This window comes from Primulina tabacum, chromosome 7, assembly GCF_025594145.1.
Source record: "Primulina tabacum isolate GXHZ01 chromosome 7, ASM2559414v2, whole genome shotgun sequence".
Classification (NCBI taxonomy): domain Eukaryota; kingdom Viridiplantae; phylum Streptophyta; class Magnoliopsida; order Lamiales; family Gesneriaceae; genus Primulina; species Primulina tabacum.
Window position 1 is genome coordinate 40,325,895 of NC_134556.1, and position 68,960 is coordinate 40,394,854.

At 34.8% G+C, this 68,960-nt stretch overlaps 10 protein-coding genes and 1 pseudogene across 24 annotated transcripts in view; 4 read left to right on the forward strand and 7 right to left on the reverse strand.

Annotated features, from left to right (window-relative positions):
* Positions 1–3,542: 3,542 nt before the first annotated feature.
* On the forward strand, positions 3,543–7,563 carry LOC142552076 (zinc finger CCCH domain-containing protein 30-like). Of its 2 annotated transcripts, none has more exons than XM_075661680.1 (2): positions 3,543–3,940; positions 4,840–7,563. In XM_075661680.1, exon 2 carries the CDS (start codon positions 4,861–4,863, stop codon positions 7,042–7,044), a length of 2,184 nt encoding a protein of 727 aa, XP_075517795.1. In that variant the 5' UTR covers positions 3,543–3,940; positions 4,840–4,860; the 3' UTR covers positions 7,045–7,563. The 2 variants fall into 2 exon arrangements, with proteins under 2 accessions (XP_075517795.1, XP_075517794.1); XM_075661679.1 differs by having other exon boundaries at positions 3,545–3,847.
* Positions 7,564–8,251: 688 nt separating this feature from the next.
* LOC142550796 (protein DETOXIFICATION 42-like) lies at positions 8,252–10,637 on the reverse strand (annotated as a pseudogene).
* A 2,001-nt stretch (positions 10,638–12,638) lies between these two features.
* LOC142552079 (1-acyl-sn-glycerol-3-phosphate acyltransferase 2-like) lies at positions 12,639–18,333 on the forward strand. Of its 2 annotated transcripts, none has more exons than XM_075661691.1 (11): positions 12,639–13,050; positions 13,243–13,365; positions 14,966–15,005; positions 15,114–15,187; positions 15,262–15,321; positions 16,272–16,349; positions 16,493–16,651; positions 17,152–17,277; positions 17,511–17,603; positions 17,744–17,827; positions 17,907–18,333. In XM_075661691.1, the coding sequence occupies exons 1-11, from the start codon at positions 12,970–12,972 to the stop codon at positions 18,132–18,134; spliced, it is 1,146 nt and encodes a 381-aa protein (XP_075517806.1). In that variant the 5' UTR covers positions 12,639–12,969; the 3' UTR covers positions 18,135–18,333. The 2 variants fall into 2 exon arrangements, with proteins under 2 accessions (XP_075517806.1, XP_075517807.1); XM_075661692.1 differs by lacking the exon at positions 12,639–13,050 and adding an exon at positions 13,977–14,050.
* Positions 18,334–19,738: 1,405 nt separating this feature from the next.
* LOC142552077 (target of rapamycin complex subunit LST8-1) lies at positions 19,739–24,021 on the reverse strand. Of its 7 annotated transcripts, none has more exons than XM_075661683.1 (12): positions 23,736–24,021; positions 23,283–23,399; positions 22,545–22,608; positions 22,370–22,471; positions 22,144–22,256; positions 21,931–22,000; positions 21,425–21,502; positions 20,675–20,791; positions 20,497–20,591; positions 20,276–20,355; positions 20,131–20,190; positions 19,739–20,048 (listed from the first exon to the last, which is right to left on the reverse strand). In XM_075661683.1, exons 2-12 carry the CDS (start codon positions 23,351–23,353, stop codon positions 19,924–19,926), a joined length of 975 nt encoding a protein of 324 aa, XP_075517798.1. In that variant the 5' UTR covers positions 23,354–23,399; positions 23,736–24,021; the 3' UTR covers positions 19,739–19,923. The 7 variants fall into 7 exon arrangements, with proteins under 7 accessions (XP_075517798.1, XP_075517797.1, XP_075517799.1 ...); XM_075661682.1 differs by having other exon boundaries at positions 23,283–23,417; XM_075661684.1 differs by having other exon boundaries at positions 22,545–22,593; positions 23,283–23,405; positions 23,736–24,020.
* A 346-nt stretch (positions 24,022–24,367) lies between these two features.
* Positions 24,368–30,206, reverse strand: LOC142552078 (serine/threonine-protein kinase Nek6-like). 2 transcript variants are annotated; one of them, XM_075661689.1, is made up of 14 exons: positions 29,860–30,206; positions 29,645–29,769; positions 28,989–29,055; positions 28,183–28,248; positions 28,014–28,060; positions 27,648–27,693; positions 27,476–27,556; positions 27,355–27,397; positions 27,213–27,262; positions 26,295–26,379; positions 26,161–26,210; positions 25,997–26,070; positions 25,856–25,907; positions 24,368–25,775 (listed from the first exon to the last, which is right to left on the reverse strand). In XM_075661689.1, exons 2-14 carry the CDS (start codon positions 29,761–29,763, stop codon positions 24,681–24,683), a joined length of 1,875 nt encoding a protein of 624 aa, XP_075517804.1. In that variant the 5' UTR covers positions 29,764–29,769; positions 29,860–30,206; the 3' UTR covers positions 24,368–24,680. The 2 variants fall into 2 exon arrangements, with proteins under 2 accessions (XP_075517804.1, XP_075517805.1); XM_075661690.1 differs by lacking the exons at positions 29,645–29,769; positions 29,860–30,206 and adding an exon at positions 29,114–29,622.
* A 2,120-nt stretch (positions 30,207–32,326) lies between these two features.
* On the reverse strand, positions 32,327–36,076 carry LOC142550797 (chaperone protein dnaJ 6-like). Its single transcript, XM_075659850.1, is given in 8 exon segments — positions 32,327–32,874; positions 33,229–33,310; positions 33,405–33,509; positions 33,601–33,660; positions 34,247–34,348; positions 34,443–34,522; positions 35,652–35,742; positions 35,846–36,076. Coding segments are annotated over 8 exon segments (786 nt in total). The 3' UTR covers positions 32,327–32,839.
* A 1,663-nt stretch (positions 36,077–37,739) lies between these two features.
* On the reverse strand, positions 37,740–38,418 carry LOC142552080 (uncharacterized). Its single transcript, XM_075661693.1, has one exon. The coding sequence runs from the start codon at positions 38,345–38,347 to the stop codon at positions 38,000–38,002; it is 348 nt and encodes a 115-aa protein (XP_075517808.1). The 5' UTR covers positions 38,348–38,418; the 3' UTR covers positions 37,740–37,999.
* Positions 38,419–41,462: 3,044 nt separating this feature from the next.
* On the reverse strand, positions 41,463–46,705 carry LOC142552081 (transcription factor bHLH48-like). Of its 3 annotated transcripts, none has more exons than XM_075661696.1 (8): positions 46,518–46,705; positions 45,656–46,092; positions 45,385–45,519; positions 45,221–45,286; positions 43,217–43,285; positions 42,704–42,775; positions 42,348–42,555; positions 41,463–41,802 (listed from the first exon to the last, which is right to left on the reverse strand). In XM_075661696.1, the coding sequence occupies exons 2-8, from the start codon at positions 46,037–46,039 to the stop codon at positions 41,762–41,764; spliced, it is 975 nt and encodes a 324-aa protein (XP_075517811.1). In that variant the 5' UTR covers positions 46,040–46,092; positions 46,518–46,705; the 3' UTR covers positions 41,463–41,761. The 3 variants fall into 3 exon arrangements, with proteins under 3 accessions (XP_075517811.1, XP_075517810.1, XP_075517809.1); XM_075661695.1 differs by having other exon boundaries at positions 45,656–46,095; positions 46,518–46,686; XM_075661694.1 differs by having other exon boundaries at positions 45,656–46,693.
* An 11,634-nt stretch (positions 46,706–58,339) lies between these two features.
* Positions 58,340–62,645, forward strand: LOC142552083 (OVARIAN TUMOR DOMAIN-containing deubiquitinating enzyme 4-like). Of its 3 annotated transcripts, none has more exons than XM_075661697.1 (6): positions 58,340–58,457; positions 59,314–59,917; positions 60,092–60,213; positions 61,413–61,453; positions 61,623–61,721; positions 62,123–62,645. In XM_075661697.1, the coding sequence occupies exons 2-6, from the start codon at positions 59,368–59,370 to the stop codon at positions 62,292–62,294; spliced, it is 984 nt and encodes a 327-aa protein (XP_075517812.1). In that variant the 5' UTR covers positions 58,340–58,457; positions 59,314–59,367; the 3' UTR covers positions 62,295–62,645. The 3 variants fall into 3 exon arrangements, with proteins under 3 accessions (XP_075517812.1, XP_075517816.1, XP_075517813.1); XM_075661701.1 differs by lacking the exon at positions 58,340–58,457 and adding an exon at positions 58,658–58,780 and having other exon boundaries at positions 59,329–59,917; XM_075661698.1 differs by lacking the exon at positions 58,340–58,457 and having other exon boundaries at positions 58,806–59,917.
* A 505-nt stretch (positions 62,646–63,150) lies between these two features.
* On the forward strand, positions 63,151–64,750 carry LOC142551017 (ras-related protein RABA4d-like). Its single transcript, XM_075660064.1, has 2 exons — positions 63,151–63,716; positions 64,180–64,750. The coding sequence occupies exons 1-2, from the start codon at positions 63,487–63,489 to the stop codon at positions 64,622–64,624; spliced, it is 675 nt and encodes a 224-aa protein (XP_075516179.1). The 5' UTR covers positions 63,151–63,486; the 3' UTR covers positions 64,625–64,750.
* Positions 64,751–66,010: 1,260 nt separating this feature from the next.
* Positions 66,011–68,960, reverse strand: part of LOC142552084 (FT-interacting protein 3) — a 3,570-nt gene continuing 620 nt past the window's right edge. For both annotated transcript variants that reach the window (XM_075661702.1, XM_075661703.1), the window contains exons 2-3: positions 68,923–68,957; positions 66,011–68,780 (exon numbers count right to left, since the gene is read on the reverse strand). In XM_075661702.1, the coding sequence (XP_075517817.1) occupies positions 66,356–68,674 (2,319 nt within the window). In that variant the 5' untranslated portion in view covers positions 68,675–68,780; positions 68,923–68,957 and the 3' untranslated portion in view covers positions 66,011–66,355. The remainder of the gene's footprint in view (positions 68,781–68,922; positions 68,958–68,960) is intronic.

The following is a 68,960-nucleotide window of genomic DNA, read 5'->3' on the forward strand; positions in this document are numbered from 1 at the left end:
GGTCTTATAATAAGTTTTCCAAGAGAACATGCTTTACATTGAAACTTATTATTCTGAAAGATCTTCTGGTCTTTCAACGGATGACCATATGTATTTTCTATAATTCTTCGCATCATTGTTGAACCAGGATGTCCTAATCGATCATGCCAATTGATCAGTATTGAAGAATTATCAACTTCTATGTTTGATTCAATTGGACTTATATATGTATAATGCAATCCAGTAGGTAGCATTGATAGTTTTTCAACTACATATTTCTTTCCTGATTTGTATGTGGTAAGACACATATATTTCACATTCCCTTCATTCATTGTTTGAGTATCATACTCATGGGAATATATATCATTAAAACTCAACAAATTTCTTTTTGATTGTGGTGAATACAAAGTATCATTGATAAAAAATTTTGTATCATTAGGTAACAAAAATTTTGCTTTACCACATCCTTTAATCAAGTCTACAGGACCTGATATTGTATTCACCATTGTTTTTGTTGGTTTTAGTTCTAAGAAATATCTTTTATCTCAGAAGATAGTGTGCGTTGTACCACTATCAGGTATGCAAGCTTCATCTTTGTTCGTAGCATTTTTCATATTTGAACTTCAAAAATATACAATGAAAAAAAATTATTGACAATACGTATGCAATAAATTGAAAAATACAACACATATCATACTTGTACAATGAAACATTATCATATGAGTACATGAAAAATAAATTATTTTACAATTATATTCTACCAATATATTTTTCATTTCAGAAAAATCATTGAGAAAAATCTCCAGCATCAAGATTTTTCATTTCTATTCCACCAGCATATTGATCATTTCCAGAGAAATCATTCAGGAAATCTGCAGCATCAAAATGAGTTGAATCACTCAAACGGCCACTGTGTTCAGTGAAGTTGGTCTCTTTTTCTTTCCCCTTTATCGATTCTTTATAAAGCTTGCAAAGGTGCTCGGGGGCTCGACAAATACGAGACCAATGTCCTGGAGTGCCGCATCTAAAACAAGAACTTTCAAATCTTTTTGAGTGATTTTCATTTACACTCATGTTCTCATGATGCCTTTTTGGTGGGTGGTTCGTGACGCCCTTTTGAGATGAGTTATAATAATAACTATCTCGATTGTTTTCAAAACCACGGCCACGACAACGACCACGACCACTTCCACGTCCACGTCCACGTCCACGTCCATGACCACGACCTCGACCTCGACCAAAACCTTGTCTATGGATTTGATTTTGGTTTCCAGGTTTAAATTCATTTTTACTCACAACATTTACTTCTGGAAATGCTGTTGATCCAGTGGGTCGGGACTGATGATTTCTCATTAATAGCTCATGTTCTTTTCCGCCACAAGATGACAGACGATAAGTTCAGAATATCTCGTAAATCCACGCACTCTATATTGTTGCTGTAAAGTTATATTTGATGCGTGAAACGTGAAAAATGTTTTTTCAAGCATTTCTGATTCAGTAACCTCATGTCCACAAAATTTTAATTGCGAGATTATTCGATACATCGCCGAATTGTAATCACTAACTTTCTTGAAATCTTGGAATCTTAACATATTCCATTCATCACGGGCGGTCGGAAGTATAACTTCCCTTATATGTTCGAATCTTTCTTTCAATCCTTTCCACAGAGCCATGAGATCTTTTTCGATGAGATATTCACATTTTAAACCTTCATCGAGATGTCGACGCAAAAATATTATAGCTTTTGCTTTTTCTTGTGATGAAGATATACCATTTTCTTTAATGGTCTCGCTTAGACCCAATGACTCAAGATACATTTCTACATCGAGAGTCCATGGCATATAATTTTTTCCCGTGATGTCGAGCGCAACAAATTCGAGCTTTCTCAAATTTGACATGATGATACTAAAAAAAATTACAATGCATTTTATTAGTTAATGAATATTGCAATACAAAGTAATGGATAAACAACAAGTACAAGCATTCGTAAAAATAAAGAAAACACACGAGGATGATATTCTCCAATAAATACAAGACTCGTGACTATGATAACCAAAATAATTAAAAATAACATTGAGAAAACCATCTTCATTTTTCTTCGAAAAATTTGATGAAGAATAATTTTTAGAGAAGAAGATAAAATTGGAGTGATTGAATGTGTTTATGAGATCATATTTATAGGGCAAAAACTAGCCGTTTTGTTACCGTTTATGACCGTTGATGTACAAAAAATAAATGTATGTATTTGTAGGGGTGGGTACGGTACGGTATACCGTACCGAAAATATCGGTATGGAAAAATTCCATACCGATACCGATACCGGAAATTCGGTATACCGAATTCTCGGTATGAAAAAAAGTTCATACCGGTACCGTATCGACACCGAAAATTTTGTCGGTATGTTTTCGGTATACCGACAATTTTTTCGGTATACCGAACTTAAATTTAAAAAAATAATAAAAAAAAAGTATATACCGAAATACCGAAAAAAAAATATTCTGTACCGATACCGTACCGAAATGATACCGTACCGAAATTTTCGGTATACCGATTTTTTCGGTAAGTTCGGTATTTTTTCGATAGGTTTTTCGATATTTCGGTATTTTTTCTCACCCCTATGTATTTGTACAATTTTATGGTAATAATATGATGTATATAATAGTAGTCATGTTTAAATAATTATGTATATCATATCATATTATTATAATGAGGTCTCATAAGTTATTTTGTTTAAAAACCTTATAGGCTTTTATACTTGTCGTATTCCTTACCGGGAGTGTGGGATGTCGTCTTAACATCCTCCCAGGATTTATAACAAGTTTTTGAAAAATTTATTTTTATTATTTCTAATTTTTATTATATAATAACATTATATTATATATTAAATATATACACAATAAATAAATAACAGTAAAATAAATATTATTATTTTTGTTACCTTTTTCTTCTGTTTGGAGCTTGGAAAAGTATGGAGGACTTTTAGATCTTCGTGCTGATAACGTGTTATGAAAAAGTAAAAATTTATGGTAAAAAGTAAAAATCTCACACTCTTAAAATTTACCAAACTACACTTTATAATATTTTTCTCTCTACTCAATTGTAATTTTCTTCACAAATGAGAGATCTATTTATAGAAAATCTTTACAAATAATCCAAAAATAAATTCATCATTATCTATATCATCACACACTAATTTTCAATATTTACAACTCTTATTTTCACCATTCAAATATTCAACATTCAAATATTCAATACACACATTTTAAATATTATTTTTCAACATAAATATTTTTTTATTTTTAAATTATTACAAAAAAAACCCCGAATTTCATTGGCGCAACTCTTTATTTTTCTTTTGGATTTTGACCCATTGTTTAACCAAATTTGACTTCTACCTGAAGTCCGCTGCTCTGATAGGCGGAACCCAAACCTCATTTCATTCCAGTTTAGTCTCCTAGTCCTGAAACCTGACGCTGTCAAAGCGGTCACCGGTTTCCCCGGTTGCTTCCATCTTTCTTCCGTTTATTTTCTTCGAGTCCTTTCACCTGCCCCACCGGTCGCACCGAGAAAAAATAAAAACGAAAATGTAAAGAGGAGAGAGTGGTCGACATGCGTTAGAGAGGATGTCAACAAGAAACATAGCATAGGAAATGGCGAAGGGAACAGCGGCTGGAGGGGGGATGACTTTTTTCTTGTTGTCACAACTTTCTCATGTTTTTCAATTTACTCCGTCTCTGTAGATCTACGGATATATAGATTGAAGCTCCACCTTCACGGTGATGGGAATGGATTTAAATATTCAAGATTGAAACTTTTTGCTGCTGATGATGGCGGCTCATTTAATTCTTGCTCGTTTGATTGTTAACTGGTGAGGAATACCAATTTTTTAATCCTTCTTATACTCGAGTAACCTATACACAACCATAACAAAAAGCTTGCTGATGTCTACAAACATACTCGAGTAAGTGGTTTGTATTGATACTCGATAGGTGTATTCTGATATTTGTTGTGGTTGATATTTGAGTTAATTGTTCTGGGTTTGCGTAGATTTTCTAGAATTGGATCTTTGTTTTTGAGGTTGTCAGCATGCATCACAAAGGTTCATCGAATTTTACTGAATGGCTGTCTTTTTGCTGTGTGCGTGTGTGTTGGGCCGGAGGGGGTTCGTGGTCATTTAAGGGAAAGAACCGGAAATCTTTGTTTTGGTGGTTTTTTCCTGCTGAATTTTTTTTTTGGGCTAATTTTTGGTGTCTGCTATCAATTTTAGTGTTTTAAAGTAGTCTGCACAATTTTTCAGCTGTTAGAAAAAAATTCCAATAAAAAATGTTATTACTATTTCTTTTTGATGTTACTTTCTTTCATTCATGTATGATGACTCTCATTAATCTTTTGGGGAATAAAACTGAAGGGAGGCGTATATTTTAATTCTCTTTTTTACCTTTTCTGTTGCGCTGATTATCGTAACTTCAATACATACACCACGCTACTAATACTGGAGAAAAATATGCCATACGCAAAAAAATTAATTTGATATTGACGTTCTTTGCAATTTTACTGAAAAATGAGAGCTTTTTACAGCACTTGGTTTCATTCTGATTATTCCTCAATCCTCATACATCATAATAAATGCAACTTTTCTTTTTATAGGTATACAACACGTCTTTTATGTAGCACACCATGCGTGCCTTTCCTTTTCTAGGTCATAGTTTTTTTTGGAAATTTATCAACATTTTCACCTACTAATCCTCTTTTGTGTGTCTTGATCAATTATTGTCATCTACTTGTTGCATATTCAGCTATTTTTAAGCTTTCCTTCATTACAATGATGTCAGATGTTTTTGTTTTGTTTCTTACAACCAGTCGGATTCACGTGATGAAAGCATGTGCAAATTGTACCATTATATAGAGGTTGGAAGTGATCAAGATAGCAGAGCTGTAATCATGAGTGTTAATCTTTCGATCGGTTTTAATCTTTCGACCATTAAAACCGACGATTCTTCTGCTAATTTGCTTGAGCTTGCTGCCAATAATGACGTAGAAGGATTTGAAAGGGTTGTTGAGTGTGAACCATCTAGTATTGATGAGGTTGGACTGTGGTATGGACGACGAAAAGACTCGAATCAAATGGTTCTGCATCATAGAACTCCCTTAATGGTTGCTGCCACTTATGGCAGCATTGATGTTCTGAAAGTGATTCTCTCTTCACCTGAAGTCGATGTCAATCGATGTTGTGGTGTTGATAAGGATACTGCTCTACATTGTGCTGCATCTGGTGGATCTATGAATGCAGTTAACATTGTTAAACTACTCTTGGCGGCAGGTGCGAATCCCAATCTAATAAATGCTAATGGTAAATTCCCTCTTGATATTACTGTTGTTTCTCCGAAGTGTCCAGACAATAAATTTTCCCTTCAAATGTTACTGGCTGTTGATGCTTCATTTGATGAGGGTGATTTGGGAGTGTCAAGAGGCACTTCTAACTCGAATTCTCCGCCACTGTCAGTCTCTCCTGGAAATGGATCTCCACGTTCTCCAGATATGATACCGGATGAACTGAATTTCAATGATGTATATGTGTCATCTGTTCCAGAGAAGAAAGAATACCCTTTTGATCCATCTTTACCTGACATCAAGAACAGCATCTATTCTACGGATGAGTTTAGAATGTTTTCATTTAAGGTCCGACCCTGTTCTCGTGCCTACTCCCATGACTGGACTGAATGCCCATTTGTTCACCCCGGTGAAAATGCCCGGAGGAGGGATCCGAGGAAGTTTCACTATAGCTGTGTGATGTGCCCAGATTTTCGTAAAGGGGCTTGTCGAAGAGGGGACATGTGTGAATATGCTCATGGGGTTTTTGAGTGCTGGCTTCACCCTGCTCAATACAGGACTCGGCTTTGCAAAGATGGTACAAGTTGCAATAGAAGAGTTTGTTTCTTTGCCCACACCCAAGTTGAACTTCGACCTTTATATGCCTCTACTGGTTCTACTGTACCATCTCCTCGCTCAATCACCTCTGCTTCTAATACATTCGATTTTGCTGCGGCGATGAACTTTTTACCTGGTTCACCTTCTTCACACCCTGTGATGTCTCCTTCTCCGTTCTCTCCGCCCTTGTCTCCGTCAACCAATGGAATTACAAGTACGGGTTGGCCACCCCAACAAAATGTCCCGGCCTTGCTTTTGCCAGGAAGCAACCTCCAGTCCAGTCGATTGCGCTCATCGTCAAATGCTAGAGATGTCCCTCCGGAAAACTCGAGTTTATTTGCTGATATTGATGTACATCAGAGTCAGCCCTTGGACGAGCTATCCATTCAATCACAACCAAGTGCCAATACCAATATGTTGAATCCTTCTGCTCGTTCAAAGACTCTAACTCCATCGAATCTGGAGGAAATTTTTTCTGCAGAGAGCTCTTCTCCAAGATATTCTGATCAAGCCTTGGCTTCAGCTGTTTTCTCTCCTACGCACAAGTCTTCCATTTTTTACCAATTCCAGCAGCAGCAACAAAACATGCTATCTCCAATCAAGACACATTTTTCACCTAGAAATATCGATCACTCTATGCTCCAGTCCCCTTTTGGGGTTCCATCTCCGGGGAGAATGTCGCCCTGCAATGTGGATCACATATCTCCGATGAATTCCCGAGCGTCAATGCTAGCTCAGCTTGAGAAGCAACATCAACAGTTTAGGAGTCTCAGTTCACGAGATATTGGCTCCGAGGCCGCAGCTGCAGTTTCCTCTCTGGACGACTCTTGGGGTTCACCTAATGGTATACCAGGATGGGCTGTCACAGCCACTGAATTGGGTAGACTAAAGAGATCATCATCATTTGAGACCCTCAACAATGGGGAGGAGCCGGATTTATCATGGGTTCATTTACTTGTCAAAGAATCTCCGCAGGATAAGCAAGATAAATCTGCATCCGGAATTGTTAATGTTGCAGGTTCTGCTTCATCCTCTGGCGATCGTGCAAATTTTAGTGCCAAGACCGAGCAAGTCGACCAGTCTGTTTTAGGTGCATGGCTTGAACAAATGCAGCTTGATCAGTTAATGGCGCAGTAAACAAGAACACTTTGCGTATGTGTTTTTGTCAAGTGAGCATGATATTATTTTCATCTGGTCACCAGCTTGTAAAATTCTGGATTTTATTGGCTGTGAGCTGGAAGAAGCATAAGTTAATGAATCTTTGAAGAAACACAAGTTTTTACCGATACGATTCATTTCTTGAGGTTGATGTTTCCATGCATGGGAACACTGAGATGGTTGGAATATGCAGGGTCCCCTTAGACGATGATTTCTGAGTGCTACGGTCCTTGCCCCTTGTTATTTCAACAAGAACCATACTTAGTCAATTTTACACAACTATTTGAGTTTCTTTGGTGACCCACTAAGAATCACACCATCAGATCGTGGCCAATCTTGTACAAAGGATGCATGATATACTCGTAGGAACTGGAGTATAATTGGAGAACATACTTGATGAAGACTCCAATGTATTTACATGAATATAACTGTTATTCCTTTTTCAGCCTCCTGAAATCTCAAATTTTTATTCTTTAATGCTTGATTCTTGATCGCTAATGGCCAAGTGATTTTCTACTGTTTTTATTCTGGCTCTACAAGATTTCTGAATCAGTTTTGATATGGTGGATGAATTATCTTTTGCTATATTATTAGGTGAGTATATATAATTGCTAATTGGTCCTATTATGTTATTTTCTCATAACGTCTCCGTTCACTACATGTTCCTCCCTTGCAAGAACTATTTTCATCTTTATTTGACACTTCAAAAATTGTAGAAATAAGGGCAAGGGATTTTAGATTCAGGATTTTGCCCACAACATTTGTTCGTTCAAATTTGAAATACACTGCGCATTTCCTATTTTTCCTCGGTTGATGATTTTAAATTCGAAATATGTTTAAAGAAAGAATAAACTCGTTGATTATTTGAAATCCTCTGAAGTTTTTACAGAAATAAATTCAAATTAATAATTTTAAAAACATACCCTTCTAACAGATCACTAAAATTATATGGATTACAATTAATTTGATTAAGAAATCTCATCATGGATTCCATCCACCCAATCAAATGTTTAAATTTTATTTTTATGAGACAATAAATTATATGGAAAAAATAATCAATATAGTTTTTAATCTTTATATAATCTCTAAATTGCTAAACACAAAAAATTTCGCATACACGTATCACATGCCAATATTCTGGTCTTTATTGTTTCTTCGTAAACATGTGTTCTCAAGACACGACGAAAACAGGATGATATAGCATTCGGATATTGATTTTCTCCTAAAAAATTGGTACTTTATACAACCCATTTTGCATAAATAATGTACTAATACAGGCAAAGATTTAAAAGTACAGATACTACTGTATAACAGAAGATCAAAAAGGAATCAACGGATTGATCAAAACTGGAAAGAAAGCTCCATGGCCCTGTTCTTGTTCCAATCCTGCACATCAAGTACACAAAATGTTGAGCAATTTCAGTCTGATGGCTGATCTTCACAATGCTTCTAAATTATCAAGAGCCTTTTGATTTCTTTGATATTTGAAAATATATTGAGAGTTTACCGTAATAATCCAGCCAGCGCTCACAAACTCGTGAAGATAGATAACGCCAACCATACACCGACGTATCCTTGGCTTGAGGACAGCATGAACAGGCAGAGGACACTCACCGCTGCTACAGAAATCTGTGTAGGAAATGAAGGAAAAATAATGATCAAATTTGGAGGATATTCTGAGTTGCTACCTTAATATTGAAAGGGCATCTGCGCCCCCAGTATAAGGATTATGTTAGTTCGATTGAGCTTGATTTCGAGCTCGAACTCGAACTCGAACTCGAGCGCAACTAACTCAGGCTTGAGGTAGCACTCATATAATTCTTGTTTCAAACTTCTACCGAGCTCAATCTGGCTTATATTTTCAAGCTTTAGCTCAAGCAACTCCATTCAGTAGAGGTATATCCCGCTCAGGTTGCTCATTCACAGAACTAGCCTGTGAAATCAAATGGCAAAGAAAAGTTAAAGGAGCAACAGACTTGCCATGGAGTAATTAGCAGAATAAGCAAAATCAGATGCTCCATAATTTATTCCATCAATAACAAAAGCTAAGGAGTTGATCTGTTGGGTCAACACCTCGGACAGAAAGTCACCGCTATCACTCGAAACAACAGCAGAGATCCTGGTTCAAAGATTCACACATGAGAAGGATTATGTTCGCAAGAAAGTTGTTCGGGAACAAAATTTTCCACAACTGTCAATCTCTAAGTTTCGACAATTATAATTAATAATCATACTTCGATGTCAAAAATTATGTACCATTCTGGAAAACCTCGAGAGTTGCAGATCTTTGATTGTTAGAGATAGGAGATGGACCTTTTCTATTAATCCCCACAAAAGCATCATGGAAATTAACTACCTATAGAATCAAGTGTTAAACTAGAACCAGCTCCAAAGAAATAAAAGAAAATACCCACAAAAAACTTACTGGGAAATGACATGGGAGATGGCTGCACCGCTGACGCCCATTTTGAATAAGAAGACAAATATTGGATCCAAAACGATATTTGCCACATCTCCTATCACTAGATAGAATGTTGCAAGTCAATATTACCTAATTTTTTTGGTTTTAGAAAATGTGCAAATATTGTTCCTTCTTTTCTGAACCATGTTAGAATTTTTTTCTCTTAACCCTGATAGAGTTATAGAGACGATGGAATAGAAGATGAATGACAAGAAGAATAGGAAGAACAAGAGAATTTTACGCACAAAATCTGCTTACTGGTTGCAGATGAAGGGATTTTTGTGTCTTTAAACCCCCGGAAAACACCCTGGATTGCCAACGAGAGAGACCGCAGGAGCACCGGAGTGATCTCAAAATTAGGTACTGTAGTGCTGATGTGAACATAGGAGAATCCTACAAGTACATTTCTGTTTGGAAAATGTTCACTAGTACCTAACCACCTTTCTTGAAAGCTATAATAGGATGGATGATTTTTTGAAGTTTTTAAAGATGCATCAAAACTTTGTAATAGAGTGGGAGAAGGATATTGCTAGTAGATGCGCACAGAAGTCTTCCTGACTATTAATTTGATGTTACGTCAGGTGTTTTTATTTTTTTCGTGTCTTCTTTTGTCAAGTTGTGTCAGTCAATTAGGTTTCCCTGTTTTTTTGCTTTCACAGATTCTGATTCCTGTCTCGTCCTCGAAGTTGGAATATGCTGCTTATGCAACGGATGTGTTGAGTATCAAAGTTTGCTTGTTTTCCTTCTGTACAGCTCTTACGGTAAATTTCTCAACAACATTTGTTTGGTGTGCTGATACAATCTTTGTATACACTTGTTTTTCAATTCACAAGCTTGCTGGATTAGGTGAGAGGTTGCAAAGCATGTGGACACCCTGATTTATTTAGAATGAGGAAATCCATACAACATATTCTATATATGTTGGCCATCAGTAGGCAAGGATGAAAGTAAGTAATCAATCAACTATGCTACTGCCTCTCTCCCAAATTTTGACATCTGATGACACCAGTATGGCTTCAGTTTCAAAAGCGCAACATGGATGCATAGATTGTTTGGCATTGATGTTGTGCTCTGAACTACAAGATCCACAATCTCCAGAGCTTTCAACCATGGGGAATCCATCTTTTGAGGCAAGTAAAGAGCATTCTGCTTTGTATAGCTTTAAATTTGTGTATGTATTCATAATGACATCCCCAAAGGGCCTTCATTTCACAAAATTGCTGGTGATTCTGCTCATATAGGCCCTCCTCTTTTGCACGTGATCACTCAATCGACTGACGACAAGAAGAAGTTATCTTGCGAATTGGATGGAGGTGACTGGAAATCTGAGGGTACAATCCACCTCTCATTTCGCCTATGTATGGCTAATGTCCATATAAGTGCCTGCCAGAAGACATCAGCAACTTGAAAGAAGCCTTTTGTAAAAAAAATTCTTCCACGTGTTATTCTTGCTATATGGATATGTTAACTTCTTATACTTGGAAGAATCTGATATAGCTTACTATTTAGGGACGGTGATTGTCCTTTTTTGTTTTTACCAGGTAATGGTGGAGCCAGATATTAGGGCTGCATGTGTCCAGGTTCTCTTCTCAGTGGCATATCATACGAAGTCTTTAATATACACAAGGTATATTAATTTTTTGCTCCGCTGTAGTTTGTGCAACGGTTTTCTGGTTATTTTTCAATTTATGTGTAGCGCTTAGAATGTTTCTGAAGTCCATCATGTTCCATCTGTTAAAATAACCAGATGATTCATTTTAATTTGTAGTCTTTCATTGTTAACAGGAGAAAACGGCTGGCGTTAAGTTGCTTGTGTGCTTGATGGCAAGTGAAGAAGAGGTAGTTGAACGTGTATCCGAAGGCCTACTGGAAGCACGAGTGTTGCTTCAAAACCTATCCTCGACAGATCCTTCCCTGGATGTCAGGAAAACGTGCCAGCAACTCCTTGCATGTTTATCTTCTCAAGTTTGTGTTCAGAACAAGTGGGAGAAGGCAAAATTTTCCAAGAATGGAGAAACTGAGAGCAATGTTTTTTTTTGTTTTTTTTTTTATTTTTATTTTTTAACTTCTTGCCGTTGGTGTATATATATATATATCAGTAAACGAGTTTATAATTTTTGAGCCAATGAAATTCACGGGCAAGCTATAAAACTAGAGATGTTAGATTCAGATAAGCATAGGTTTACACTTAACAGAAAGATTTGAATCTGAGATGCATATAAAGCAATGGATTTTAATAAATCGTGGATTTGAAATTATGGATCCAGTTAGTTGAACAAAAAGCGACATATTGAGAAATCGTATCACTCTTTGCGGCCTATTTCTCCATAAAACAAAACAAAACCTTGTGTGAGACGGTGTCGTATTTGTGAAACGGATGTTTTATTTGGGTCATCCATGAAAAATATTAATTTTTATACTAAGTTTTATTGTGAATATCGATAGGATTAACTCATCTCATATATAAAGATTCGTGAGATCGTCAACAAACTTACTCATAAAACAAAGTTGATGGACCACCTACCACCATGTAACTGTTTTATCGGCAATAATTAATATGATTTCGTAACCTTTTCCACTTCGCATGCTCCGCTACCTAGACGACTTTTATTGCCTTTATTAATTGCCCAATCAATACAACACTATAAATATATTTTCTAGTAATTTTTTTTATTAAGACTAGTCAATCTCATTCATAATTCAAGTAAAAATTAATATTTTTAAAAATATTATTCGTCTCACAAAATTGATACATGAGAACGTCCTGCATGAATTTTATGCGTATTTATTTATTATTAGACTTTTTAAAATTATATTTTCCTAAAAAGCAAAAAACAATTGGTACCTCGGTTATAATTTCCGCGAAAAATAGAAATATTATATTCCTTAAAAACCACAATAATAAGACTTAATTTAAGTTCTCGAATTATTAAAATGGGAGAAATATTTTAGTGGAAACACAATCAGTTGTATTCTTTACCCACTTTTACTTCCCACACTGTATTATTTTATTTTTTCCTTAAATGAAATGTTTTGCCAATAGGCGCGTGACACGACGTTATCTTGTCCTCCATCTCACGCTTCACGTGACTTGTACGGTACAACTCAGCGAAGCCATAACATTTAGCCATTGTTTCCTTCTTTACTCCACCAGAATCACTCTCTCTCTACATTCGAAAGAAATGCATCCCGTTCGCGTTGCAGTACTGCTACTAGATTACGCCATTGTGTGCTCCTAAATTATTCAGTAAATATATTTTTATGTGAAGTTAGTATCATAATTTGATCTCCGGGTGTCGAAGTGGGCGAAATCTTGAAATTGCTGCAACACGTTTCCCCAGAAAATTTCTCTTGTATAATTTGCTTCGATTTATTTCTATTTTATTCCTTGAGATAGAAGAATCGTAATCTGAATTTATACGTTGTCGCTTGTGACGGGGGCTATGGCGATTGCTGCCGCAGCTGTTATTGTGCCTTTGGGCGTTCTCTTTTTCATTTCTGGCCTAGTCGTCAATTTGATTCAGGTTTGAATTTTCGGGATAATTTTACTGGCTAATTCTGATAGTGTTATCGGTTTCATCGAATTTCACCTCAAAACGCAAGAAGGGTTTTTTTTCCTTAATGTCAAGCTATTGGTTCTTGGTCATTTTTCTTTAAGAGTTCATTTTTTTTTAAGTTTGAAGAAAAGCATGACTTGAGTTTTGGGAAATTTTCAGGCAATATGTTATGTGTTAGTACGGCCGCTGTCAAAGAACATGTATAGGAGGATAAACAGAGAGGTGGCTGAGCTTTTGTGGCTTGAATTAGTGTGGCTGGTCGATTGGTGGGCTGGTGTTAAGGTGATTTCTTAAAATGTCACATTAAATTTGAGTCTAAAAATTTGTATTGGTTATTGGGACTCTTGGAGATCATCACAGGATGCTGCCGGTGCAATTATTTCCATGACTTCTTATGTTTCTGAAACATCTGTGTATGCAGCTGGGATTAAGTTCCTAATTTCTGGTCTATTTGCCGTAAATCAAATATTTGTCTATTTGACTTGGCCTATTTGGGGTTAAGGACTAAAAAATTTCAGTGGAGGATTATTGTAACCTTATGCAAGGGTAACTTTATTTCCCCAAACAAGTACCAATGCAATAAAGTGAATTGAAGTACCAATGAAATAAAGTGAATTGAAACCCCATGATTTACGATATTTAACAATTGTTGGAGAAATATAACGAATCAAATTTTCTTTGCTGTGTAGAACTTTAAGATGACATGATTCCTTTTTAGGACCAAAGCAGATTTCTTTGCAATTTTATGCCGATTCATATGTTATCTGGTTTAAGATGACGGAGTACAATGTGAGCTGAATCTCGTGGCAGCATTTAAGAAAATAAGCCAATGGTTAAACCATGGTTTTGAATTTGTCATTCTTCATCTGAATCATCTGTCTCTTATGTTGCAGTAATTCTGTGGCTGCAGATTGAATTGTACACTGATTCTGAAACCTTTTGGTACCGTTTGGTACACTAGATGAAAGTGAGATGAGCCATAATTTTTTATTCATCTCATGTTTGTCTATTGTTTAGTTAACCCAATTTCATCTCATGTCCCGTGATGTTACTACATGTGGGTTGGACGAGACATCACTCACAACCCATGTGATGAGCACATGATATTGGTGAAATATTACGACTATACTCGTTTTTATTTTGAAAATTATTCATATTTTATTCTAAAAATTGTGTCATCGTGCAAAGTAATGTTTTGTTTTAATTATTTTTAAAGATTGTTCATTAAAGATTTTTCTTACATGTAAATTATACATGTACCAAATTGTCTTTAAATTCGTATATAAATGCATTTTAATTTGATATGTTAAACAAGAACTTTATTTAGGGGGAAAAATTACCTCCAACTGAATGATTTCATATGGGTTAAATTTTTTTCCTCATTCTCCAAAGAATTGTGATATTCATAAGAAATAACATTTTATAAGATTAGGTAATTGTGTACAATTGGAAAGGGTATTTAATACATGATATAGTAGTAAACACGGCAATGCTTCAAAGTTAAAAGCATACAAAACAACATATTATTCATCTCTATATATTACTCATACATATCTTATCATGTTTTTATCACACTTGTATTCATCTCTCACTCATCTCATCCATAACACCAAATGGTATCTTAAAGTACGATAAACCAAAGTTCACTTTGCTGCTTGGAACTTTCATGCGACATATTTCCTGCATCTTATGGAGTACAATATTCAAGTTGACATTTTGCAATTTTATGCTGATTATTGCATTAACTATTTTAAGATGATGGAGTACAATATGAGCTAAACTCTCGACATTTAAGAAAATGCTGATAATCGAACCATGGTTTTGAATTTGTCATTATCTGATTTATTTGAATCTCTCATGTTGCAATGGTTCTGTGCTGCAGATTGAACTGTACACTGATTCTGAAACCTTCAAATTGATGGGTAAGTCTGCAAAAAAGTTGTTTATAGATATTGATTTGCATCCCTGTGCCTTGAAAATTTACCCTTGCTGAATTTGCATTTATTTGACTTTTCCGGTTACTTGTATAGGTAAAGAGCACGCACTTGTCATGTCCAATCACAAAAGTGACATTGATTGGCTTGTTGGATGGGTTTTGGCTCAGGTTTGTCATCTGCGTGTTGGTTCTCGGTGAGTTTATTAACATATATTCACTAATGCAATTCTCTTGTATGACAGCGATCAGGTTGCCTGGGTAGCACATTAGCTGTTATGAAGAAATCTTCAAAGCTCCTCCCAGTAAGTAGCTAGTGCTGACCTTTTTTCTTATGGTATTGAAGCTTCCTTTGCTCTAACTGCAAATTTATTTTTCTATGATTTAGTTGTTACGTATTAGATTTCAAGTTACGCAGTAGAGAAAAGTTGAGGTTGATGGATGCTAATAAGTTAGCCGTATACGACAATCATCTGTGTTTTTTTCATGAGATGGCGTTATAAGAGTTGAGATAAGTTGTGGATGGTACTGAATTCATCGTCGAACTATTTTTACAAAATTTTATGCCAGTTTGAATTATTGGTAAGTGATGATATGGCGTGGACAAACCAATCAGCTCAATAGTGGAACAGCTTGTTTCCCAAGACTTAGGCAGGCGGCAGGCCATAATTCTAGCCAGACCTTGTTTTTACGTGAGTAGAGAAAAGATGGGGTGTGATTTTTTAATGGAGTTTTATAATGAATGCTGCACAAATATTCTTGTTAGGAACTGATTCCCGATCCTCTCAACAGTTAGATCCATCAAACAGAAGTCATAAACATATTATGTTGTTTTCTCTGTTAAACTCTTGTTTCTATGTCATGCACTTCTTGTGTTTCTAATTCCTTTTTTGCTGGAAAATATGACCATATACATTGATGATTGAACTAGATTTGTAAGTCGAGCTGAGTTTGCTCATGAACATGTCGAGCCTGTTCCATACAAACTCAATCAAGCTTGAGTTTTTTGTGCTCGAGTTTGAGGCTTCTATTGATTTCGAGCTTAATTTTTAGCCACTCAAAACTCAAAATCTCGTGATCTGAGCTAACAAATATGTTGAAACAAAACTTGTGAGCTAGCTATTTCGAGCTCAAGCTGCTTGATTTTGAGCTCAAGCTCGAGGTAGAGAGTAGAACCCTTCACATGCTCAACTCGATATTAACTCATTTACACTCCTTATATTGAATGGATGCCCTGATTTCTCACTCTGTGCAGGTGATAGGATGGTCCATGTGGTTTTCTGAGTATTTCTTTCTTGAAAGAAGCTGGGCGAAGGATGAAAGCACCTTAAAGGTATGGTCAAGGGATAACTCTTTTTACCATGAGTTGCCCTTGCCTCATTTTCTCGTGTTTATTTTACCTGTATATCATTTTCTTTAGTGTTCTTGGCTTGACAGTCCTGGATCCTAAAATGATCTTGCTGAAATCTCTTGCAGTCAGGACTTCAAAGGCTAAGGGATTTCCCTAGGCCATTTTGGCTGGCACTATTTGTTGAGGGTACTCGCTTCACCCAGGCAAAACTTTTAGCCGCACAAGAATATGCATCCTCAACTGGGTTGCCTGTTCCGAGAAATGTTTTGATTCCTCGCACTAAGGTTACAACCTACTCCAAGATGAATTATTCATAGCTGTCCATGTTTGATTTGAATATGGTTTTCAATTTGACTAGTTTAATCCCTATTGAAAAAATCATTTGAGCTACCTGATTGTCGTTCTCAGGAATGTATCTCTAACAAATCTTAGTATGAGCAAATCCAGCAAGCAAACGGCTTCATGTTAAAACAGTGATTTAATGTCTTTTCTCATTGTTGATGGAACATGATGATTGCTGCTTTCAGAATATCGTTCTTGTAAAGTTATGTTTTTTTCCCCTAAAAATATTCCTTGACAGGGGTTGCCTTTTGTTCAAATAAACTAGCCCTTTGTACTTGCTTTCTGGAGCTTTGCTTGTGCAGTTATATGAATCAGAATTACCATTATTCACTGAAAGTTTGAAACAATTTTAACCTTTTTCTACTGTATTGAAACATTATTGTTTGATGCTGTGTAAGTTATCCAATATACTTGCTTTTGGCTTAATTTGGATTCGTTTCAGGGTTTTGTTACAGCAGTAAGTCATATGAGATCATTTGTTCCTGCTATTTATAACGTCACTGTTGCAATTCCCAAAACTTCTCCTGCGCCAACCATGCTAAGACTCTTCAAAGGGCAATCTTCCGTGGTGAGCCTGCAGAATCTTAATTCTCAAAAAATATTGTCATATGTGGTAATGTTATGGCAACATATGCAGTTTTGAAATATTTGGAGTGGCGTCATACTGCATCTAGTGGTGCACTAGATTTCCCTGTATAAGCCTATAGTACAAGCTAGGTCAGATGATAAAGTAGCAAACCATTGTACTTGTGTTTGCTCACTTTTGCTTGTAAGTCGTGTTGATATTTTGCCATCTGTTAGGTGCATGTCCACCTCAAGAGAGAGCCAATGATGGATTTACCCGATACAGATGATGCCGTTGCTCAGTGGTGTAGGGACATTTTCGTAGCCAAGGTGTACCAGCTCATGGATCCTTGAATCATACTTTTCTTCTTACATGGCTTGGCCTTGCTAATAAAAATTTGGCCAAATCATACTGAATATTTACCTATTTTCGGACACGACCCCTTTATGATCAGCTTCTGTCTAAGCAGGACAAGTTACTGGACACATACATGGCGGAGGGTTCCTTTGGTGAACAATTGCAAAACACTGGTCGCCCTGTGAAGTCCCTGTTGGTAAAATCCTCAGTAGTCTCCTTTGTATCTTAATGCATCTCCATTTCGGACAACTGTGAATCTTTTCTTTTAATAACAGGTTGTCTGTTCTTGGGCCATTTTGCTTATCTTGGGGACCTTGAAAGTTTGCCAGTGGTTCTCACTTTTCTCTTCTTGGAAAGGGGTTACCTTTTCAGCAATCAGCTTGGCAATTGTGACGGGTCTCATGCAAATCTTGATTCAATTTTCTCAGTCTGAGCGATCAACCCCTGCCAAAATCGCACCTGCAAAGCTTAAGAATGGTGGAGGGACGTCCCCAACTAGATAAAACACGGCAGTAAGCCCAACCTATATTTTGTAACTGAGTAACTTTTCGATTTACAGTTGACACTCGGAAGTGCTTGTGCTCGAAACTTTTGTACTGAAAACAGGCTGTGAGTAACAATTCATTAATATATGTTAAGGTATTATAGACTAAGAGCATCCACATTGGTGTTGTTTGAGCAGTAGTGTGGTGTTAAAATCAACATTGTGAGTGTGTTACACACACAATTGAGCCCCACCACCCCATTTCTTTTAAAAAAATATTTGTAATAAATTTATTAAAATCCAAGTTGCAATTTTTCATTTTCTAAACGGCTATTTTACCAAAAAAATTATTTTAATTTTTTAATATATTTTAATAAGGCCGAAATAATTTAAAGTAATTAAAAATTTTCAAATAATATTATAATTTATTTTAAATAATATTAATTTAAATGATGTTTATAAATTTGAAAATGTAGTTATTTAATATGAAATAAGAATAAAGATATATAAATGGATAATGTGATCTATGATAATATTAAAATAAACGTGAGAGAATGAATATATTAATATAATATATATTTACAACGGGTGGATGTCACATTTTTTGAGGAAGTGTTGGGTCTCATAAAATTCTCCAATATTGATGTCCTGACTAGGGGTGTGCAATCGGAACCGAATAGACCTATAACCAATTTAACCGATTTTATTTTCGAATAACCGAATCGATCGAAAAATTCATAGAAACCGAATTAACCGAACCGATTTTCAACTCGGTTATTTCGATTACCGACCGAAATAACCGATATTTTTTAAAAAAATGCAACTTTTAATAAAATAAAAAAAAAACAATGGAGAACTTATAAATAACAAGAAACATTAAACAAAAAATATCAATAACAAATAAAAATATTGAAAATAAAATCATTGAATGAATTAGCTTTCTTTTCCTTCTAATCATTTTTAATGCCCATATACAATTTAAATTAATATATATAATAATTCGGTTAATTCGGTTTAACCGAATTTTTCAAATTTAAACCGAAACCGAACCGAATTAACTGATTTTTTAAAATTTCAAAACCGAACTTCCGAATTAACCGAATCGAATTTTCGAATTAATTCGGTTCGATCGGTTAATTTGGTTTAACCGAAATTTTGCACACCGCTAGTCCTGACCAAGTGCTTGTAGCAATGGTGGCAATGGTGTGCAGATTTAAAGGTTTCAAGGAGAAAAATTATGTATTTTAAAAAATTTGAGAACTTTTCAGCCAATGGTAGGCTGGTAGCTGCTGTCCGCGCCTGCAGTGGATAAAAATCATAAAATAAGATCCTTTTTTATAATACAAATAAGATCCTTTTCTTGAAGTGAGAAAAGATTCTAAATGTTTTTAAATCAAGAATTTCGCAATTTGCTCGTCGAATCTATTGAATTTTGACATGTTAAAACCAATGTCGCCCTCAATCGAAATCCAGAGCCTCCCATTCACTCTGTACCGCCAACTTGCACACCTGGTGGGCAACAGCCCTTAGATTGTGACAAACAAGTATCCAAGGGCTGTGCTTGTGCTGCACCTGGAGTTCAGCATAGTTAATGATGTTCTGTTACATTAGCAGCTTACAAAATAAAAAAAACACAAATATGTTCATTTTTTTCATTTTCTTCAAGGTTATATGCACACAACAGGTTAGTAACGTTAAAACTAAAAACTTTCGAATCAAATTTCATCAGCTACTGTGTCTTCACAATATTGTTAAAGAAATCTTTGCACTAAAGTAAAAAAAGTTCCCAAGTGATGGCAGTTAACAGTTCAGCTTGAAGGTTCGTTCCCATCATGAAGAGCACAACATACAGTTGCTTTCTGATGACCTTTGTAGACTTTAATTTCTTCACCATTGGACATGGACCATAATCTTGCAGTTGAATCAGAAGAAGCTGAAACCAAATGTGTCAGTCCGGTAAAAGGAAGCAGTTAGTAGATGTTATCATAGAGATCACGGAAGGAATTTTGATATACCTGTGATAAGAAAAGCTCCATCAACAGAGAAAACACAATCCCAGACCCAGCGCTGATGTCCTACAAAGGAGTAACATCGGTGTTGCAGCAAATAACAAGAAGATATAATTAACATGATGTTTGGCTAAAAGGACCAAATGTTTACCTGTTAGAGTTTTTTCCAATGCAAAACCGTCTACATTCCATATTTTGACGGTATGGTCAGCAGATGCAGTGGCCAGGTACCTAAAAGTCATCATTCTCAGTATAAATCCGAGACAATTCTAGTCCTGAGATTAGAATAAAGGAGAAAAATCCGACATAGAGGCCAGCCCAAATGGAATAGAAAACAGTTCTTTAGATAAGAGAAAGGTCATCGATCCTAACCGGTTTGGTTCACACAATTCAGGAGAGAGGAGACATTTAAGAATATACCCATCGTGAGCCAGCAACTTATGCAGTGGCTCGAAATTGGTCATAGTCTGCAATAATCGACTCATGGTTACCAAGTCGTCAATTGCAAAGCATAAAAAGTAAATAATATATTTGTTCATAGTTGTCTCACTTGAGTCCCTTGCAACAATCGCCATACATAACATGTCCCTCGATTGTTTGCTGCAACTATCAGACTTCCATCCCACATTACTGTCAAGGATCGTACTGCTGTATCCACTTCTGGAACCTACAAAATATGTCAAGTCCAGGTATTACAGTTGCACTACAAAATTTTGTTCTGTGAATGTGAAAAAATCGAGTTATCCACCAAATAAACCACAGGTAAACGGGCAGTAAAATGTGCGGCAGATTCTTACCCCCGAGTTTTCTGTTTATCAAAAGTTGTCAGCAAAACAAAAGCCAGGTCTTTTCCCCCCTAAAGGATGGAGTTCATGTCTTAAAGCCAGCCACACACGAAATTATATGTAACAGTAAATATTATTGTCACAGGAATCCTAAGCAATGGCCCAATTCATAACCACCAAAAAGGATCAATTCTCACCCATGGTTTCACAATGGCTAAGAACAATTATCAATAATATGCTCATGATCCCAACACATTAATTATTTTCAACAAGCACCTGGGATCAGTGATTCAACCTACCAGATCAATCACTTCAATAGCCTAAACCACCTTTACTGAGACTATATCTATATCACATAAAAACTTTCTCGATTCTTTCTGCCAACAAATTTGATGTCTTAGGGTAATCAAGCTTGAACTTTAATGGAAAAAAATTTGTTCTTTCAGGAAAAGATAGATGAAGCTGAGATTTGTGGATAACTCAAACAATCAAAAGATTTGTAGCACGCTACATACCAGCTCACAGCTGCAAGAATTAGCTCTCAAATCCCACACACGGATGTTGCCATTTTGGTCCCCAGATATCAGTTCAGTCTGTAAATCACCAAGGAACAGGTAAAAGACCATCATAGGACATTTAAATTCTCCAGGAAAACAAAACACAGCAGCTTGTTTATGAAAGTTGAAGGAAAGATAATAAATGATAGTATGAATTCGTTAGATATCCCCCATCACAGATTTGGTATGGTCAGAATTCAAGTTCTTTAAAAAATAACTGGCTTCCATCAAGAAGTATTGGATCAAAACCTTTATGCCGTGGTCTATTTCAGTTATCCATTTGTGGTTCCTATTACCAGTAACATATCAGAAGATTAATAAGCTAAAAATCAATATTTGGCAGCAATCATCCAGATATGATTTTTCTAGCCATTGACAACATAACATTACTCTCCTACATAACTCAAATTGTTCAAATTTCAGTAAGATACCTAATTGATAGACAAAAAAAATTCATCACATACCTGATTTGGGTGCAAGACAACAGTATTAACTGCTGCACGGCTTTCATATTCTCTCTGGCAACCCGGTGCCCTATGCCACAGAATGAAAGTAGATCCATGAGGATTAATCTAAACTAAAAAGCTCAAGATCAACAGACTTTCCTTGATGATGGGCAGGAAGAAGATAAAAAATATTCAATCTGACAAGTTACATATTATAAAAACTTCCCATACCTCAAGTCCCAAATCTTTACGGTGCCGTCTTCAGAACCTGAATACATCCAATTTCCATCACACTGAAATCCAACTGCCATCACATTATTAGTGTGAGAATCATAGCTCATCACCTGACATAAGAACAAGAATTGGCAGATAAAGTGAAGAAAAAGCTGATAGAGTATTAAAATCTAGTCACAGAAAATGCAGAATATATTAGAATAAGTAAAATAAGATGGCATACTGGCTGAGGACTGTTTGAATTAACATCAAATAATCGTATATGAGGATTCCCCGCTGCTGCTAGGCCGCATTTATCGGGTGTAATCTCGAGCCTATTTACTTGCTGCAGAGAAAATGAATATCAATTTCTGCCATCTTCGGCGCACTTATGCTTTGCAAAACTGTGTTATAGAAACCTTTGAAGAGGTATGATAACAGAAAGCCAATTCACGTCTGCCAGACCTTCTGTAACCATTGATGCTTCAAACCAAATACTAACAGTTCAATGCATTACGCCAAACAGTTGAATCACTGTTATAGATTTCAAATACAATAGAACTAACATTCTGATGTAGAAGAGAAGAAATTCTCAGACAGTCAAATGTGAAAGGATTTTTTAAATTCAGTCAAAAAGATTAAAAACCTAATACACAGGTTCAGTGAACAAAATCTAACTACTGGCACTGCACATGTTTTTTTGTCGTCCTAAAATAAACCTTCTCCATAGGAAATTGCACGCTTAAAAAGCGCCTTTGGGCCACAATACAAACATCAAAGTTTAAAAGAAATAATTTACCCAGTCTAAAAATTTAGCATCAAATTTAGTAAAACACGTAAGTCAGCTTGCAGTCTCCCCTGGAAGCTTAAACTTGTATATCGTATCGAATTTTGAAATCCAACACGAATATATAACATTGAGCAATAAATTATACACGTATTAACCGTTTTACACATGAGCACTAGGGTGGAAACAAACAGGAACCTACGAAACAAAAGGAAATGTTGAGTTATAAACACAGCAAAACCAAAAATAAAACCCAAAAGGCTGGTAAGTTTTGGGGCATACAGATTCAGATACTGGAAAGTGAAAAATAGAGTAAAAAACAAAGCAAACTAAAATTTGAAACTAAAAAAAGCTGAGATTGGGGGCATACAGATTCAGGATATTGGATAGTCCGGTAGCAACGCCCACTTTTTGCCTCCCAGAATCGAATTGTGTGATCATAGCTTGCTGTGGCTAAAACCACTGACGGTTGACTCATGTCAATTATCTTTTACTGTCAAACACCCTTAGAACAAGCATTGGAATACATAGATAGAGAACAATAATAAAAAAATCATGTTTACAAACGAAGGAAAGCAATGATCAATAAGGAAACAACGGGTTATCGAAACACCTTTTTTTTAACAGCTAACACTAAAAAAATGTTTAAAACTACTTCGTACAGGAAAATGAAAACATCCAAGGATAAATAGGTAAAGCACGGATCTTTGATGCCAATAAGGGCAGCTGAATGAAGGGGTTCAACGAAAAAAAAACAGAGATAAAGAAAAAGAAAATAATAAATCCTTTGAAATGGAATCCAATATTTTAGTTTTTCTTTTACCTGAAAAATTGAATTTGATCCACCGAACTTAACCCATCATTTGCGCTTTGAGAAGGGTTTTATAGAGAGCCATTTGCTCGATTCTGCAAAAACAGTGGCAATCTCAACGTGGAAGAAAATTCGAAGGTTAGTTCAGAAGTCTGATCTCTTTTAAAGTCTTATTAAGCCCATACAATGGACCCTAAACGAGCTAATCTGGGCCTTCAATTTCCTCCCAGTCCCAGATTGTGTTGGCCCACAATCCACCCCACCATCATCGTTGGCCAGCCCAGGCACCCGGGAGAAGAATTACTCTGGGATGCATCAACTCGTATGTATGTACTGCCTCGATGTGAATGGGTGAATGACGATAATAACCCATTCATATTGCATCACATGTAAAAAATTGGTTTATGTGTTTATAAAAAACAATTGTTTAATTTTTATTCTTGTAGTTGGTTTAAATGTGAACGACAATTTTAATTTTCACAGTTTGTAATTGGAAAAATGTCGAGCAAATTTTTTATTTTTTTCCTTGTGAATAATATAATATAACCCATTTAATATAAATTTATATTGATAATAAAATAATTTATTTAATAACGATTATTAATTTATCAAGTACTACTAATTCTACTTGTTCAAGAACAAGAAACCAAACCAATTAAAAATTCTTCTAGCAAAACATTTCAACGAGGGAAACTACAGTATATCATTTGGGGTAAATGAGAACTACAATTAACTGTTTTCACTAACCCCAAAACAAAACTAAAAAGGAAAAAAAAAATTCACACATGCATAAATGACAGGAAAAAAGACACATTCAAACATGTGTGCTTATAAACACAATCCTCTCAACATCCAGTCCAGCACTAATCTCTTCCCAATCAAAACATACATTCACACCCAATTAAACACCACTCGTTTCTTAAAAAAATAAATTTCTTCGAAATGGAATCTTGAAAACTAGGATTCCTTGGCTAACTTTTGTGCATTGATCAAGCTTTTCGTCAGCCAGATTGCTGTTTCTCTGGAAGAAACGGTCTCGTCTCCGAATGCTTTTAGTACACCAGTAAGCTCATCGAGCTTGTCCTGTTTCAGCAGCCGTGCACACAATTCGAGCAGCGACTCTAAAGCATTCGCTCTCACGTTGCTAAGATTCCCCAACTCAGTTTTGGTCTCAACATTTGAAACTTGATTCATTGGATGGGTGTCTCCTTTGTCAGTTTGGCTTGAATCCCTTGAGTTTCCTGTTTCAGTTTCAACCATATCCTTATCCAGACGAGTTTCAGATGACACAGGATCAGGGGACACTCCTGAATATGTACCCGCACTTTCTTCCAGGCTTAAAGAGTTGCGAGATTCTGTATCAACTTTGGATGTTACAGTTTCTTTAGTTAACAAAACGACTTCTTCAAGAACAGATGCAAGCTCATCACTGCAGACAGTATCCAGCATTATCATTTTATTGCAGTTTTCAATAATTGCATCTTCATCCTTTGTTTCTTTTCCCTCCGTGACTTGAGGACTGCACAGAGGTTCCAATTCGATTGAATTATCCCTCTTTCTGTCGGAATCTTCCAATTTGGGAGAATTTTCCTCTTTTTCTTCGAAGGCTGATGTAACCTCCAAGTTGAAGCTTTCCTTATTTGACATTGAAGATTCGAAAATTTCTTGATTGTCTTCATTGCAAGCAGACGTCTCACAACTTGTGACCCCACTTTTTGAATCCTCGCTGTCATGAGAAATCTCCCCTGAATAGCTTGTGGGGTCAACCCTTTTAGTTTCGAGTTTGTCTTCAATCAAGACATCAACATCTAGTAAATTCAGATCCTGCACATCAATGTTTTCCTCAAATAACGGAAGTAGTTCCTTCTGTTTCGGTTTCATCTCTGTTCCTCTGTCATCTTTTCCACCACTAGAATTGCTAGGCGATGGTTTGCTTGTTTTCTCCTTTGTACTGTTAGGTGATGGAGATTTTACAGGAAGAAAGACAGTAGGTAGGTTCCGACATCGAAGCAGGAAAGGTTTCAAATGGGGATGCCTCAACAATTCGGCAGCCTATGATGGAAGAAAGAGAATTAAACCTAATGGAAATTCACTTCAAATTCGAAATGAAGGGAAAAATAGTATCAACCCACCGTTGGCCTATGTTCGGGACACTTCCTTAGCATGCTCTTAATGATCTGCTTTCTGAGAATTTTGAAGTCCTAGTTAATGTCAATCCATTTCATATTTATAATAAAATAAAAAAAGAAAGAAACAATTTAAAATCTGCTTACAGTGTCGAAGAATATATATGAGGAAATGGAGAGAGCAAACATTTGTTAATCTTGTTGATAAGTCCAGCCATATCCTAGTTTAGTCAGTTCTAGTTTTAGCAATTTGTGCAACTAAAGTTGTTGAAATGGATTAGATGCTACAGAAACAGAAGGATCAAACTTACAGGGGCTTTAAATGCTTGTTGGTGTGCAGCAATCTCGAACATGCAGCAACCTAAGAAGAAATAAGAAAATGATACATTCAAACAATAAGAAAAACATTGCGCAGTGAATTTCGAACCCGCGAAGTTTGACTTACCTAGCGACCATATATCTGATTTATAGCCGTATGGCATATTATCCGTGAGAAGCTCAGGGCACATGTAGTTGGGTTTCCCGACAACCTAGTATTTGAACAAGAAATTATACATATTACTCAAAGATTTACAGTTGTTATGGCTTTATACGAAGGAGAGACATTATAACTTCCGTAGATATCTATTTTAGATCAAGTCAATGAAAATTTGTCAGGTGAAACATGTTATGTAATAAGAATTTTCTTGATAATTTTCTAAGGAAATAATATAAAGTAGATAAATGCAATGAGTTCCACCAGCCCCATTTTAGTTCCATCATCTCTAATCGTTTGACCTACAGAGTAGCGGCAGCCCTTCCTCAAACCTCTCCATGCAAGTGCAGGTATCGTCCTAATCCTTTCCTTCATTGCAAAAAATAATTTACTGGGGAACTACATGTTAACATCATATTAGTTCTTTCCTCACTTTAGGATTTAAATGGATCAAGTTCTCTAAGGAGCTTTTTGGGTTAAATCAAATAATATTATCTTTGAAAATTTATTTATAAAACTTGATTCAAGTGTTCAAACATGATAGGCAATATTTTGAGCCAAGTTCAAAATCATTGACCGCTGTGTAACTTAATATATTCACAAATATTATATAAGTACATATAAAATAAAACTAGATCTCAAACTCAATCATATTTCGAACACTTGCTCAATCAATGTCAAGCTCGAACATGATCTGATCAAATTCAAGCTCGAGTTCTATACATGAAATGAGTGATTCACTTTCTGTTTTTCATCATAATCACCATCAGTATTTATTCTCAGTTCTCGTAGGCTACATATCTTGCACACTCTTGTATGTCATAGAAAGTTGAAAATATAACTGTTTTCCATACAAATTCTAGAAATTGGAAATTATATATTCCATACCGTTGAGGTAAGGCCTTCCTCATCAAGAAGTTTCCCTACTCCAAAATCACCTGTAAAATATATAAGTGAACAAAACATAAGAATACAATAGAAATTATTACAAGAATCAAGTTATTTGAAGGACTTATTTCGGCCCTCTTACCAAGACGGATGTCATTTTCCTTGGTAATGAATATGTTAGATAACTGTATTGAATGTGAATCATGTAAGAAACGATAGTCAATGAATGGCACTTAAATAGGACAAGCAACTTCGGAATAAACCTTTAGATTCCTATGAAGGACTCTATGGGAATGAAGATGGTCAATAGCTAATAACATCTGAGTCAACCATTTGCAAAGTTTCTGAAAAGCAAATACAAGAACATTACCACTAAGGACAAGCTATTCCATTTAGATAAGAGGCTTGCTTTTACAAGGATATCAAATAGATTACCTCCTCGGGAAAATATGCTCCTCTAGCCATCCTAATTTTCTCAGATCTGAGCAATGGAAATATTGTGAAATAGGAAGAAAAATGTAAAGAAACTACTTGAAAAATACAAGAAAACTAGGAGAATCTAACAAAGAACAACACAATAAAGACATGGCATTATAGGATTTGGCTAAAGACCACCAAAATGCTACAATTTCCTTGATTTGTTCTTTCGTCTCGTTAATGCATATATATTAGGAGGAGAAAGTTTCAATTCTTATTTCCAGAAGTAACAATACAACTTTCTCTTTACATGAAACAGAGCACGGCATTTTTTACACACCTCAATCAAGGTTCTATTGTAGATAACCCTGAAGAATCACTTACATATTTCCTACTTCACAATAGTCAGTGACAATGCAAATGCAATTCCCCTGTGGATAAAAAAACAGATTATTTCAGAATCAACTCCAGGATAAAAACACACACATGTACACAAACTAAAAGCTAATTGAGGAAGATCTCAACTGGACATGAATATTCAAAAATGCAATACCTTATCCAACCAAGCATTTTTGTACTCCAAAATGTAAGGATGTTGCAATTTCGCTATTACATCAATCTGTATCAGAGTCCAGAGACATGGAAAAGATTATTTTTCATCAAAAAATAGGAAAATGTTGTAACCATTCACTTGTATAGGTCATGCATTGCAACAAAGTGCAAAAACATAGTAAAAGAGCAAAACCTTTGTTTAAAGAAAATTCCTCTTGTTACATGGTAATTTGTGTTCTAAGAAATCTATTCATAAAATTGGAACAAAATGAGATGAGAAGGTATGTTGTTTGGCAGATGATGGATGTTCTCAATGCCAAAAAAAATTCGTGTAGAAAAATAGCAATGGAGCTTTATCAAGTTAAATAATTCAGGCTTTAAATACTTGAGCTTTCTTCTGACCCAAATTCACAGCATTAAAATGCCCAAGGAAAAACAGTTGATGACAGTTGCTTGAATGCAGATTAAAATCATAGTTCTGATAACTGACCATTATTATGCTAACGAATCAACAAATTCTTTCCATAACTTTGATGTATTAAGACATTCTAGGTTTATAAAATTACATAGCTATAGTCATTACTAGAGATAACATATTGAACAACAGAACTACTCCAGAGTGGCAATTGAAGATGTCAAAAACCTCAAGTATAAATTTTCAGCTCCAAATGTTTAACATATAGACCTCGTCAAGATATAGATTCAAGAATCAAGAGTGATATCTTAAAATCGAAACAAAAATTGCTTCAATTATCAATTATGACTCCATATTTTGCCATAAAAACTAACTATAAAGCATAAATTAACCTCACGATTCACAGTACACTTGAACTTCTCTGTCATCTTAGCGAGACGAATTTTCTTCAACACGTACCTACCAAAGATAAGGGTAGCTTCATTAAATTGACAGTGTATAAGCAAAACCATCGTACCTATCAAAGATAAGGGTAGCTTCATTAAATTGACAATATACGAGCAAAACCATCTTCCAGGAACCAATGAGGCTAAACAATGATCCTTGAAAGGAATAGATTCGAACTTCTCATATAATAGTTTCACATTAACTTAGCTATTTTAGTCTTCTTATGCATCGTCACAGCAAAAATATAAGAATTACCAACTAGAAAGAAAGTACACTTTCTCAAACATTACAACTTTATTGAAACATCACTGAAAATTTAAGACAACAGGTTATAGTCAAAGAATCAAACACGCGGAGAAATTATTTTTCTTAACAAGCGCGTCACTTCAGCATCTAATTCACAACAAATGTTCCGTAACGCTTCTGGAAAAAATTCGAAGAATCTGTAAATTAAGCCGAGTATTATGCCGTTAAAATAACTCCCCTCAACTCTGCAATCTCCGATTTATGCTGCCCAAGCACGAGTAAACCAACATAGACCAAGAAAACAACCTTACACAAAAAAGTCAAAAGATTAAAATTTTATGCATGGACTCATTACTTCTTTTCCTCAGTTTTGTGGAGCACAAGAAACACCGCCCCAAAAGAACCTCTCCCAATTTGCTCAATTCCTTCATAATCTTCCATCTTGCTCTTAGTATCATCATTTTCGGCCTCCATCAATCCCTGCAAAGCCGAAAAACTCATGTGGGTCTCTCTAGTTTCAGCTAAAGATTCAGTTTTTAGACCCAATAAATAAGTTAATGAAAAACTCACCTGGCCCACTCGAGCAAGAAACTGTAGATTCCACGGTATACCCTCCACAAGAAACCAAGAAAAAGCAAATCCCCTGGATTTGCCGTTGCAGCTTCAAGCGGAAGACTACTTCAAAGTTCGGTCGCGGAATTAATTAACGCAATTATAACCACTCTGAAACGCCTCAAAAAGTAAAGCTGTGAAAGTATCAGACCACACTTGTGGCAACAGGTTAATAACTCGTGCTCTTGTAAATGTGGGGAGTACGGGTTTCGGGTTTTTCAATGAGGCCAAGATACTGTCAAGAAAAGGCAACAACGACGAGGGGTCATTAAACACTTGATTACATTTCAAAAAAAAAAATTTAAACACTTGATTATTTTGCAAAACAGAGGCTAAGGCTTGGCTACACAAAAAACATTTATGGTAATAAAGAATCTTGATAATATATGCTGTAATTATAAATACAAAGTGGCAAACACAAAGTCAAATGATCCATTACATGTCAGATATGAACACAGTTTTCTGTGCGTAGGATAGAATAGAAATGTAAAAATGGACTTGAAAAAGATTAGATGTCCAAATGTATTTCCTTGCATTCGAAGATTCATCATGAAAATTGGTCACTTTTCATCAGTAAAAAATTATTAAAAATCTACTCCATTGAAAGTTATAGTCCATCTCAAGAATAAAAAAAATCTTTTCTACTAGATATTATATTTTCTAATAGATATATATATATATATCATTGAAAATTTATATACATTGATCACATAAAAGGGTGACAAAATTGGGATTAATTCGAAATAAGTTATAAAAGTATTCAAAACATTAAATTGTAATAATTAACTCGAGTTGGTTTAGATTAAAATAACTGAATTTTTGCATTTCGATATTGTTGATCTCACGTGCGGAATTTGAGATAATAAAACCCGAGTCGACAGATATGACACTAGTAGATTACGAATTGCTAGTGGGTTCCATCTATCCTTACATCAAAGACATTAGCAAAATGCTTTCTCACTTGATTCGAGTCGTTTTTTCTATTCATGCTATTTAAATTTCTTCTCGCTCTGAACATATTCCACTCTTAATCCCATTTTCCCCGTTGATTTAAGATTAGAGTTATTCGCACCAAATTACAGGACTTAACTTTTTATAAAAATTGCACGTACATCTCTACACCACCTGAAAATCAAGAGAGCTGAAGTATTTTGATTATATTTCATAGAGAAGTGATCATATGACCTGTGGACAAAACCGTTAAAAAAAAAATCAATTGTTATAAGTCATATTTATGCTAACCGATCGATGTCGGTTGCTGTATCCATGTAATGTAGCTCGATTTTGCAACGCTCATTTTGTCGGACAACTGAACAGAAATATGAATTATAAAATTAAATGGAGTCATATGTTGAATTTTGGTTACAAAAAACACCAGATTTCCCATGGCCACATATTTATGTATATACATTAAATGGAGAAATTCGCAGAGTTTACAGGCTAACGACCCAAATCCTCCATCTCATTAAATGCGTACGCCTTAGTACTTGTGAATTGACATGCGTTGTCTGAATTCAGAGCCATCTTTGTTACTTTAAACTGTTCTTTTTTGGCAGTTGGTTGTATCAAATTAATTACGATTCGAGTAAATTATTATTCATTTATTTTGTAAACATCCACTCAATTCACCTTTTTTAAAAATGAAACAAACGTGTCCGACTCCATGGGATTATTATTCACGCTTTGATTCGATTATTTCGGAGGCAATGATTGGAGTAAATCGGGCTGTGTTTGTACATAGATATGTTGATTCTGTATAGTTGATTTTTATTCAAAGTTTCAATATTTCATATGTTTCCGAATAATTACATCTTTTTTTACTAGAAAAATTCAAATGTTTATTTACTACGTGTTATACGGAAATAAAACTGGATTAGAGAGAATTTAGTGGGACACAAGTCCTTAAACGGTTGTTGGATAAGTGGTCATTTTATTATTTATTATTTGACAAGTGAGTTTTGTCTGGAAAAAAGATAAATAATTAAGAACACAACTGTCGGTAGAATAGGTTGTGGGCAGGTAGACCATTCGTGCTGTTTTCTATTTATTTATTTTCAATGAAAAATATAAATAATCAATTATTTAACGAGTTTTTTTTTTTTTTAAAGATTTAAAATTTCAGATGATATACTACTTCGTTAATATTTAGATTTTAAAAAAAGATTTAAGTTTCATCTATAAAAGAAAAGTATAAATTTTTATTATTAATAAATTTGAATTGAACTCGTTTTGGAATCAGAGGGAGGGGTTAGCCACAATCTTTTAAAGCTAATTTGAAATTTGGACTGTTCAATCACTATCGTATACCTAAATGAATATTTTTTCACACCGATGGGTGTATTGTCGCATTCAAGGGAAAGTGTGAAATTTGAGGCCGATCGTACAACACGACGTCAATCATGGATTAATTTTTGAGGACGACTTCCAAGATGATTCCATTTTTCAACTAAATCCTAAGAAAAAATATGCTGAATACGGGTCAAACACGACTAGTGCCAACCACTATGGAAAAAGCTATCCATCAAGATTTTAAGCAAAAAATTTATTTTAATTTCCCCCCCTATATTTCAACTTTTTTCTATAGTGGATATGATAGAGTATAGTTCTCGCCATAATTTGAAATTTCATATCTCTAATCTCAGACCTTGACTCTATATCAGAAGGCACCAACTATTTACCAAGTTTCCGGATCACTTGAACCAAAATAGAGGGAAATTTTGATTCTATCAATATTTAACAGAAGTAGAAGGCAGAGCATAGAGGGCAAGAAACTGGCACTACTTTTGTTTGGATTTCTTCCGGCTGTCGAGTTTTCTTTGAGCAGCTTCGAATTCTTCTTCACTCGGTCCTGGAACAACTTCACCTCCGCTGTATTTGTGGGAAAGATTTGAGAACAATGAATCGACCTTGCTTCGCCTCTCGTTTTGCCTTTGAGCAATTATAGCATACAAATCTTCGGAGCTTTTCTTCCACCTGTAAGAGGGTCCAGAAGCGTTTAAAAATCTTTAGTTTGAGATTAACTAATTAAGTGAAGGTTCTTGAGGGAGAAGAGAATTGGATTCACTTCTTTCTTTGTCTCCATGGACCTGTAGGTGGTTCGGTTTTGGACACCTGCTTAGCCCATCTCTTACATGCTTTGGTTCATTCTATTTTCCCTACAAATGCATGTGCATGTCAATGATTTCGCAACTTAAATTTCAAGATGTCTATTCTTAGCAACCAAAAAAATATTGATCAAAATAGCAAAACTAGCTTTTCTGCACCACTCCGTTAACCATGCAATTTGCAAAACATCGTCTCGGAAACAGAAATTGTGACAAATCTCACCTGCAGAAATAGCTTCATTGATTATATCCTTAAATCGGTGAGAATCTAGCTTAGCATCAGAGCAAAGCATGCAGCAAAAAAGCTTGAATAAAGGAAACAGATCAATAATGAATCGGTAAACACAAACCACACAGATTAACAATAAGAGGGCAATCCAGCTTCCTAAGTATGGCATACCTGTCCATGTTGCCGTCGCATTCTTTGAATAGCTTAAGCAAATCCTTCTTTTCTGAATCAGCCTCTATAAATTGCCTCAACTCTTCGATATCAGCTTCAGAGATCTAAAAGCGATAAGTGCACCCAGTTCAATGTGGACAAACAAAAGAAGTATCAACAAAAGCTGTAAAACAACAGAGAGCAATAGGCCTTCACCTTTTTATAAATGGATCGGAAAAATGTGTGCAAATTTTGGATGGCATCTCCTACCAAGTCCTGTTAACGAGCAATCGAGAATTAACATTGAAAGATCAAATAAGGTACCAGTTGTATGGCATTGAGAGGAAAAGCAATAAACTTTTTGTCCTTGAATTAGAATGAGTTTGTAATGAAGAATATCTATATATATGACAATTTAACTATTTCAGTCAGCCGAAATGAGGTGAATCAGCATAATGGTTTAAAAATCTTGGATGAGGTGCTTCACTAATTCACATTTCAAGTGTCCCTATACTAAACTCCAAACAAAAACCTTAAAAAGTGACTCCAAGTAAAGAATAGCATTGAGCTAAAGCTAAAGAGCTAGCTTAACATCAAGTTCTCACACGGTTTAACGTAGTAAAAATCCAAAGCTCAAACGTATGCTCTATTATTTGAAATTCAACACCAAAGAATAATCCCATTCACATGCGAATGGCAGCATAATTTATTTGTTCCACAGGAAAACTTAATACAGACCATAATATGGAATGAACTTACCAGGGGCTTCAAATGTGCAGACCTCGTTAAATGTCTTAAAAGATACTAACATCAATAGATAAATAAATAACTGCAATAAAAGAATGTGTGGATCATGGCTTACAGCATCATCAACGCAACCAATCTGGTCATATGCTGCCCGTTTCTCCTCATCCCCAAGAATTGACATAACCTTTCACAACTACTGAAATTTTTCCTTGGCCTCCTGCATAAAGACTCTTGTATAGCCAAAATCAGGTATAGGACATAAGACATTCTGTAAGGGAACCATACGCAACACCTTGAAATTATCTATTTACCTCATCATCAGGATTTTTATAAGGATGCAGTCGCAAAGCCAACTTGTAATAAGCTTTCTTTATTTCCTGTTGATATGCAGCTTTATCCACCCCAAGAGTTTAGGAAGCACAAAGACACCATTTACCGTTTTTAGCACAAAGTATCGTCAGATGATTAAAAACACCATGTACAGACAGTTTGTGGAGCAAAAACAATACTTTTGAGTACTGAAGATAAAATTGAAGGATAGAACATTTCTAATATCAATACTTCAAGCAAAGACATAACAACCCAAATTTGGTAACACGTCTCAACACGATCATATATTCATATCACATGATTATTGACCCAGGATATTACAGGTCGTCGACCAAATGATAACAAACTAAATGAAGTTCCTTTTTAAGATTTTTTGTCCATGTGTACTCAAAGTGCAACCCAATATTCCATGTTCGCCTAGGTTGAGAATCGTCTTCTTGATATTCTTCAAATATTGATCTGTTTCATTCTTCCACATCTCCCAAATAGTTGCTAATATTGCTCTCTTTAATAATTTTTTTGGGTTTTTTCTGTCCAGATTACCCGAACTAATCATCATAAACGCATTATTTTCTGGCCACACCAGATGAAAACCAACTTCTTCTAAACTTACACCAAACTTTGACCCCTCTTCTGGAAACCTCTATTCATAGAAAAGTACAAATTTTAAGAAATGGAAGTCAAATACATTAGGCCAATTCTCAAGGTATGGCAGTATTTCAGATGAATATATATATAGTTGACATTATTCAATTTCCTGCCACCCAATAGATGCTGAGGCCCAAGGCACATTCCTTCGCACACCAGAAGTCCAAAACTGAGAATAAGCAAACATGTGATGCATAAACAGCCTGCAGGTGTTAACATATCATACTAGTAGAGTTCCCCGAGTAATTTGCATCACTATGGCCACCATTCGGCATTTTATATAACTCGTCAAAGCCAAACTCCCTGCTTAATCTGCACTTAATTAGATTTTACTGCACTTTGTGTTTATATAATCAGAGTTTTTGAAATTCAAATACAAATTCTACTAATTTTTTTCTGTGCTAGTTGTAAGAAAAAAATGAAATAGTTTGTCTTATGAACCAACGAAATTAATGGATTTAATGCTCAACAACTCATAAAAAATGAAAAGCACCACGAACGTGAAGGCAAGAAAAATGAAATACAAATTCCAATCCTCGTACAAGCTTTTGGGTTTGAGGAAGAAGATGCCCGGAGATTTTCCTTGACTTCTTCGTCATCGTAATCTACTTCTTCCGGAGCTTCATCGTGAACCTAGCTTTTCTTTTCTCCCCCATCTCCACCGATTGACAATGTGAGAGGGACAATGTACAGTTTACACGATCGCCGATACGAGAATCGAAGGATTAAGGATTACGTTCCTGATGTCCCCTGAACGCCGGTAGGACTTGCCCATAATTACAGTCCATAACGAAATTGGGCCAGCCCAGCTCATGGCCCAGAAGACCCATAGTTCTAGTGGCCTAGCTGGCACAGACCATGAACTAAAAATACCATATTTTAAGGGGGCTATGCTGGCCAATAAACCAATAAGCCCATATTTAAAGTGATCTAGGCCAGAAAAGCCCATGAACCCAATACGAACCATTCGATTGAGCTAGCTCAGCCAAGCTCTCGACCCGGCTTCAAGCCCAAGTAATTCAGTAAATTGGTTAAAAATAAAGTTTTTAAAACTATTGGTTCTTTAACATTTCAAAATTTAAACTCCCTATTAATAATATTTCATCCATATTCTCGAGGAATAAAATACCAAACAATTGATAGTTGTGTCCTAGCATTGAGCGAAAAAACTGCACACACTATATATAAATTATTTTAAAACTATTCAATTATGAGTTTAGTTTTTTCTAAAGATTTTGTTATCCAGTTTTAATTTACTTATTTTAGCACTCAATTTATTATAATAATGATAAAAATAAAGCAAGTGAACTAAATATTTAAATAAATTAGATCAATTGTTTGAAAAATTGAATGAATGATAATACAATATTTAAATATAAATTTAATCATAAATATATAAACAAATTCATAAATAAAATAAGTATTGCAAATAAAATAGTAGCAACCATCATCGGTGATTCAATTGAAGGGTTTATTGGCTAGCTGAAGGGTCATTCCTTCCACAAGAGAGGTCTTACTCTCACGTGGGCACGTTAAGTGGACAACCATTGCTTAAGTAAGATGAAAGTAGGGAACGAAATGATCTGTCCAAACAAGGTTTCCAAACTCATATTCAAATTTAACCTCAATACAACAAAAGGAGAAAGCAGCATTGTCAAATGCTGAGGCATCAGATTCTATCACCAAGCTAGAACAAGGAAAACATAAGAGCAGTGGAAATGGACTTTCATTGAATCCAAATAAGCTTCTCAAATTTTTAGTAGGAAATTGGTACAGTGTAACTCAAAATCTTCCGAACGTACAATATCCTCGTGCTACATCAGCAGCCACACCACACAGCCGGGGCCATTTTTCATATACTTGGTCATTCAACAGAATGCATTCATGAAATTAAACTTCAATATGCCTAATGACTCAATATTGTTTCCTTTACTAAGACCTTCCTTCAACAAAGAGTGGAATTTTGTGATTCCTTGATGGTTCCTTCATAAAAATAAGCATATCTAAAATCTGAACTACCAGCACTCTGATGATCAGCTAGCATCAAAATACAATCTGAAAAGGCTTAACTTCAAGTCTTCAATGTCCATTTTAATACACTACTAACACTTCCTAAAAAGTAAAGACTCTATCTACATCACATTTATACATGGAAACGAAGAACACCTAATATAAATAGTTTAAAATTTGTGTGTTTATGTGTTACTGCACAATTATTAATTGATTTGATATAATTAATAATCATTTTTACAAGTTTAATATCGTACTAAACCTGCATAAGGTTGAATGCTTCGTGGAAGCTTGAACATAAGTACATTTTAGCTGGAACGACCCTGTCTCAGACAAGAACAGCAGGTCTAAATTCTACTCGAGCGGTGAGGAAAAGATGCAGAATAGCCACAATATCTAGCTAAAAAGGTCAGAAATGGCCCTCTATTAATTTTTGTTTCTATTAACTACAAAAAGAGAGAACAGCAAACGATTCTATGACATTGTCATCAAACAAGAAATCCTGAGGCCATTCGATGGAGTATGATGAAACTGAAAAAAAAATGCAACCACGCAGAAACGCAAAATTATCAGCAACATCAATCATCTACTTAGAACAGTCTACCATAACTAATAAGCCATAAAGAAACGTTTGTATAAATCATTTATAACTTCCAGTAAGTTAACGAACTGAAAGCTCATTAGTTAATATCCAAAGAAAGGAACCACTTCAAATTCATCAGAGAGAATTCCAAACTCGGGAATTGAAAATCTGAAGCAACAGCAAAAGTCATTACATTTATTTATCCAAAACATGATATATCGAACAAAAGGCCCAGACTTAATAGCGCAAAAGAGGTGTAAACAAAGCCACACCGCACAAAAACGATCCGAAGGTTTCTCAATCAGCTTCAACGGGCTGGGAAGATTCCAATTCGAGCCGCTCCAGGGCTTTCTGGTGCGCCCACGTCTCGATCGTGAGATCGGGCTTGGCGTTGAGTCCCACCCCAAGTATGACGATTGTAAGGAAACTAGTGATGTAACACGGCAGCTCCCAGTCCTCCCATTTCCTCGATTCCCCGGGTAGCGGTGGCGTGCGGTTTAATAGGTAACCTTTAGGCTTATCCTCGTGGCCTGGGCTGGTCCAACGGCTCGTCTCTCCTCCTCCGCCGCCTCGGGTCCTTAGGGACGAGCTGAGGCGGTATCGAAGAGTGTTTGCAGCGGCAGCGAATGGCTTGAAAGACGTCATTTCACGAGAGACAGACAAGGGTTTGGGGAGCACTCCGGCTTGTTACCAACATGACAGCATAACTACGACGTCGTTGCCAAAATTGTAAATGACAATCCGGTCCCTTAATTAGTGAAAATAGTTTTACTGCCCCAGATTTCCAGAAAATGAATGTGGGCCTAACAATTTTTTACCCCACACACACATATATATAGATATATATATGTATATATGTTAGTGCATCGAGTATATACGTAATATTTCACCCTACCTCACTGGGCCACTGCTCTCATGAGGAGATCAAAGGCCCAAATTTAACCACATATATGCGGGGTCCACCAATTCATATGTGGGGTCCACCAAATTCTTTAAAATCAACGACCCAGATCCTGTGGGGGCAGATAGCATCGACATAACTAGTATATACGTTGTACATATATAAAATATATTTTTGTAAATTTGAATTTATTTATAATTTTTTATTTCATTATAGATATACATGAATTCTTATTTTCAACCTAAGACAGACAAAACATCGCAGTCATCATTTTTTCAAAATATGATGTATTCACAGTCTGATCTCGATCTATTATTGCTGAAAATCTAGAGATATCTTCTATATATTTAAGATATGGCTCCCTTAGATATACATTATATCTCATATATTCAAGAGGTGTCTCGCACCGTGCATCAATTTTTTAGCATATCTATTATTTATGTTTATTTTCCTATTGGTTATCTTCTCTACCATATGGTACCATTAAGAATATAATTGGTATATGATTTCATTCTCATTTTTATTTTATTCCAAAATTCATTTTATTGCTATTTTACCATACCAAGCATGATGACAAGATACCACAATCTCACTTGCAAAAAAACACTAACGAAGCGTGAATTAGAAAATTGCCAAGGCAGAAAAGGAAAATAAAAAGGAAATAAAGAAAAAAAAGGAATACAGACAGGAAAAGAAATAAAATAAAATAAAAAAACCAAAAGCTGAATGGAGAAAATAAACGGCCAAAGGAGGAAAATGGCTTTTTTTTTTAATTAAAAAAAAATCCTAGTCTAACGACAATACACGCGTAGAATTGAACTTAGAGTCTCGCCCTTTGTCATTAGATCAAGGGAGAATTTGAATCTAGAATCTCACTTTTACCACCAGGCTAAGTTATATTTAGCGGGACGGAAATTGTCTTTTTAAGTTTAAAATTTTAAAAGAAAAGCAGTAAATGTAACTCAACATCTCATCGTCATTTTCTTGAAAGCCAGAATTATTAAAGAATAAAGATATTCTATAAAGTTAATATAACGTCAATCAAACTTTCTTTACTTTGGTAGGTGATAAGAAAAGAGTGATTGCACTTGCTTTAGTGCAGTTTAATTATGAACTTCAAGGAAAGTATAATAAGTGGAGACTCAAAGAACCAGTAAGAAGCCGTTGTTTCTATATAAATCACCTAATGATGAAAACATCATATGTTCAAATTTAAAAATTATTAAGTACATTCATATTTATGGGGGCGAATTCCGTCTCAGATTTTATCCATGATCATCCATTGATTTTCGAGTATGACGATGATGACGAGAAGCCTAAACTTTGTAAAGTGTGGGCTTCTGATGATTGCCGGTACTCGATTTTACAGTAGCGGCATTTTGAGTTGCAGTGTTTTCCTGCACAAACATTGTGCTGACTTTCCCAAGGTTTTTATGGATCCAGATTCTATTAATGCTAAATATAACTCTTTTATTCTATCACAGACTCCAACACGTGAGGATGACAAGTGCTTAAAATGCTACCAAATATGCGACAACTTCACATACTGTCCCAAAGAAATTGAATACGGAAATGCTAGTCTTCATCCATGATGTGCTTCTCCGAATAAGATGGAAAAACCAAGTACACAGAAGCCACCGCGGCTGCCGGTAAAGCCCCACACACAGGAAAATCAGTGCTGTGTGTAGTGCATGTGGAGAACAAAAAAATGGCATCCTCTTCACATGCCAACAGTGAAATTACTGGCTTCATCAGGATCGTGCTTCCCTTCCGCCGGTTGCAACGCATGCCTTCCATTCTCACCCACTCGCTCTCTTTTACTCCCGTCCTTATTCCTGGGGGTCATTCAAAATCTGCGATGAAGATCTGCCTCTAAAGCTTGGTGTTTATACTCGTCAACCTTGCAAATATGGCACTCATATAAAATACACCATCTCACGAGTCAATTTTATGTGATGGATATTCTATTTTGGTCCCCATGAAAAATATTATTTTTTATGCCAAAAGTATTACTTTTTATTGTAAATATAGACATGATTGACTCGTTTTATGAATATAATCCGTAAGATCGTCTCACAACAGACACACTAAAAAAAATTAGATATTAATCGTTGTTTAAATTCAGTCAATATCATCATTGTGATTCTCTTCATCTTCGAATACAAAACTTTCATCGTGAAGTTTTCTCACTCTAAATCGTAAATGAATATGAAGTTTGATATATTATAACAATCCTACTAATCACATTTTTTGTTGGACTTTGATTTATGACAAATAAAAAAACTACTTTTCAATTTTAAATTATATTTTAAATTTAAATTAAAAGACAAAAAAAATTAAAATAATTAAAACAAGAGCTCTTTGCCACCAAGGCTGGCTATCCCTTTTTCTAGGCGGTCGGCCGTAGCGCCTAGGCGCCTGCCTAGGCCGATTTTAGAACAATGCACGATATACATGTTAATTAACCAAGAGATCTATTTTCAGTGTTTTTTTAACACGAGATATTCGCGCAAACATTTGAATAAAAAACTAATCATGTGAGGTCCATCAATTTTTTTTATACAATATGTTCGGACACATTGGGAATAGCAATCTCAATGTAGCATAGAATCATCTAGAAACGGCAAGTCTAGTGGGTTTAATGGTTAAACAGTCAATGGCTTTGCCTACAATAATCAACTCTCAAGGGTTATAAACTATTTCTTAAATTTTGCCACCAAATTTCTAACATGAAATTATGAAGCATGACACAGCCATATCTAAGAATGCTGAAGCATACATTTCAAGAACAAATGACCTGATAATTCACGAGCACACATCGCTCACTGCTCAAGGCATTTCCGCTATTTTGCAATAATAGACAAGAAGGCTAGTAATGTCATTAGCTTCATCCAACATCATAAATTAGTTAAAATTCTTGTTTTACATTATGAATCAATCAACCTTCGTTAATATGACATGTATTAAGATGGAGCAACACGTTTAGCTTAGATTAGCAACACATCAATATGTTTAACGACTTAATCTTCTTATATATAGACTCAAACGAGGATTTCCAGACATGGAACTCACGGTTCCCTAATGAGAAGAAGGCCTCTCTGATTGCTAAGATATATGCTATATACAGGCCGAGCTACCCGAAAAACTCTAGCCTTCCTTCAGAGCTCCATTTTCAGCTGCTGACTCGAGTGCAGAGAAGCTATGACAACATAAGAGTTAGTTCCACTTAACAAGACATAACACTGTCGTTGACTGTGACGAGGACCCACAGCCAATGTAAGGAAGCAAGCAAAGACACTCTGCCTAACTTAAATTCTCTTACATGTGAATTTTACTTCAAATGTAACACTCTGTACGATTTTATTTTGGGGAAATGGTTATATTTCTTGGAAGTGGAAACAAATCGTTTTCATCTCATTTTTAATTTCTTCTCCAAAACATATTCCATCCCATTAAACACACTTTCCTACACAATCATTACTCTTTTCATTTCAGCTTTTTCAGTACTTAAAAACAACGTAATTATCACATTTCTCAACTCATTGCCTGAATCAAACATTGTCGAGAAACGCCCAAAATAAAGACGGAATTATGACTTAAGTTTCGTACTCTAAGCTACATTAAGCTGCCATCCTCGCCAAAATCCAGGAGTCCCTTGATACAGATTGCCTTTGATTCAAAGGCCAACTAATTTCACTTAAAAATAACAAAGTATGTCATTATTAACTTATAGACTTATAGTACCTGAATTTGATGAAGAATCAAAGCTTAAAAGCGGATTTTCTGTTGTAATGAAGTTAGAGTTGTCTTCTTCTCTGTCCCAGATGGGCTGCTGAAGCCCCTCAAAGTGCCACAACTGTTGATATTGCTGCCTGCTCCCACTTATTTGGCCTTCGGGCCAAATTGATGCAGTAAACATGCTTTGGTAATTATTATCAACTGCTGGTTCACTCTACATGAACAATTTTGTCAGACAGAAAAAAATTTAAAGTCTTGTTTATATACAAAGAGATGATATAATTATTGTGATTTGCAAATGGTTCTCTCATTTTGATATTATTTTATCGGTGATATCTGTTTTAGAGGTAATATCTACTTACTTCTTCAGCCAAGAAGGCATCGAGATTGATATCGCTTCTCGGGTTAACGGCAGCAAGTCTCATGGATAAAAACTGGTGTCAAAAGAAACATTTTTGATTAGCTGAAAATGGGCAGGAAACAAAGGTGACAAGGAGTCGACAACAAAAAGGAACAAACTGCTCAAGTAACTAATTTTTTAATAGGTAAATGGTCGTTTACGAGTGTTCAATTACAATAATTTTTCTGTTCATTGCAGATCTTTTAATCGGCCTTCTGATACCACCACCCACGCTCCCCCCCCCCCCCCCCCCCCAGTTCACTAAACCCAACATCTTCCTACCTTAACAAGGACCGAACACAAAAACAGATATCTAAAAGATAAAGCGAAGATATGGGAACTGTTTTCTACACCATTTTTCAGTCTTCAGGAGACAGAAGAATAGATGGTGGGGGTGTTTTATTTACATGTATTCCACCAGATATAAGTCAAATTCAGAATAACTCATAAGAGGTGAGAGTGCACCAAGTCAGACCTCCACTTGCCGTTGAAGTGCTTGCACATGGTTTATTATCTCATCCAGTACCATTGCAGTCCCTGAAATCTGTAGAGCACACAAAATGAGCTTCAAAGGCTCACTCTGAAGGGTTGATGATATTGTATCAACCAAAGAGGAATCAGATATTTTCACACGTTCGACTAACATTCACAGAGTACTAACTGAGAAAAAAAAAAGAATGGCTCATTATAGCTGAAAACAGGCTCGTGCGAATTTTTTTTATTTAAAAGAGTATGAGACCGTTCGCCATTCCTCAGAGACCCATGATTAGAGACTGTTGTGACGAAAGAAATTATGTATCAATATTCTCCTAAACATGTTATAACACAGTAAAGTTAATTAAGGCAGCTGACTATAACCAAATAACAATAGTTAAAAAATTTTCAAAGCCTAGAATTGGAAATATTCAAGTGTGATCCTTGTCTGCAGGAGATTCATCTTAAAGCATATGACTATTGGCTGCATCTCCATGAACTTAAGCCTTCGGGACAAGCGTGGTTTTAACATGGTATCAGATGTATGGGGTCGCAAGATTGAAACCTTCAGTGCGCAAAAACTCCTATATATTTCTTAAGAAGGAATTGGATGGCTTTTGTTGCTGGTATTTAACCGACTTTCGCATATACATCTTGGATATCGCTTCCGAGTATATATTCCTTTATTCCTGCCTTACAAGTGTGGGGGTGTGTCAAAGGGTAAAAATACTGATTGTACCACCTCGCATAAGCTCGAACTTTTTAGACAAGGTTTCAACAATGAACATAAATCGTCATCGCGATATATTAATCTGACATGAATATTTTGTTTTTCATTTCAATGTACCTTGAAGTTCCCCTACTTTCTTCAAAAAATTAAATAAATCGCCACTGAAGTTAACGTACACTCTTGAGACCACTCAAAAATATTTGAAAGGAAACAAGTATGATGAAGAGAAATTCTGAGGTAGAAAACTAGAAAAAGCTGACGTAAAAGAAAACCACCAAACAATTGTCCTTTGATAAAATTTGATTTTCCAAGTTTTTCCCATTAAACTATCAACAGAAAGCAATCAATAATCACAACTCCAGTATTCAATACCTAACTCCAACAATCACTTCTCCCTAGCCAAAGTAATAAATCCAAATCATAAAATCAAACGTGTAATATTCGTGCCTTTTTTTGTCTGGGATCACAAAAGAAATAATCCAAAGTGTGAACCATATAATCTGATTGATGCAATAATATTTAGTGAAAATGAGGTGATGTGAAGCAGCAAATGACAACAATGTCCTTAGAATGACAGGTAACGACCCAACGCAAAGGGCCAAAAGGTGAAACCGAAATGTAAGAATCATGAGAGAGACCATTCAACAGGAGCAGCCCCTTTCTTGGTTCAAATCCCATCAGCTTTTTCTTCCTATTCCCCCATTAAAAAGTTGACAGCGACACCCTAATGGTGGTAATCAATTCACAGACTAATCCTTTTTTCTTTTTCTTTTTTTGCTTTTTGGCATACAAAATTATGAAATGCATAAAACCCGAATATATGAAAGACAATTTTACATTTTAGTTTAATATCTAGTTAGTTACCCGGATGTGGGAATAAAACCACCTGATTTTACCATACCGGAAATAATCCAACCAGATTCAACTGGACTAGTCTAGATTTTCAGGTTTTCGGGCTCCTGGCGGACAGCCTTGTAAGTCCAGAAGGATTTGTATTTAAGGAGACGACTCAACAAATTTGGAAGACGAGACTACAAGTTTGTGAAAAATTATAGATTAAATTTCAAATATGTTATGGTCCGTGGGAGAGATTAATCTCTCGGCTCCACCTCCGTTCATAATGGGTTCGCCAGTGCAAACTAATGCATGCCTTCTACTTTATAAATGTTGCATCTTTTAATTGTTATATAGCACTAAGATCCGAATGAATTACTAATAATAGGGAAACAACTGCCTTTCTGCCAACCAATCAGGCACCAGAAAATGACAGCTAACCTTGTTGCATCCTGGGACCAGCTCCTGTAATAGTTTCATTCTGGCGTTAATCTTCTCTCTCCTTGCCTGTATAAAAAACCCGTTATTTGATCAACAACCTAACCGCATTTTAAGCTACTAATCAAAGATTATGAACGTAATTATTATGAGATTAAGAGTGCTACCCTTTCAGCTAAGCTATGGCTATCTGTCGCTTGGCCACGGCGAGCTCTAACATGGATGTACGGCAGCTTATCTCCACTGCCATCAGAAATATCGTTCGGCGCAACTTTTTTGCTCTTTTTATTCGTTTCATTAACCTGAAAGAAATGCAGAAATGTATTTTTAGGAAAAAAATTTATAAGATAACGAAATTTTCATGAGATGGTTGAAGCATCATAGAAGGTCCCCAGAAAGGAACATCCATGAAAATCACGGTCGGGGGTTCGAATTCACCTTTCTCTCCTTCTCCTTCCGCTTCAGGCTCTTGGGACTCTGATTTGAAGTTGCGGGCTTAGATGAATTAAGGTGCGAATCTGACTCTAGTGGCTCTTGCTTCACCACATCTGGCTTCATGGAGCGAGAACCTGACACCACACAGTTACCCTCCGGCGAATTGCAAGCCGTAGCAAAAACTGAAAACTTGGAAGCTCGGTCGATGAGGGCAGTATTGGAAGGAAAAATAGGCGGCGGAGTCTTTGCCTGAAAATCTTCGTTCACCAAGAGTTCCACCGCCTGTGGCGGCGGAAGTTCGAGAAGCGCCGTAAAAGAGCTCCCGCCGGTCTCCGATTGAGTTTGAGTGGATATTACGTCATGGGCTTGCAAAAATCCGAAGCCCATTTCTTCGGGATTTGACCCGCGTATTCCGGATCTAAATTGCAGCTGGGTTTCTCCTACTTGCGGTTCCATAATTGAAAAAAAAATCACTAATTGAATCAGCTATGACAAACAATTTCTCTGAAACCCGAAATTTTGAAAATCCAGAGCTTGCTCTCGCGAAAGATAGAAAATAAACTCTAAATTGAGTAAAAGTAAGCAGAGAACGAATGTACTAGGGATCTTTAACTCAGTTCCACCACTAACTTCAGTAAATTTTCGAGTATCGAGAACTGAAATTCCAGAATTAGAAATACCCTCAATAAAACTTGAAAAAACCAGATTCCAATCAAGAAAAATGAACCCAAAAAATTACAACTCATTAAATTGAAGTTTTTCTCCTCAAAAAGTTGTTTTTTAAAAAAAAACATGAACACACACCAGATATTTGATACATTTTCCGACCAGGAAAAAGAAAGTGCAAACTCCAAAGTGGAAGTACTTGAAATGTCTCAGGGGAAGGAAAAAGCAGGTAAGTCGAGCTCTGTGTGCTTTAAAAGTTCTGCGTTAAAAGCTTCAACGTCAATGGCGAGCATTGGTCAAAATCCATTCTTCTGGTTTCTATAGCTCGCGCGTTGAGCTGTTGAGTGTAAAATTCATCAGCCTCCTTTTTTCACTATATATTTTAGGAACCCCCCCCCCCCCCCCCCCCCCAGCTGTGCTGTGAAAGCTTCGTTGCTTCGGTCCCAACCAAATTCACTTACTCTGCTGTAACAAATTATTAATTATTTTAAATATAATTATCGACCTTTAATTAAAATAATACGGTTATTTTAGGTAAAACAAAAACGACTCGATCACACACACCAAATTTAATTTATCTAAATAATTGAAGTAACATATTATACAAACAAATGCATTCCATTATTTCCCTTAAGAGATATCAAGATAGTAAATTAAGTTAGCGTTTGATTAATGATTATGAGTCTAATTCAATAATTTTTAGGATCAGCATGTGGCACAGAGTTTGCTCAGGACGGTATTTTCATGGTTTTCAAACTCATACATTAGCTCAGAGATTTACGCCGAAAAGATAGCGGCGACTGGTTTTATCGTCATCCGAGAAAAAAATGTATTAAACCTCCCTCCGATAGCCTTCGAATTGTTAGAATATGTGAGCGTTTGACTAATGATGATAACTTCAATTTCTCTTACCGACAAATTACTATACATTTATGTCGCAGGGATATTACTCGGTCCAGTTTATTGACTGGATTGATTTGCAAGATATTGTGTTAGTCCAAGATTCACTCAATGTACAACGAAAAACAGTCGAGCAAGAGATAACTTACTTTTTTTTTTAATCACCCAAACAATAGTAATAATTCTTTCAAAACAAATGGTAAACGAAACAATTTAGCATAAAATGCAATATCAAGTATTCGAGGAATTTTGAAATAATCAAAAAACATTATTTAACCAAAATGATACGAGAGGCCTTGTATATTACTAACGTACTACATGTGAGATCCATAGGCTATAGTTTTGCAACACCAAAATTATTTAAAACATATCATCTCACTAAAATTATCATTGATAGCATGTTATCTATTCAAGTAAAATACAACGCATTATCACTGTTTCTTTCAGCTTTATTTAATGCCAAATAAGGGTGGTATATAGTACTATTTCAAAAATTACACATTGTATTGAAAATTTTCCGTATATCAAAATTTGCGTTATGTATAATTAGCATATCGATTATATCAAATTATTGAGGTATACCGATATTTTGACACGATATCAATATATAACGTTTTATATTGAAAAAATCATTATATCTTTTAAAAAAATTACCCTTGTTATTTAAAATACTATAAATTTTTTAATTTATACATATTATTTCGTTAAAATAATCCAAAATTTTGAATTTCATACCGTTATCTTATAGAATTTTCTAGTATCGATATCATGTCATACCAACGGTTAACCCCATATACAAAAAATTTAATATTTTCCCCATCTCTTGAAAATGTGGTGATGCAGGCAGGCACCTGTTTTAACCCAAACGCGATACTCACATTCTCTTTAAAGAAAGAGATTTAAAATTCGAGAGCCTCTGGTAGAAAAAAGAACGCGTCACTGATTTCTATCATAATAGGAAAAACCTGTCGAGGATTCAATCCCAAATCAAAGCACCTTCCTCTCTCGCTTGGCAATGTTGGAGTGGTTTTTACAAATTTATCGTTTTCCCCTGACCTAAGGACAGTACATCATTGCATAGGAGCTGCCTCCCAAATGCGTATGATCCAATTCTGAAGTCAATCCATAATTATAGTCTTTGATCACAAAAAACTAGCATTTGATGTATTACGTGTTGTGTATTTATATAATAATTTTTAATAACTAATATTTTTTTAAAGTTAAATAGCTTAATTGGTTTTCTTTTAAAATTTTGTGTTAATGGGTGTTAATTCCAATTTTGAGTGATATGATTATTTAGTTTAAAATTTCAAAAGTAAAAATAGATATAAAAAATAGTTATTTTTAGATATGATAGAAATAGATGAGATTGAAAAATTACTAAAATGGGTTAATAATATTTAATATTAAATAAAAATAAAATATTTATGATTTGTGAAAAAGGGTATTATTGGTTTATTAAAAAAATACTAATACACTAAAAATTAAAATTAGTTACTATGACCTCTCCAACTTTAATAATAATAATATTGATATTGAAAAAAAAAAACTAAAAAAAAGATTTTGTTTATATAAATATTTCCACGTTATAAAATATTGTTTGAGTGGGTCCTTGTAGGGTCGGAATATAGGATATTCTCTTCAAATTGTTGTATTAGAAGATGATTTTTTTTAGCTTAAAAAATTGGATCATTCAAAGCCTTTATTGGATCGTAGGTCTTATATGCTTCATAATTCAGAATACAATATCATATAGCCCGTAGATCTGCACCAAACAGCAAGCTACAATTAATAATTTGGACGACATGGGTCAATTATTTGCTATTTATTTTCCATCGTATTAATTAGAATGAGATTTTCAGTGAGTTTTGTTCGTTAATAACTCCAACATTTGGCGAAAAATTATAAACTTAATTACATTAATTTTATTGATTTCATGGGCTACCAATTTTGTTATTTCATCCATCCATTCAAACTAATGAGATTCTACAATTCGGATATTAACCTCACAACATATCAAATGGTTATTATTAATCTAAACACGATGAAGTCATATTAAAAAAATTGAAATGATTATGTTCGTCATGTTGGCCACAATAATTGTCTATTTTGAGTTAAACAATCGAAACGTGGTACTTAAGCTCCTGTAACAATTTAAAATATTTGAGTTGCACCGTTACCACAAGCTATAGTTTTTGATAAAACAGCAAACACTCGCTCCTACAATTGGTATCAGATTCAATGTCACAAGTTTGATTCTCATTGATGGCAAGGAATGCAATTATAGAGAGAAAGATTGATGAGTACAATAAATGTATTTGCTTGGTAAATAAATCGAAACGTGGTGCTTGAGCTGTTGTATGATTTAAAATATTCGAGTTGGCACGGTAACCATCAACTATAGTTTTTTTTTTATATTTTTTAGAGTTTGGTTTTGGTATACTAATTAACCATCAAATATAGTTTCGGTTTTACGCATTATGTCCAGCAAAGTAGGTTGAACTAAACATCATGCAACGGTGAAAATGAATTAATTTACTTGTCTTCAAGTCCTCACGAATGTGCAGTATATTCGGTCAATCTAACAACTTGAAGATTATAATTATATGTGTATTAATTTGAGTAATCTATTGCTAAAAAACCTTTACTTCGCATAATCGGTGTATATACATATAGACAGATAGGTAGAGTGTAGGCATGCAAATAGACAGAAGCCTAACAAATCGGGTGGGCGAGGGTGGGGACCGGGGAACGACCCAACTCTCATCCGGCGACCCGTCATTTTCTTTGCATTTAACTCACACACTGTAATATACATTTTGAGCAAAACTAAAAAATACCACGTAGATTTGGATTGTGTGTGTGTAGATATCCGTGAGATTGGAAAAAAAAAATAGAATTTCACTTTATGTATTATTTTTCAAATATATATAAACTTGGCCTGGTGTTTAAGCTGGTATTTTTTTGTGGAATTTTTTTTCATAATTCATTAAATATAATTACCAAATTCTCTTGGCAAAACATGAAAAATAAATGGTGGAATAAGAATATAGTATATTTGGAAGTCTAAGACGCAGAAAACGTTTAAAAAGACTGAATGTAAAAGAATATATATTTTAATTCGTTAAAAAATAAATACTTATATATATTAAATGCTTAAAAAATAATATATACAAAGCCAGAAAATTATCTTTATATTTATATTTCAATTTGTATACAAAAATATTTTGAGTCTTAATTTTACTACATAAATTATCAAAATATAAAATTATTTTCTTAAAAGACACGTGAAAAAGCTTGCTTTAATATATGAATCATTTTTAAGTCGAGTGGTTCTAATTGGTACACAGGTTTCCGTTCAACTTTTTCTTTAAAAACATATTTAAAATATATATATGTACTAATATATCCAAACATATATATCAATTTCTTAAAATAATATCTATAGAAGAAAACTCTATTTATTCAAACAATTTTATATATATATATAAAATGCTTCTCAATTCAACTAGATTGATAGGATCCATCCATACGAGCCCGACCCTTCTTTTTCTATTGTGTGGATAGAAGAAAGTCCAATAATTTGAATCTTCTGTTTTAAAACAGTAAAGTTTTATCTTTCGAAAATATATACATCAATCAAAATATGCATCTTATATTTGTATATACAAATTACAATGCTAATACAACAACATTTACACAATCGTCTTAATGATGGGATCGATACTCGACGATATGGATTTTCCTACGTCATATGATAGATGCATTTGTTTTTGTTTTTTTTAATACAAATTTAGGGGAATAAGAACAGTGGCGGAGCCACGTACATATATAAGCCCGGGTGTGGTCCAATTTTTTTTAAAAAAAATTATATGTAAATTTTGTATGATTTTGGAATAATATGATATTAGTTCGGATAAATCAATTTAAAATATTAAAATATTATAGAATTTAAATTTATAGCCCGGACAGAACCATATTTCTGACTCCATCACTGAATAAGGATCAATCCTAAATATCAGTTATCCTGATCGAAGGTGAAATCAGTGGGGCTAAGCCCCGCTCTCATGGTTCGCTCATGCTCCAATGCCGGCGATGAAGCAAACAAATAGGGTGTGAGAATTGAATATTCAGACCTCTGTGAGACTAAGAGGGGCTGGTCACAGGAGATATTCTTGTAAGCCTTGTAACATTAACCCAAAAACCAATCGTCACTTGTGGATTAATTTATTCTAATATCGTTTCAAATGTATATTTTGAAGCTGGCACTGAAAATTAAAGTCACAAATTTATCAAATTTCGTGTTGTTGAGCTTCCGTTGATGAATTTAAATTAAGAATTACATATAAAAGTACGGCAAACTTATTTATGCAACTAGTCAAATAATCGATCCACTTAATTGGTAAGAGGAATAATGGGTCATATAGCACAGGTAATTATTCTATTGAGTCATTTATTACCCAAATTAATCATAATTACCATGCATAATACGTATTAGATGTATAAGGTTTCAAAAGAATTATTGATTTCGACGTAGACACATTTATAAATTGTCGGATTTTTTATTTTACGATTTATTGTTAAAAAAAATAAAATAGGCTACGCACTTATATATAACAATTCAATACGTTCAGATTTTCAATGTATTTACATGTTATCGTCCCGGTAAATGTATCCTGTCAATTGGATAATCAAATAATGACGAATTTTAAAATTGTAAACTTAAAAAATTATATTTCCACTGGAATGTTACATCACAATATCATGGATGCGACATTGAATGAGCGAAGAAAACTTAGGTTTAATATATTGGGTTTGAAAAAAACTGAGATTTTTGGTATAGAAAATAAATAAAGTTTGTTTGGGTTTTCTATGAAATGTGTATTTAATCGCGGGATTTTAATTTTTATGTATGAAATATTTTTGCGTAAAAAAAAAATCACAACGACCTATGATAACATCAACATTTTGAATTATACAAAAAAAAAAGTAAATTCTTATTGTTAATGAAAATATTAAATGAATGGAGTAGAATTAATTCCTTTCATTTTCCCTTTGATCATGTATGTTAACATTGGGACTACAAAATCCATTGCGTTTAAATCCAATGGCGACAAATTCACGTGGTTAGCCCATATTTCATGGGCTTTTAGGACCCACTTTTCATAATTATTGTATATCTTAATAAAATGAAAATTGTACATCTTTGTGCAAAATTCTCTCTTTCTTTTTTTAAACAGATATTATCTAAAATTATGACGTTCTTCGTGTGTGTGTGTGTGTGTATATATACACTTGACAAAGCAGTTCCGACTGGAATGGTCACGAACGAGAAACGGGAACGAAAAATTTGTTATACAATGTCGTGTGACCTCTCCGAAGCTCGATTTAACAAATAATAAGAACACACGAAACTGACTAAGTTGGCCTAGAATGTGCGGGTGTTTTGAGAATGAATCATTTTTATCAATTTTTCAAATGATATTTAGAGATGTATATCTCTACTATATTATAATATATGTTTGAATTATAATACTTGTGAGTATATATGTACGAAGTATAAAATAACAAAGTATAACAAAAGTCAAAAAATTGTTGATTAGAATATAGATTCGTAGCCATAGGCCCACATAAAAAAAAAAGCTGGAAGACGAAAGAGTCCAGTCTTTCCTTGAAAGGGACCCAACATTACATGTAAATTAAATTAAACCACGAAGTAAATATACCAACTGGATGAAATTTGGTAATCGATGTGTAGGTCCCGTTTCGCTTGATAATTCCAACCGAAGTTTTTTTTATAGCATTTCCATTCTAATGCAAAGATAGTATCCCATTAATTTTTTATATGAACTGATATCGTATTTTGTAAATTACACTGATCAAGTAAATCACATGAGATAAATCACGCGTGACAAACTTGCCCGTGAAAGTTTTGGTGAGAAAAATCATATCAAATACCACTGTTTAAACAATCATCTACTCCATCAACTCGAACTCTATCAGCAGTGAGTATCTTCCTTTCTTCTTAGGAACTATAATTTCAAATATGTACTTTCGGAAGAAAGAGGAACAAGAAAAGGCTAAAATTTTCAATTTCTTGGCTATTGGTTTGAGAAGGAACAGTGCCACTTTGGTGTGTCATTTTTTTTTTCAGAATGAAGTGTCATTTTGGATCCAATAGAAAACTTTACACAGTTCTATATTTTGTTTAGACCATTTTTTCTAAATGCGTTTAATTTTTCTTGTTATTTTCTCTTAAAATTGAACCTCCGGTATTAATATACTTTTTGGACAGATATTTTAATCACAAATAATCGACGAAACATGTCCAGCTAATGCTCTGTGAACATATAATAGTCGATAGGGGACAACTTGTTTAGTAATTGGGCCCACACTTTATAATGGGCCAATGGTCCCATCAATTATGTTAAATAATATGACATTGCACTGATAAGGGTAACTTTCTGTCTTCCAGTCCATCATATATTGGGCCCACTTAATATTGTCATCGAGAATGACCAGGACAAACTAGGCCCACATAATATTATTTTTATATTATATGATTAAAAATATACATGTCAAATATATCTACTGAAGCAGATATCGATTTTTAAATGAGCATATCTCTTCTGAAATGATCTCACGAATTTTTATCTATGAGACGGATCAATTCTACCGATTTCACAATAAAAAGTAATACTCTTAGCATAAAAAGTAATAATTTTTCATGGATGATCCAAATAAGAGATCTGTCTCATAAAATACGACTCGTGAGACCGTCTCACACAAGTTTTTATATTTTTGAATAGTTGTGCCAGGGAGGGAAGATCATAAATTTAAATAATCCCATTTATACGTTTAAATCCATTCATCTTTTCAAAATTCAAAATATTGATATTTAGATTACATGTTTAATTAACTTGGTAGAAATCTTCATAAAATTGATTACAATTAAGAATAATAAATATTTTCATATAAATTTAATTTAATCATTTTCACTTTCATTAAACTCTCACAAATCATCTAAAAATTTTGCTGGGAAATTTAAACAATTAATCTTTATTAGTTATTTGATAAAATGCGTTGTTTATATTCACAATGAAAATTCAGCAGGATGAGTTTTCAATTGGAAGTTTTATTTTATAGTTGTAACACCCGAAAATCAGTTCACATAGACCGCATGCATGAAGATTATTAAATTTCTAAAATATTTTAATTAAATGGTTTTGGGCAAAAACTTGTGTAAGACGATCTCACGGATAGTATATTGTGAGACATATATCTTATTTGAGTCATCTATGAAAAATATTACTTGTTATGCTAAAAATATTACTTTTTATTGTGAATATCGGTAGAATTGACCCGTCTCACAGATAAAAATTCGTGAGATCGTCTCACAAAAGACTTACTAATGGTTTTGGATGTATGAATGATAGATTTTGAGTAAATAAATGATTAATTGTGTAATTTTGTTTGATTTCACGATTTAAAAATTTTCAGACGGATATCGATGATTGGCTGAAACGGAGGATTGGAGACGATTAAGGTGTTAAAGATTTAAAAACTAAAATTTTATTTTTAGTTAATAAAATATTATTTTAAATAATTTAAAAATTAAAGCATTTTTAAAGTCAAATTTCAATTAAATAGTGGGAGGAAAGGAATTATATATTTATAAGGGATTTTTTTAAATAGATATTTTTAAACCTTTTAATTTTGGACCTAATGATTTTATTAATCTAAATGAGCATGTTAATTATTTAAAACTAGGGTTGATTAAGCTCATTAATTAAGTTATTAAAAACTTTTTTGTTTTCTATTTTAATAAAAAAAAAACCCTACGTACTCACACCCACACATACCTAAACACACACACACCACTTACGTATAAGTGGAGGAGACGGCCGAGACTTTTAGCTCTTTGGGCAAAGAAGTTTTGAATTTTTTTTCTTTCGTTCTTCGCTTTTTTTCCTCGTTTTTCATTCCAACAACGGTCACCCGACTCCCTCGCATCTCAAGGTGGGTTTTGGTGGAGTTTTGACAAGAAAATGGTAGAAAAAAATTAGAAATCGTCCTCCGTTCGTCACTGACGTTCTGTCGTTACGGTATTCGTATTTTGAACGTTTTAAACACAAAGGCACGTTAAAACCTTCTTTTTGCACCATTCAAATCATATTATGTATGTTTAATTATGTCTGCATGAAAATATATGAAACCCTCCTTTTATTTTCGTTTTTGGGACATGTACATGATAAAACTTTGATTTTTATGCTTTTAAATCCATGGTTATGTTGCACAAAGGGGCAGCCATGATAGGGTTATGAAAGGGGACATTTTTCAGCATGATTAAGGGTCTATATAGGCTTTTCTAAGAGATGGACAACAAGAGAAAAACAAGAAACGAAATTGGGATCATATGGGAACTAGGTTTTCGGTTCTAGGGTTCTTGAAGGGGCATGCGGTGAGTTGCTGTTGGGGCGTGTCCAGGGGTCAAAAGGGGATCTAGTCATGGTTCTAGATAGGCCAAGGTAAGGTTGGTGCAAGGGCTAGGGAAGGAGCGTGCGCTTTGGTCGCTTAAGGCTTGTAGGGGCGTGGGTTTAAGGTTGCCAGTGCTAGGGTTGTAGAGGCTGGTCCGGTAGAGTTTTAAGGGTTCATTCTAGGTCCTATGATGGTTACATATGGTCTGGACAAGATGTTTAATGGCTAGGCTCGTTGGATTGGAAGTGGATTTGGGCTTGGGCTAGGGTTTGATCAATTGTGCAGAAAATTTAGTAGGCGTTATAAGCTATTTCGAGGGCCTTAAATGGTTTGATGCGGGTTGCATATGGTATAGTTAGGTGTTAATAAGCTATGGTTCAAGTTTGGTTAAGTTTGAGTCGATTCGAGTTAAAAACGAGATTTACAATTAATTTTTAAAACAAATTGGGAAATTGGTTGAAGAGCTAAATTTTACGTCTAAGAAATGTTTATGGGTGTATTTTAAGATTTCATGTTAAGTTTAGGGATGAAAAGTTTATGTTTAAAATTTAAGAATAAAATATTAAATCTTTAAATTATTCGGGTTAAAAAAGCTTCATGTTTTAGTCATTAAGTTATTAAATCGAAAAGATCGGGTTTACGTCTAAGGAAAATATTAGAAGTCAAATTTAAGCTTAATGATGGTTTGAGATAGGTTCGAGTCGATAAAAGTAAGAAAACGTCAAAATTGAGAATTTTATAGCCCGAGAGAAAAATTGTCATTTTACGTTCGAGTAGTACGAAATGCTTGACAGTGTCCTTAAAAATCATAATACATGCTAAATGATCTTTTAAAACTTTTATAAAGAAAATATGAAATTTTATGATATATGCTAACATTGTAAAATTTTTCATGTAAAAATATTATTTTACGAAATTTGAAGGACACGATATTTTATGAATAAAAAGGAAAGAAAAATATTTTGAAGGATGTGAATTGACTGTGACAAATAAGATATGATATGATATGTTTGGGAATATCGTGAGGGAGAAGGCCTAGAGCGAGCCCGTTTACGGGAGAAACCCCAAAGGAAGCCCAACGATCGTATTTCCATTTACGGCATTGCTTAGTGCCTGTCCTCATGCGCAATGGTAAGCTAAGACTGATTAGTCGGCCACATGATACAGCTAGTTACTTTCGTGGACCAAAATTCACCCAAAATTATGTATGATGACGAAAAGTTTTATGATTAAATGATTTATGATTAAAAACTTATTTTGAATAAAGGTACGATTTTTATGCACGTGCCTGTTTATGTATTATTTGTTATTCGTGGTTAAAACGTAATGAGTCATTAGACTCACTAGGTTTGGATGGTTGCAGGCGAGGATGAAATTGAGGGAGACGTTGACTTTTGAGTGGATTGAGTCCGACACTACACTCCCGATGGACATTTATTATTCGCACGTATTAATATTTAAAGTTTTACGAAAAGATTTTGAGGATTTTTTATTTAAAGATTTTTATGTTTTATTTTGAAGTTTAGTTTTGATCATGTTAATGATTGACGTATGACTTTTATTAATTAATGATTAATGATTTTTATGCACTTGATATTTTAAATGTTAAACTAATTTTCGGATTTTGGAAAGGTTGTGTATTTTAAATTGCAAGTGTCGATTTTTTTAAAAACATTTAATAGGGTTTTAATGTTAAAAAGTAGTTGACGTTTCATATGTATTGTATTTTTTAAATAAACTTGTGTTTTTTATTGCATTAAACTTTTTTGTGTTTGATAATTTTTGTCTAAACATAATAAGATTTATTGAGATAGTTTAAACTTTTAGATAAATTAAAAATCAGAAAAATATAAATTACTAATAAACTCATATCAGTAAAGTTAGTTAACAAATAACATGATAGATAAAACAATAAATAAATTTTGATGTCACATTGTCGTATTTCTTAAGTTTAATAATAATTAATGCATCGACGCATGATTGCGTGCTTGTAGAATATTTTTTAAATAGAAAAAGAAATGGAAAAGCCCGAAGTTGAAATTGAACCTATGACCTCATGTATTTGAAACAAAGAATCTATCTCATAAACATCATGTGTGACACAATATTTTAAAATACTTTTAAGATTTATTTGGTTTATTTTCGTTTCACATTTGGGTGAACTGATTTTAGATGAGATGTTTATTTAGTTTGTTGATTTGAGAGAGTTTTGCAAATCCTGGAAACGCAAGAGGTGGGAAATTGAGAATTATGAGTGAGATGATTTGTTGACAGATATTACGTGTACATTTTAGGATCCAAAAATAATTTGGTAAAAACTCATCATGATACTAAAAACAGTTTGTATATGTTGTTTATACTTTATTTAAAAGATAATATAATAATAATAAAAATATAGATATTTCAAAAAACAGAATTCTTAACGATATTCCTGATTCTTTTAAGCTTTTATTAGTATTAGTATTAGTATATTGTTGTTGTTGTCAAATCGTGCATTTGGTTGTAGGCCCAATATTTTTATCATTTTTAGTATTTGGATCTTATTTAGCTATAGGCCCATCACAATTTTGAATTAAATTTCGTGGGCTAACCCAATAACATGTCCAATCCTAATTTTGACAACTCAATTTTCGATGACGTCGTTTAAATGCTTATTTCTCAGTGAGCTGATTCAAGAAATCACCTGGCAAAATTCTCAATCGCACTCCGGACAAAGCTAGGAAGTTTGAATGGAATCGCAAGTTTCTTTGCTATAACTTCGGTTCTATTCAAATTTTCATTTGGAAGTATTCTTTTCTTCGATGCTAATTTTATTCTTTACTTTGATGCTGTGAGTTTATTTATTTTAGTTTTCTTTAATTTTTTTTCTTCTGGTGAACTGTTATTGTTATGGTCTTATCTTCGATGGCCATTGAGTTCCTTCAATTGAATAACATCAGGGTTTTTTTCTCTCCTTGATATTATGTTGTGCATATAGTTTTGCACTTATGCTAACTTGATGTATTTGTACTATCTTAGGTTGCATTCAAATCCATAATAACACGTGCAATGGTTTGTCCACTTGAAAATGGTTTTCAAATCACAGTAAGTTATTTTTTGAGTCGATGCGGTAGATTTCAAATCATTAACTCAAATGCTCCCTCAGGCCTCAAATCCAAATGCAACCTTATTTTTTTTTGTAATTTAACTGATATTGACATTTAATATTGGTTCTATTTTGTGTATATGCCTCTAGATAAGTATTCTTATATGCCGATATGAGCGAGACTTTGATTTGAGCAATTTTTGGGGGAATTTCTATCGCGTTTTTTGGTAGTCTGCTTATAGAATGGACGTGGCTGTGGTTTATTTTGAATTTTGAAAATGATTCTCTTAGTCTATGCATTCAAATTCTCTATCTCCGTTTTTTTTCTTTTTGTTTTATTTTGTGGCGATTTATTGTAAAAGGGGTAAAAATTTTGTTTTTCTTGTTGAGGATTTTTTATTTGAGTTTATATGTACATGCTTGTATTTTCTTGATAAGGATTGGGAACATATTTGGGCTCAAATTCATTAGCTCAAGGATTTGTTTGCGTCGGCTGCAAGTTGATGGGATTATGTTCTGATTCTTGATTTAGTATTTCTTTGTGTAGGGCTATTATATCTCCAACTTCCTGTAAGGTTTTGTGAACATGATGGTTTGTTCTCCCATCAGTACGTGCACAAAAAATGTGACCTGCTTAATTTGGACTGCCCGGAGACGGATGAGCAATCATGCTTTTGATATTATTCAAGTACCTTCTACTTATTGCTGTTCCCATAGCTTAAACACGCGTCCGAAACTACCTTACACTTCCATATATGTGCCTTCTTCGGATTGTTGTTTGTTGACTGATGGGTCCAAATCATCTGGACAAATAAGTATTGGATGTAAAACCAAAAGTAAGACTTCTTGCCATTCGTTGGCATTTAATATTGCTAATTCTAGATGCCATCGGAAGATGAGTGTTGGTCTCTCAACTGGATACAGAATCATGAACACAAGGCTTCTGGTTCCTGAGAAAACAATTGCTTCCGAAATTAAGTATAATATCGGACCTGTTTCTTGGAAACAACGACGAGCATCTGCTGGCTTTTTTATTGCATTGTTGGTTTGTTTTTCAACCACCACACCTACATATGCTGAAGCTCCTGAGGGAAATGAGAAGGAAAAGAAAGTTTTCACCAACTACTCAGTGACTGGTCTGTAGTGTATCATTCATCTTCCATGTACACTTTATCCGGGGATGCATGAGTTTTTTACCGTTCACTGAATCTACCAATTATGATGACACATATTTTGCAGTGTAGAATATATGATGAACCTCCGTTTCTCTTACCCATTTCCGTGACGTAGATTACCGCTTCATGCTACAGGTATACCTGGTGACGGGAGATGCTTGTTTCGCTCTGTTGCCCATGGAGCTTGTGTACAATCAGGAAATAACCCTCCGAATGAGATCCTTCAGAAGGAGCTAGCTGACGAATTAAGGGCTAGGGTATGTCTAAGATCTCCCATTATGTACTTTTGTCATTAGAAGCAAGGAATTATCAAGAACACTTAGTAATGATAATGATTTCATGAAAACGGGTTCAAATGAGTCAAGTTAACCTAAAAACAAATGGGGCTCGAGCTCATCGAGCTTAGAATAAGAGAGCTCATCTCTAGCCTCCGACCTTGGCTCGCGATAGCCCATGAACTCATATTTGGTTTACAAAATTTGTTCATGAGTGCTTTCACTTGCTTAGATCAAGAGTCTAGTTCATGAGGTTTGATTAATGAACTAATTTATGAGTTCTCTATAACAATAATAACACTGTATTTATTAAATTAAAAAGATTTCAATTTTTTTGGCTAAATTGTGTGAATATAAAATGTTTAACTAAAATTAATTTGAGTTCGTGGAGCTAAAAATAAACGAGTTCAAGCTTGAGCATCCATGCTTGTCCCGCAAACTGCGTTGCTAAATTATGTTGAGTTGGCAAAATTCAATCGCAAATGTGTTAACAAGCGCAAATCCCGAGTTTGGCTCAAGAGCCCGATTTATGAGCTCTCTATATAAAATTAAAGATTAATATTTTTATATGATAATAGTAATACTATATATATAATATTAAAATTATTGAATTCATTCATCCTATGTTATTAGAGTATAAACAATTATTTAAAAATTAGTTTTGACCATGAGCCGCCTCGACTTACCTAACACCCCTACTTGTGAGTTAAAAAACTCAATGCTACCAATTCAAAAGTTAAGTTTAAAGTTGCGCAAACTAATAGTAGGTAACTCATAAAAATTCATGGCCTGGCTGGAAAAATTAGACTTGAGGCTTATGATGCATTGTGCTTCTAGAAAGGTTCAACTTCGATGGCGATAATGTTCCAATCATTGTTCTTTCTAATATAGTGCTCGGCTAACTAGACTTTCCATCGTAACACTGGTCATGGAATACCAAACAGTAGTTTGAATAGTTTAATGACATTCTTCTCCTTCTCGCTGCAATATTTTTTAAGCCAAAATCTCAATAAAATGAAGACATATTTTATTGGCCACAGTACTTTAATTTGTGCCAATCTTATCATATGACGCCGCATCAATGACCAGTAGAAAGTGTCATTTAGAACATTTCAATGTAATTGTGCCTTGATAATATGTGACACTAAGTCCTCTAGTTGTTGATCTGCTAAGTGTGTTAGGTGGTTGATGAACTTGTCAAAAGACGGGAAGAGACAGAATGGTAAGTCTATTTTTTCACTTATTTGACATGGTGATACCATTTTCATTATCGACTGAGTCTGTGTTTGTGCAAATAACTTAACCACATTAACACGCCTTCAAAAAAGTTTCCATCTTCCTCATTTCACGTTGTGAAAAATTCAAGAATTGAAGTTTTAACTGATTGTCAGGTTTATAGAAGGCAATTTCGACACTTATGTTTCAAACATGAGGAAGCCTCGCGAATGGGGAGGTGAACCGGAACTATTAATGGCTTCTCATGTACTCCAGTAAGTGCATGTTGTATGCACGTAATTGTATCTTGGGAAATCTTTTACTGAACTCCATGACCACTATGAAATGTGCTTCTTTTGAGTGGATAATTTTGTTTCTATAAACTTTTTCCATGGATCACAGTATCCATAGTATGACCACAATCTCCTTGTTTTTCTCTGACTCTATTTTAAATATGATAAATTCATTATTTCTATGTGATAAATGTAGTCACCATTCTGCTATGATATGCAAAATTGCTGTTATGGCTCTAAGTTGTCCGGATGTTATTCATTTTGCGTTTTGCTTGGTTCTAGTATGATTGAAATAATAATTTTACACCCTTCCTCCTTGCCCCTAACAGAAAAAGACAGCAGAAATTACTATTCATTACATCTGATAATTATAACTATTTCAGGATGCCTATAACGGTCTACATGCATGACCGAAATTCTGGTGGCCTGATAGCTATTGCGGAGTACGGTCAAGAATATGGCAAGGACAATCCAATCGAAGTCCTATATCATGGTTTCGGTCATTATGATGCGCTTCATATACCAGGTCAGAGAGGGGAAAGGTCAAGACTTTGAGATTCCAATGAGAATCTTGTTACAAGATGAATCTCTCACTGAAGATTAATTTTTTTTTCCGGCGTAAGCTAAGAAATACAGGTTGATTGGTGAAATATTCATAGAATGGGTAATTGTTACCGTGGTTTTGTTACTTCGTGTTGTCCTCGCCGTTATGTATCGGGTTTATGTTCCTTGATCCCTGAACTGGAGTTTAGTTCACTAGTATATGTAAGGAATATCATTAACTTTTGGACCATTGAGCATTCTGTCTATTTAAGAAATATTACACGCTCGTCTGATATCAGTGAGTTTCTTGTCGGGGATGAAGAAGATTTAGATTCCACTTTTTATGGATGAAATTTTTATTTACTTTTGATGAGTCAGTTTCAACTCATTTTGTGTATTCTTTAATTATTGTTATCTTTATTTCTTTTCTATATTATAATAAAAGAATTTATAAGTCCCATCTTTTTTTTCCCCCTCAAAAAATCCTCATTATCCAAACTTTATCACCAGTAAAAACAAAAATAAATGATAATGTCAAGGATTTGGAATTTTATTTCCTCTATTTTTGGGTGAATTTGTCCAACAGAGTTTGTCCATCGTGGTTTATAAACTATTTTGTTTGCTCACGAGTTTACATAATGTGCATCGAAGATTATTGATTGCGGGTTCCATCTACATAAAAAAAACTAAATAAAAATAAACAAAAGTTTAGATTTTTAAGAAAATAAACAATTGGAACAGATAAAAAAGAATTAGAGAAGAACATTTTAACTAAAAAGGCGTTGGATTATTTCGAGCAATCTGGTCATGTATGTATAAATAAAATAAATAAATGTGTACAGAGAAACGGTTAGATGGGTCCCGCACATACCGTTGGTCTACCGTTTTTTGGTTTGGCTTCCCTCCTCAAAACTCATTCTTGTACTAAAAAATCTTTCCATTAACAGCTCATTTATTCATATCAGATTCGTAATCACGTAGGAACCCTAGTTTTCTTGATCGATTTGCATGGTAATTACTCCTTTAATTTCCTATTTGATCCGTTCATTGAAAAGCGTATTAACAAAAGAGGGAAAAAGCAACCCTGTGCACAATTTGGTTGATATTGACATATTCGGAGATTTATGTTACTGTTCGGGAGGATATTGTTGCCAAGGAGGAGAATATAGGATAGGATTAAAATTTTGTTCGAAGGTTTGCGAGGATGTCAAATCCATACGGTGGAGATTTTAATCAGAAGATTGATTATGTTTTTAAGATTGTTTTGATTGGGGATTCCGCGGTGGGTAAATCCCAATTGCTGGCTAGGTTTGCGAGGAACGAATTCAGTCTGGAATCAAAGGCCACAATTGGGGTTGAATTCCAGACCAAGACCCTAGTTATTGACAACAAGACTGTGAAGGCACAGATTTGGGACACTGCTGGACAAGAGAGGTTTCATCTTTGAATACCCTTTTGTTGAATCATGCAGTTTTTCTCTACTGAGTGTTTTGAATTATTTAAAAACTGTTTCTATTTTGTGCATGATGCTCTGAAATATCCATGAGGATTTGAATCTTTATAATCTGGCTTTAATTTTTCTGCACATTTAGACAAGCTGCGTCTGCTCTGGTGCTCTGCATGCAACCCAGAAAAACACTATGATGCTTAATTCAGTAAAAGCAGGCAAATGGTGGATTGCAAAAAGATTTGCAGGCACGCGAACAGTTAGTCCTTAACATTAAGATAGGATATCGTGTCGAGAGAAATGCAGAGGGAGTGGAACAAGAAATTGGTGCCTAAATTTTGATATAGACAATAAATGAATCTGAACCGTGACATACACTACAATCTTTGATATTTGTTTAGCCTTCTCTTTTTTCTCTTTCTATTTTTTTTTTTTTTGGGGGTTTTATAGGTACCGAGCGGTAACAAGCGCTTACTACCGAGGTGCTGTTGGTGCAATGCTGGTTTACGACATGACAAAACGGCAGTCGTTTGATCACATGGCTCGATGGCTTGAGGAACTGAGAGGTCATGCCGATAAAAACATCGTGATAATGCTCATTGGCAACAAATGCGATCTGGGTACTCTTCGAGCAGTTCCAACAGAGGATGCTCAAGAGTTTGCTGAAAGAGAGAACTTTTACTTCATGGAGACATCGGCCCTTGAAGCAACCAACGTTGAAAGCGCATTCATGACCATCTTGACTGAAATATATCGAATCATAAGCAAGAAATCACTTACTGCCGCTGATGCAATGGATTACGGGAAATCTACATCATTGAAGGGTACCAAGATAGTTGTTCCTGGTCAGATGGATCCCAATGGGAGAAAGGGTGGATGTTGCAGGAACTCTTGAATGTTTTTTTTTGGGAACTGATTATTTGAATTCTGTACTTTTTTGACATAACATGGCTTGTGTTTACAGTGATGGTTTGGGTTTAACTTAATCTTGTTTCATTCGAACGAGTGTTCTGTATGAAAAAAAGTAGTTATTTTATAGGAATCAGTGAGTGATTTGGTTGACAAGGCCAAATTTTCTCTGAAAAAGTTGGTCCCTGTACAGAAAAGAAGCATTGAACTTTCTTCCAGCATTACCAACTCTTGGCCCTTATCTAAGGGTTTGTATTCGATGTAATAAATTTAATTATTTTTAAAAATTTTAAAAGTGTATTCAAAATAAACTAAGGGTTTGTATTCGATGTAATAAATTTAAAAATTTTAAAAGTTTATTCAAAATAAATTTTCATAGACTTTTAAAAAGTCAAGTTATGTATTCAAATTTTTTATGAACTTGATTAAATTCATTAACATGCAAATCTTAAAATTTAAGTTACAACGTCGAAAATTATCTTTCGTTCAACCCAAAGATTTAGATAGATTGTTAAAACTTCCAACTCATACACAAGCTCTTTCTTTCCCTATCTGATTACACACTACTTCTCTTATCATCTTCTCTAGTTTTATCCATCTATACCAGTGTCTTTAATTTTCAAAATGTATCTTTCCATATACATGTATTTTTGAAAATTGAGTTATTGCTCATTTAATAACTTTTTATTTTAATATTATATGAAATTTTGAATTGATTTTGATTTTTAATTTATACAAATAAATATAATATTCGATAATAATAAAAAATAATTCAAAAATATAATTAATTCTTAATAGTTAAATAATCATGCATGATAAAAATAAAATTCTATAATTCTTAAAGAATATATATATATATATATATAATCGATAAAATAACTTTTCTTTTGTTTATATAAATTACATTTTATATTTTATATTATGAAAAAATAATAAAATGTTTAATAAAATTATTACACTAATCATAAGAAAATCATAAACTTCTATTGACTCATAAAATTGAAAATAATACTAATTTATTTAATAAATAAAATAAAAAATCATTACCTTTTTAACTAAAAATTGATTTTTTTAATTTTTTTTAAATTAATCCATAAACTTTTTTAAAAAAATTATATTCACACTATAATAAATAATATTAACACAAATCCAGGTTCCAGGCCGCAAAACATCCCTTCTAAGGTTGTTAGCAACTCTTGCTTCAAATGAAGCACAAGAAACTAGGACCCATAATGCATCTGGAAATTAAATATGGCCCTTGATAAAAAAAAAAAAAAACCCATCATCGAACCATCGGGCATCACAATTCACAGTGAGAACCAACAACCATATATAAAACTTAATTGCAAATGCAAAATGGACTCAGTTGCAATGCAAAATGGACTCAGTTTCATACTTTCATATAATCTACCATTAAAGATGAAAGATACACGTCATCTAGAACACATCAAGTCATATGACAACCTATGCAACTAGAGAGTAGAGATCGATGCATCTGTCTCCTACACAACCAACTTTTGAACGTAAATTACCAGGGAAAAAAAATTAAAAGAACCTGAAAATTCGCAAAATATGCAAGTTTCGAGACATTACACATCATACCACAGAACGAACTTCACCACTTTGTGAAATATTTGGATCAAAGAAGATCCATTCGGACTAAAGTCCGTATTTAAAAACCAACATGATGAAAAAGGGAATGAACTCGACGAACCACTTACAACATATAGTCTGTTCTAGCCGGCAACCTTCGAAAGAAGTTAAGCGGCACGGAAGGAAGCTTGTATCGGAACCTGGGATGTCTCAAAACATAAAATCCAGTCAGAAGAGCCACGACCTGGAAAGGTGTCACATAGAGAACTATGGCAGCAACTAAACAGAAAATGACAAACAAAGCAGTAGCTCTGGGATCTCGCCAGTTTAACAGGGACTGAAGCCTCTCCCCTTGTGTTGCCAAGTCCCCCACAACAGTTTGAATCCGTCCAGCAATGCTTCGGAGACGATCATACCTCATCCGTACAATGTCGGCAGGCCGTGATGTCGGAAAAGTGTCAAATTCCTCATCCAATTCATCTGGATGAGCATTATCGGCACAAGACAGGCGGGTATCCATGTGGGGTGGATTCCTTGGTCTCCATCTATAGTACCATACTCCAATCAAGAACAAGTAGAGAAAAATAGTTGGTAATATAAGCTCAGGATACATAACCAGAATCAAGAACAAGATGTGAATCAGAACGGTGGTGATGGGATTCTTCCAATTGCATATCTGATCAAACCATTTACCAACAGCGATTAACCCACTCAAAACCCCCATAATTCGGAAAAAGTTAGCTTTGCTTCTTCTCATACTCCACATGTGAGAGCCCACATCGAGCATATACTCCACCACCTCCTTCCTCAAAGGAGGCTCGGCTCGACTCAGCCTCATGGAGACTATCTGAGTGGCTTGGTGCCTCAAGTTGTCGAGCTGGCCGACAGTTAGCGGATAAATGTAGTGCATTTTGGGCAGCAACGGTTGTGAGTACATATGCATCATGTTTAACAAGGATGAGCAAGTGAAACGTACAGCCAAATGAATTTCACCCATCTTTTTGACACCATTAGGATGCAAAACAAGAAGTGGATGTGTGTGTGTGTACACACGGTCTGTTTGTAAAGTAGAAAGTCGAATTCGGACCTTTCCAATTCGAGAATCCCTTCCAACTTTATCTCCACCTTGAAAATGACAGTTATCAAACACACCAATGGTTAATACAGTGCAAGGGTCGAACACTTCCCATGTGTACTGTTCGTTCCACTTGGGAGAAAAACTGTCAAGAATTGTCCTTGTCCTTACCCACTTCTGTCCGAACTTGGCAACACAATAAGCATCTGTTGTTGCCCGCCCATCTTTGGTTTTCATCGGCGACAGCCCCTGAGCATTCAAAATACCCAATTCCAGAACCCCAATGCTTGATTTCCACAACTGCTTTGCTGTTGGTCTAAGATCACTGCTGTAGTGAGTCGACTCATCAAGAACATGGTAACCACCTTCCAAGCAAATTCTCATATGAATCCTGCTCGCAAACTTGACCTCTTTTTTCTTTTCACCTTCGACTAATATATGTTTCTCGAGATTAAACCACTTTGTGTTTATTGGTTTATGATCCAATCTCCTGTCTACATACTGTAACGGAATACCACATCTTCCAAGAACTTCATCTTTGTTCGGAGCAACTCGGTCTTCTACACTCAAAATCAATGGCTCCTCGAATGGTTCTGCAGCCACAAACATCAAATCCTCATTCCACATAGGATTGATACTTTTGTTCATGGAGATCCTCGTCTTCAGTGCCTGATTTCCCAAGATGGCCTTCACAAACACTTCTGGAAACCTACTTTTATCAGTTGGCTGCAAATCCTGAGCTTCGATTACGTTTACCCTCAAATACCAAAGCTTTGGAGAGAGATAAACCTTCGACCTGATAGTCGCAATACTATCTGCGCCACTTACCGCTGCAGCATCAGAATGCCATGCCTCAGGAAAAGCTTCATCCGCTTGAGTACCCATCCAAACAGCTAACATCAACTCCCCTTTCAACTTATCATTCTTCCTATCCTCCAGCCGATACCACTGGGGGGCAAGAGGACTATCTGGGGGAACCCTTTTTGGAATGTCATTCAAGTCAAACAGCACCCGGCCGATAAAATCATCTTTCACTACATCCTTATCTTTAACAGTGACCTCAAGAACCGAGGCTTGAATCCGATCCTTGGAGAAAGCAAATACCTGATTCCATTCAGGGTTCGACTTCTTCTCGAAATGACGGGTCGTTCCCTTATAGTTACCAAGCTTAACCTCAGTATAAGGATCACATCCACCAGTCACGTCCTTCCCAGGTAGATCTTTTGCCTTAACAACACGGACGTAAAGGTATTGCATTTGCTCAACGAGGTCATAGGTGCTCGTGAGCTTGTCTCCAGTGACCTTCCCTCCACCTAGGTGTGGGTTGGTCTCCTTAAGAGAAAAATCTTCTGGTGGAGGCCTCTGCATTTCTTTGTACCCGCAAAATTCTAAATCCGTAAGCAGGCACAATTTCTTTAGAGATCTCAGCAGAAATTAATTATAAGCACTTCATACATAAGAAACAACGATCGAACTGCCAATGTATCACGAAAAATTCACTAAAGTGGGCTTACAAGGGGTAATGAACACTAGAAAATGAGAAAAGAACCAAATCTAGCATCCTATATTTTTGAAAAGAATAAACTGAATGAAAGTATGGTAGATAGAAAGAAAACCTTCATTCACAGCTTCAGATCTGAATGAGTCAAACCTG

Coding starts and splice junctions, on each gene's coding strand:
- LOC142552080 (XM_075661693.1), bottom strand. CDS start 38,347: ATGACGTCTTTCAAGCCATTCGCTGCCGCTGCAAACACTCTTCGATAC.
- LOC142552083 (XM_075661697.1), top strand. CDS start 59,368: ATGATGGTTTGTTCTCCCATCAGTACGTGCACAAAAAATGTGACCTGC. Junction 61,454..61,622: donor AGACGGGAAGAGACAGAATG/GTAAGTCTATTT, acceptor ACTGATTGTCAG/GTTTATAGAAGGCAATTTCG. Junction 61,722..62,122: donor ATGGCTTCTCATGTACTCCA/GTAAGTGCATGT, acceptor TAACTATTTCAG/GATGCCTATAACGGTCTACA.
- LOC142552076 (XM_075661680.1), top strand. CDS start 4,861: ATGTGCAAATTGTACCATTATATAGAGGTTGGAAGTGATCAAGATAGC.
- LOC142551017 (XM_075660064.1), top strand. CDS start 63,487: ATGTCAAATCCATACGGTGGAGATTTTAATCAGAAGATTGATTATGTT. Junction 63,717..64,179: donor GACACTGCTGGACAAGAGAG/GTTTCATCTTTG, acceptor GGGGTTTTATAG/GTACCGAGCGGTAACAAGCG.
- LOC142552078 (XM_075661689.1), bottom strand. CDS start 29,763: ATGGAGGCCGAAAATGATGATACTAAGAGCAAGATGGAAGATTATGAA. Junction 28,061..28,182: donor AAAATGCTTGGTTGGATAAG/GTATTGCATTTT, acceptor TTTTATCCACAG/GGGAATTGCATTTGCATTGT. Junction 26,211..26,294: donor ATCAGATATATGGTCGCTAG/GTAAGTCAAACT, acceptor ATTTCTTCTTAG/GTTGCTGCATGTTCGAGATT.
- LOC142552077 (XM_075661683.1), bottom strand. CDS start 23,353: ATGATCACACAATTCGATTCTGGGAGGCAAAAAGTGGGCGTTGCTACC. Junction 22,472..22,544: donor GTTATCATACCTCTTCAAAG/GTTTCTATAACA, acceptor TTTTCTCTGCAG/CAAGTAAATAGGCTCGAGAT. Junction 22,257..22,369: donor ATTCAAACAGTCCTCAGCCA/GTATGCCATCTT, acceptor TTCTTATGTCAG/GTGATGAGCTATGATTCTCA.
- LOC142552079 (XM_075661691.1), top strand. CDS start 12,970: ATGGCGATTGCTGCCGCAGCTGTTATTGTGCCTTTGGGCGTTCTCTTT. Junction 13,051..13,242: donor TAGTCGTCAATTTGATTCAG/GTTTGAATTTTC, acceptor GGAAATTTTCAG/GCAATATGTTATGTGTTAGT. Junction 17,604..17,743: donor GGGACATTTTCGTAGCCAAG/GTGTACCAGCTC, acceptor CTGTCTAAGCAG/GACAAGTTACTGGACACATA.
- LOC142552081 (XM_075661694.1), bottom strand. CDS start 46,108: ATGGAACCGCAAGTAGGAGAAACCCAGCTGCAATTTAGATCCGGAATA. Junction 45,520..45,655: donor GGAAGGAGAAGGAGAGAAAG/GTGAATTCGAAC, acceptor CATTTCTTTCAG/GTTAATGAAACGAATAAAAA. Junction 43,286..45,220: donor TGGTCCCAGGATGCAACAAG/GTTAGCTGTCAT, acceptor TGTGCTCTACAG/ATTTCAGGGACTGCAATGGT.